At 36.6% G+C, this 72,089-nt stretch overlaps 4 protein-coding genes and 1 pseudogene across 4 annotated transcripts; 1 reads left to right on the forward strand and 4 right to left on the reverse strand.

Annotated features, from left to right (window-relative positions):
• Nucleotides 1-11,283: 11,283 nt before the first annotated feature.
• LOC119520827 (olfactory receptor 5M10-like) lies at nt 11,284-12,147 on the reverse strand. Its single transcript, XM_037818727.1, has one exon. The coding sequence runs from the start codon at nt 12,145-12,147 to the stop codon at nt 11,284-11,286; it is 864 nt and encodes a 287-aa protein (XP_037674655.1).
• Nucleotides 12,148-22,712: 10,565 nt separating this feature from the next.
• Nucleotides 22,713-23,658, reverse strand: LOC119520897 (annotated as a pseudogene).
• A 13,559-nt stretch (nt 23,659-37,217) lies between these two features.
• Nucleotides 37,218-38,150, forward strand: LOC119520882 (olfactory receptor 1019-like). Its single transcript, XM_037818748.1, has one exon. The coding sequence runs from the start codon at nt 37,218-37,220 to the stop codon at nt 38,148-38,150; it is 933 nt and encodes a 310-aa protein (XP_037674676.1).
• A 10,091-nt stretch (nt 38,151-48,241) lies between these two features.
• Nucleotides 48,242-49,177, reverse strand: LOC119520700 (putative olfactory receptor 2B8; the record flags this gene model as incomplete). The annotated part of the gene is made up of 1 exon (XM_037818684.1): nt 48,242-49,177. A coding segment is annotated over one exon (936 nt), but the record flags the coding sequence as incomplete, so codon positions are not given.
• Nucleotides 49,178-65,422: 16,245 nt separating this feature from the next.
• LOC119520701 (olfactory receptor 1013-like) lies at nt 65,423-66,358 on the reverse strand. The gene has a single exon (XM_037818685.1). It carries the CDS (start codon nt 66,356-66,358, stop codon nt 65,423-65,425), a length of 936 nt encoding a protein of 311 aa, XP_037674613.1.
• Nucleotides 66,359-72,089: the final 5,731 nt, after the last annotated feature.

The following is a 72,089-nucleotide window of genomic DNA, read 5'->3' on the forward strand; positions in this document are numbered from 1 at the left end:
GTTGAAGTCTGGATTCTTTTTCTACTTTTTAAAGAGTTGCTATATGTGGCAATACTGACCTTCATATCTGCTGAGCCCCAGCTCCAAGCTTCAGATATCATACAGATACCCAAATTTCCAGTGATCAATCAGGTTATACACAAAGGGAACAGCATCTCAGAATCTGGAGATAGCCATTAAAATTCAGGAATAGTTGTGATTGCTGTAAGAGCTTACAATCTAGGACCATTACAGTAAGCATTCCCCTGATAAGCTGTGCTCTAAGGTTCAATTCTGAATTTATACACTGTAGGTAGTCCACATTGGTGAGGCATTGTTCTAGTTTGCTAATGCTGCCAGAATGCAAAACACCAGAAATGGATCAGCTTTTATAAAGGGGGTTTATTTGGTTACAAAGTTACAGTCTTAAGGCCATAAAGTGTCCAAAGTAAGTAATCAACAATTGGGTACCTTCATCAGAGGATGGCCAATGGTGTCCAGAAAACCTCTGTTATCAGGGAAGGCCCCTGGCTGGTACTCCAAAGTTCTGGTTTCAAAATGGCTTTCTCCCAGGACATTCCTCTCTAGGCTGCAATCCTTCAAAAATGTCACTCTTAGTTGCTCTTGGGGTGTTTCTCCTCTCTTAGCTTCTCCAGAGCAAGAGTCTGCTTTCAACAGCCATCTTCAATCTGTCTCTCATCTGTAGCTACTCTCTTAGCTTCTGTGCATTCTTCAAAGTGTCCCTCTTCACTGTACTAGCTTGCTCCTTCTGTCTGATCTTATATAGTGCTCCAGTAATTTAATTCAGACCCACCCTGAATGGGCAGGCTAAAAACTCCATGGAAATTATCCAATCAGAGTCATCACTCACAGTTGCGTGGGGCACATCTCCATGTAAACTCAGAGAATTACAATCTAATTAACACTGATAGGTCTGCCCACACAAGATTACATCAAAGATAATGACATTTAGGGGAGAGAATACATTCAAACTGGCACAGGCATTATAGTGTTTGCCTTTGTTTCTGGTGTAGTTCACTCAAAACACTGTCTACACATTCCATTCACCTCACTGCATGTCTCACAGCTTCACTCCTTCTTGCAATGGCTCAATATTCCATTGTATGCACACACTACAGTTCACCATTCTATTCCTCAGTCGTTGTACACATAGGCCACCTCCACCCATTGAAAGTGATGTATACTCTCTCCATAAATACCAGTGTGCAAATGTCTATTTGTATCCCTGCTCTTAGATCCCCTAAGTAAATGCCCCTAATGAGTTTGCAGGATGTTATGGCACCCACATGCTTAGCTTCATGTGGAACCACCACACTGTCCTCCAGAAAGGCTATATCATTCTGCCTCCTAACCAACAGTAAATACCTACATCCCTCCCTCCATATTTTCTCCAGAACTTTTATCACTGTTTATATTTTTCCATAAAATTTTTTAGAGCTGTATTCACATACCATATAATCATCCTCAGTATACAATCAGTTTTTCATGGTATCAGCATACAGTTGTGCATTTATCACTACAGTCAGCACTTGAACATATTGATTACTGCTACAAAAAGCTTTTTTTATGAATAATATAGCTAATACAAAGAAAAATAAAATATCATACAGTGCAATATAATAGTCAGGTCAGACAACACCCCTACCAAAAATCCCATATCCCTCCTTTTTACCCACCTCTCATACTTACTTAGCTTTGGTATATTTCCTTTGTTACATTTAATGGAAGCATATATACAATGTTACTATTGACCATAGACTCCAGTTTGCTTTGATTATATTTATTCCCCACTACCATCCCCTTTGCAATACTCTGCATGGTTGACATTCATTGTTTGCCTATACGTAAGAACAGTTTTCTATTTGTACATTTAGTCACAATGATTGACCACTCCAGTTTTTCCTAAGTTAAACATTCCCAGTCTTTATCTTCTATCCTTACCTCAGGTGTCATACATGCTTCTAGCCCACCTCTTTCAGCCATACTAATGGACATCTTTATTCAGGGTAGTTACAATATTGTTCTACCATCACACAGTATTATGCTATCAAGTCTGCTGAACATTCTGTAGTCCTTCAGCATCAAATGCCTGATCTGTACCGTCTATCTCTTGCTAGCCTGTGTTATCAGCTTTTAACTCTCAAAGTTTGCTCATTAATGTTAATTCATATTAGAGAGACCATAGAGTAATTGTGCTTTTGTTTCTGGCTAACTTCTCTCAACATAAGGTCCTCAAGGGTCATCCATGTCACAACATGTTCAGTGTCTTTGTTCTGTCTTACAGCTTCATAATATTCCAGCATGTGTATATACCACAATTTGTTTATCAACTAATCCACTGATGGACATTTGGGCTGTTTCCATCTCTTGGCTATTGTGAATAATGTCATGATAAGGATCAGTTTAGAAATGTCTGTCTGTGTCTTAAATTTCAGTTTCTCTGAGTATATACTTAGTAATGGAATAGCTGGGTCATATGGCAAATCTATACTTAGATCCTGAGGAACTGCCACACTGTCTTCCAGAGTGGTTGCACTTTCTACATTCCCACCAACAGTGACTAAATGTGCCTGTTTCTCCACATTCTCTCCAGCACCTGAAATTTTCTGCTTTTTGGAATAATGGCCATTCTGGTAGGTGTGAGATGATATCTCATTGTGTTTTTGATTTGTATTTCCCTGATAGCTAGTGAAATTGAGCATTTTTCATATGTTTCTGAGCCATTTGTATTTCTTCTTCAGAAAACTGTCTGTTCATATCTTTTGCCCATGTTTTAATTGGATTGTTTGTCTTTCTGTTTTTGAGTTGCAGGATTGCTTTATGTATTTGGGGTATTAAACCCTCAACTGATATGTGATTTCCAAATATTGTCTCCCATTTTGTAGGCTGCCTTTTTACTTTTCTAACAATGTCCTTTAATGTAAAAAAGCATTTGATTTTGAGGAGATCCCATTTGCATATTTTTACTTTGGTTGCTTGCCCTTTGGGTGTAAGGTCCAGGAAACCACCTTCTATCACAACATCTTTAAGAAATTGCTCTATATTTTCTTCTAAGAGTCCTATGGTCTTAGCAGTAATGTTTAGGTGTTTGATCCTTTTGGAGTTAATTTTGTATAAGGTGTGAGATAGGGGTCCTCTTTCATTCTTTTGGAAATGGATATCCAGTTCTCCAAGCACCATTTACTGAAGAGACTGCTCTGTCCCAGTTGCTTTGACTTGACTGCCTTATCAAAGTTCAATTGTCCCATAGATGTGAGAGTCTATTTCTGAAGACTCAATTCAATTCCATTGGTTGGTATATCTATACATATGCCAGTACCATGATGTTTTGAGCACTGTAGCTCAAAGTAAGGTAGTGTGACACCTTCCACTTTGTTTGTCTTTCCCAATATATTTTTGGCTATTAAGGGTACCTTGCCCTTCCAAATAAATTTGGTTATTGGTTTTTCTATTTCTGCAAGGTAGGTTGTTGGGATTTTAATTGGTATTGCATTGGATCTATAAATCAGTTTAGGTAGAGCTGATAATTATATTTCATCTTCCAATCCATGAACATGGTATATTCTTCTATTTTTTTAGCAGTTTCTTGTAGCTTTCCTTGTATAGGTCTCTTGTGGCCTTTGTTAAGTTTATTCCTAAATACTTGATTCTTTTGGTTGCTATTATAAATGGAACTTTTTTATTTCTTCCTCTTGTTGCATATTGCTTGTTTATAAGAACACCACAGATTTTTGCACATTGATCTTGTAGGCTGCAACTTTGCTGTATTCATTGATTAGTCCTAATAGCTTTGCTGTAGATTTGTCTGCATTTTCTACGTATGGAATCATGTTGTCTGCAAAGAGTGAAAGTTTTACTTCTTCTTCTCCAATTTGGATGACTTTTATTTCGTTTTCTTCCCTAATTGCTCTAGCTAGAACTTCCAGCACCATTTGAATAACAATGGTGACTATGGGCATCCCTCTCTTGTTCCTGATCTTAGAGGGAAAACTTTCAGTCTCTCCCCATTGAGTATGATGTTAGCTGTGGGTTTTTCATATATTGCCTTTATCATATTGAGAAAATTCCCTCTATTCCTATCCTTTGAAATATTTTCATCAAGAAAGGATGTTGATTTTTGTCAAATGCCCTTTTCTGCATCAATCAAGATGTACATATGGTTCTTCAGCTTTGATTTATTGATGTTGTGTATTACAATCATTGATTTTCTTGTGTTGAACCAACCTTGCATACTTGGAAAAAACCCCAATTGGTTATGGTGTATAGTTTTTTTAATATGCTGCTGAGATTTGATTTGTGAGTATTTTGTTGAGGATTTTTGCATCTATATTCATTAAACAGATTGGTCAACAATTTTCTGTTTTTTTGTAGTATGTTTTTCTGATTTTGGTATTAGGGTGATGATAGCTTCATAGAATGAGTTGGGTAGCTTTCCCTCCTCTTCAATTTTTTGAAGAGTTTGAGTAGGATTGGCATTAATTCTTTCTTGAATATTTGGTAGAATTCACATGTGAAGCCATCTGATCCTGGGGTTGTCTTTTTTTGGAGCTTTGGATGACTGACTCAATCTCTTTACTTATGATTGCTTTGTTGAGGTCATCTATTTCTTCTCAGGTCAATGTTGGTTGTTTATGCTTTTCTAGGAAGTTGTCCATTTCATGTAAGTTGTCTAGTTTATTAGCATATAGTTGCTCATAGTATCTTCTCATTATCTCTATTATTGCTGCATGGTCAATAGTTATGTTTCCTTTCCCGTTTCTGATTGCATCTGCTTTTTTTTTTTTCTTTTTTTTTTGATAGACTAGCAAGCGGTCCATCAATTTTGTTGATTTTCTCAAGGGACAAACTTCTGGTTTTGTTGGTTCTCTCTATTGTTTTCATTTTCTCAGTCTCATTTATTTCTTTTCCTTCTCTTTGCTTTGGAATTTGTTTGCTGTTCTTTCTCTATTTCCTCCTGGCGGACAGGTAATTCCCCAATATTTACTCTCTCTTCTCTTTTAATGTTGGTATTTAGGGCAATAAATTTCCCTCTCAACACCACCTTTGCTGCATCTCATAAGTTTTGATATGTTGTGTTTTCATTGTCATTTGCCTTGGGGTATTTACTAATTTCTCTTGCAATTTCTTCCTTTACCTGCTGGTTTTAAGAGTGTGTTGTTTAGTCTCCAGATATTTGTGAATTTTACAATCTTCTTCCAGTTATTTATTTCCAACTTCATTCCACTATGATCTGAGAAAGCGTTTGTTATAAAGTCAATATTTTTAAATTTGTTGAGACTTGCTTTGTGAAACAACATGTGGTCCATCATAGAAAATGTTCCATGGACATGAGGAAAATGTGTATCTTGCTGTTGTGGGGTGTAGTGTTCTATAAATGTCTGTCAAGTCTAGTTCATTCATCATATGATTCAGTATCTCCATTTCCTTATTAATCTTCTGTCTAGATGTTCTATCCATTGATAAAAGTGGTGTATCAAAGTCTCCAACTATTATTGTAGATGTATATACTTCTCTTTTCAGTGATCTCAGTGTTTGCCTCATGAATTTTGGGGCATTCTGGCTTGGTGCATAAATATTTATGATTGTTTTGTTTTCTTGATGAATTGATGCTTTTATTAATATATAGTGTCCTTCATTGTCTCTTTTAATTGTTTTACATTTGAAGTCTAATTTGTCTGATACTAATATAGCTACTCCTGCTTTTTTTCTGGTTGCTCTTTGCATGAAATACCCTTTCCCAGTCTTTCACTTTCAGCCTATCTTTGTCCTTGTGTCTAAAGTGAGTTTCCTGTAGACAGCATATAGATGGGTCCTGTTTTTTTAATCCATTCTGCCAGTCTGTGTCTTTTTATTGGGGAGTATAATCCATTAACATTTAATGTTATTACTGTAAGGGCAGTATTTCTTCTACCATTTTGTCTTTGGGATTTCATATGTCATGTCTAATTTTTTCCTCTCTCTCCTTTTACCATTCCAGATAATCTTCATTTCTACACACTTCTACAAATCTCTCTCCAGTCTTTTCCTATCAGCCTGTAGCACTCCTTTTAGTATTTCTTGTAGTACCAGTCTCTTATTCACAAACTATCTCAGTGTCTGTTTGTCTGAAAATATTTTAATATCTCCTTCATTTCTGAAGGACAGCTTTGCCAGATATAGAATTCTTGATTGGCAGTTAGTCTCTTTCAGTATCTTCAATATATCATACCACTGTCTTCTCACCTTCATGGTTTCTGTGGACAAATCTATCCATATTCTTATCCATCTTCCCTTGTATGTGATGGATTGCTTTTCTCTTGCTGCTTTCAGTATTCTCTGTCTTTAACATTGGATACTCTGATCAGTAAGTGTCTTGGAGTAGGTCTATTGCTGTCTATTCTGTTTGGGTTCTGCTGTACTTCTTGAATCTGTAACTTTCTGTCTTTCATAAGAGTTGGGAATTTTTTTGATGATTACTCTTCTGTATTCTTTCTGCCCATTTTGCCTTCTCTTCTCCCTCTGACACACCCATAATATGTATATTTGTGTGCTTCATGTCATCACTCAGCTCCGTAAGACCCTGCTCATATTTTTACAATTTTTTCATCATCTGTTCTTTGTATGAATGAATTCAAATGTCTTATCTTCTGATTCGCTGATCCTTTCTTCTGCCTGTTCAAATCTGCTGTATCCTTCCATTCTCTTTTTCATCTCTTCCATTATGCCCTTCATTCCCATTAGTTCTGCCATTTGTTTTTTCATGTTTATGACTTCTAATTTATGGTCATTCAGTGTCTTCCTTTTTATCCTTCATCTCTTTTGCTATATCTTCCCTCAGTTCATTGACTTGATTTTTGAATTGATTTAGGAGATTTGAGCATCTTTAATGAGTTCTTCCATCAGTTCATTGAATTGATTTAACATTAGTTGCCACAACTCCTGTATCTCAGTTGAACTATTAGTTTGTTCCTTTGTCTGGTCCATATTTTCATGTTTCCTAGTATGTCTCATTATCTTGACCTGTCTAGACATCTGACTTTCTTGATTAGTTTATTCTGGAGCTCATTTTCACTCTTTAACTTATGGTTTTCCTGTTGGTTGGCTTTGTTCTCTAACCTTTGGTGTTTAGTTCAACTTATTCTAGGCCTCTAACTTGGATTCTATGTAGTTGATCAGAGTTTTTCACTATTGTTTTTCTGTTTCTTTCCCTGCCTCTATGTAGCCTTTTTGTGTAAGGCTCTTCTCAGATATGTTTAATCCCTATCAGGTTTTCCCAGTCCAGAGATGCCCAGGTCTCAGGAGGAGGGTATGGCATTTCCTTGAGAATGAAGCTCTCCTGTAAGGTCTTTAGACTCTGTACTTTCCTATGCTGTCCAGCAGGTGGTGCTTGCCAATGCACAGCTTCCCCACCAGTGTGATGAGGTATGGAGACTTTAGTTCTCCCAGTGACCCTTACCCTGCTGGGGGTGTGACTGACTGAAGCTGGTATCTGAATTCCAGCCCCTGGTTTATGAATTCCCCATAGGAGGGCTACCATTGGAGCTGAGCCACACCCTCTTTTTCTTGGGAAATTATGGTCTTTAGTGAAATTTCTCCACCACTAGAGTTATTGCTTTGTCTCTCAGAGCTCTCTTAGCTCTGGTCTTGCCTGGGCCCAAATTGCAAGTTTTTGAGGCTTTCTTTAATGTGCTTCTTAGAACAGTTATGTGTGTGAGAGAGAGAGAGAGAGAGAGAGAGAGAGAGAGAGAGAGAGAGAGAGAGAGAGAGAATAGAAAAAGAAGGGCACAGTATAGATTATTTTCAAAAAAGCCTTTTAATTCAGTCCTTGCAGTTCTAATGGGCTATTCAAATGCATAAAGACATGGAGTTCAAGGTGATTAAGGAACAGTCAAGAAACCAGAAAACCCAGCTTTTCAGAAAAGGACCCTGGCCCCCTGGGTTTGCATATGTGCCTGATTCTGTTTGAGCCTGGCCCTTCTCCATATTATGTTCACCCTCAACTCTGAAAGTCTCTGTTTTTATTTTTGTTTTTATTTTTTGCCATTTTTGCTAGCCCTATCTCCTTTCCACCAGGCTGATTGTTCCCAGGTTTTCTGGTGTCTGGTCTCAGTTTATCTATGGTTGGAGTTTTTGTTCAGCAGTTTGAGTTTGTTAATAAGTGCTGCAACTGCAGTTGTCCTTCTTGGTTCCCAGCACCAGTGACCCCTCCTTGCTCAGGATTGTGCCTGGCAGGGAGGGACATGGGCCCCCTGCCATGAGAACTTAGAGATTTCGCTGATCCCAGCTGCTCCATGCATTCATGAGTGTTGTGTGAAGTATGTCCAAATTGAAATTCCTCTGCAGTGCCTGGTCCATGCAGTTTATGGCTCCAGAGGAGTAACTAAAACCCATATCTCACCACTTTGTCATCTTACACAGCCTTTGGGAATGTATTTTAAAGGAATAATTGGAGAACTATCCGAAGAGTATGAGTCATTCAAAACAATATGATACATTGATATGATGGAACAAGGGTTTGAAAATTAACCAATGTGAATGAAATACACCAAAGTGCTTAGAATACCAATGTATAAGTAAGTGCATATAAGGAAATTTTGTTTTTATTCCTTAAATCTTTCAATATTTTTCAATTTATATTCTTACAATAAATATGGGAATAGTTTAATTCTGAAATATCATGCCACATTAAAAATTTGTTCACCAGAAATATTTACTGTTTATGAAAATACAAATCCCACACTATCAAGTGTTTTCTTTATAATAACAAATGTAGGCATATAAACTTATTGAGAGGAAATATGACAAAACACAAACATATATACTCTATTGGATTTAGATAAGATAATTTACTTCTCCATTTCTGCCTGTATTTTTTAGTTATTTATAATATGTATAAATTTATAATTTTGAATATATGTTAATAAAATGCAGTTTGAATACAACTACCACATATAAAAAATATGTACTATTGCATTGAACAGTAAGATAATTCTACTTATGATGCACACAATTATGATGTTAACCTGAAATACTGGAGAAGATCCATATTGGTTATTGTTAGAATAAATAGCACTATCATCATCATCAACCTAATCACCAAAATTTCATCTCCTGCAATAATTGTACCATTTCCTCTTGAAACACATGCCATCTGACCTTTGCAGTGTGCTGAGGAGTTGTTGCCACTGCAGTGTGTTGGAAAGAGAAGAGAATTTGGAACCAAAGGACTTGCCTATGTCCTCCTTAGTAGCTGAGTGATTTTGAGAAAGTCATTCAATCTCCTTGTGCCTAAGACTCCAAATGTTTTAAAAAGTATCCATTCTTTTACAAGTTCATTTCTGAGGATTAAAATAAACAGTGAATTAAAAGTGAGAGATTACTGTAATTAAACATCATCTATAGCAATATTAACTTATTTATTTTGGTATATGTTCTGCACTACCTATACAAATTTTCTGAGGTGGCTTTCAACAAATATTTTAAATTGGAAAAAATAATTTGTAAGTAGAATCATATAAATAGAATAAAAACTAAAGAGAGACTATAAATATAACAACCATGTGGGTTAAGAGATTAGTAAGATTGAATTTAAATTTGGTTCTGAAAGCCAAAATGGTTCTCAAGATTAGAAAACAATTGAAAACATATAGCTATTACAGCAGAACAGAGAGTGTTTTTCACACTAATTCTAAAATGCTTTTTTATAGGATTATAAATTTGAGTGTCAGACCATCCTGGTTGCTAGGAATAGAAACACAACTCTTTGCTTACCAAAAAGGGAAGATGGTTAGAAGATAGGGAATGTTCCAAAGACTAAGGGAAGTGGAATCAAGGACACTATGACAGTAAGGACCCTTGGTTGGTCACTCATTTATAGGTTTTTCTGCTTCATTGTCTCTCTGAAGATCAGCTTCTCCTGTTGTCCTACCATCACATACAAAAACTAAACAAATAGACCAAGAATCAAACAGTCTTAAGATTTAAATATTATATCCTAGACACTGAGAAATCATCCCCTCTTGAATCTACTGTTTCTGTAATAGGATTTTGATAAGCACAGCCATGTTCAATCAGTTGAGACTTCATACTGGGGCTTGATTTTCTAAACACTCCAAGTTATTTAGAGGATTCTGGAAAATAATTTGAATACCTTACAGTAAATATTGTAGTTGATTTCATAGAGGCATTTCTTACAGTGGTGTGAAAAATCAAGAGTGCACAGTACTAAAATGCAAAACATCTAAGGCAACTTAAAAATACATAAATTATGATTCAATATGCAGCCATCTGGTTGACTCATAATACATGGATTAATGTGGATAATTACTCATTTCTTATATTGCTTTCTTATTCATGCTTTTGTCAGTAGAAGTTTTAAGAACTACTGGACCAGTTTTATCTAAAAAATGAGTCACAGACTGGTTTATGAACCAGGTTAGACATCATGTCTTCTCATCCAAAAGGATACATGCACGTCTACTTACATGTATACAATTTCAGAGCATTTGTGGGTCAAAATTGAGAGACCCAATTGACTCTTAGTAAATTATTATAACATCAAAACCACTACATTGAAAATACCTGGGTTGCCATTATAGTATATTGAGGACTGAATTGGATCTGTATGCTTAGTAATTCATAAGTGGGTGTGGACAGTTAATTTTTAAAAATTGAGGACAATAATCAGTAAAATCACAAGGACAAAATGTTTATCAAAATACCCATGATGGTGGTTTAAGGAAAACTGAGAGAAGGTTTATACCTATGGAATACCCATATATTTAATAATTTCCTAAAGGTGATTTTAATGATTAGTCATGCTTCAGAGTCACTGTTCTATATGATACATTGGAATAGAGACTCTTTCATCATTTAAAGAAAGAGTAAAAGAAGTCTACTTACCTTAGGTCTCACTATGGGTTTGTAGACCATATAGTTCAGAGTAGACAGATGTACAGTGTTCCAATTACAGTAACCTTGTTATAAAATTTACTGCCAAGTAGTAAACACATTGTCATCATTAACATGCAGAACTATTGAAGAAAAACAATTTATTTTCATAGGATTACTGCCAAAGAAAACATTTTACGTTTAAATACTAAAGTGTGTTATTAACCCAATATCTCTTAAAGGTATTAAATTTGAGAAGAAATTATCTAAAGAAAGCATTCCAAAATTATCACAATAAATAAATCATGATCTCAGAGTAATAGGTTTGTCCTTCAAAGAGTATAATTATGTTGCCACAGCATTTACTGGTAACAAATGAGCAGACACTTAAACTATAATTTAAAGAAATTTCCCTTAATCATTTGTGGCATGGCATGGATCACATCCTTGTTCCTTAGGCTGTAGATCAATGGGTTCAGCACTGGGCTCAAAAAAAGCATAAAAGACTGCAATTATTTTGGACTCCTCTACAGACTTCTCAGTTGGGGGCCTTAAGTACATACAGAAGAGTGTTCCATAAAATATGGTAACTGTTGCCAGATGGGAACCATAAGTAAAGAAGGCTTTGTACCTGCCTTCAGCAGAATGCATATTGAAGAAGGTAGGACAGAAAGATGATAGAGAACTTGAGCGTGTAAAGCCAGCAACTACAAATATTGCCATCTTTTTGACAGAGGTGTCAGAACAGGCCAACATTAGAAGAGGAGAATCAGCACAGTAGAAATGATTAATTTCAAGAGAACCATAGAAGGATAAGTGAAAAGTCAACAGTGTCTGAGAGAGGCCATTAAGGAAGCCATAAGTATAAGGGACTGTGACTAAAGATCTGCAAATGTTCTTGGACATTCTGGTACTGTGATGGAGAGGGCTGCAAATGGCCACATAGTGATCTGCTGCCATTGAAGCAAGGATATAAAACTCGGTGATCACCAGGGCAATGAAGAGAAGACACTGTGTGAAGCACCCAGCATTGAAGATGGTCTTTTGATCTAAGAGGAAATTGTACAGCATATTTGGTGTGATGTTGGAGGAATGGCAAATGTCTACAAAGGAGAGGTGTCCCAGGAAGAAATACATGGGGGTGTGGAGGTGGGAACTGGTCCTGATCAGCACAGTCATGCACAGATTCCCCACCAGTGGGATTAGGTAGATCACCAGAAACACCCCAAACAGGATCTTCTCAAGCACTGCATCATCGCTGAGCCCCAGCAGAATCATTTGGTCACTGTGGTATGATTTGGAGAGGACATTTTCTCATCCTTTGAGAACTGAAAATGGCAGGGAATGTGAGATTTTGATCTAATACTTGTTTGTTTATTCCATCCATTTTATTTTATCATTGTCTCATTGATCTCCTCAGCCATGGATAATTACTGTTTTCTTTTCAACAAACACATTAGTATAAATAACTACATACATTTCCTCCCACATCACTGTTACTCTGTATGTCTCTTTCCCTCTCTCAAACTCACTCTCTTACATACACACTTATATAATCACACATATTTACATATACTTGCACACATATACATACTTAGACATTTATACACGTCTACTTGGGAAACTGCACATTTGGTACTTTTAAAAATATCATGAGGAAAATATGTCAAAAGGGAAAGAAATCAGGTATGAAAACCATGTCCTTTGCATCATTTAAATGGACAATGGAAGAGTTGAATCTTTCAGGATTCTCCAGTTCTGGTATCCTGTTTTTCAGATACAAATTGTGAGAGGAGTGTTCAGCATGTCATTTTCACTTGAAAGCCAGTGTTCTATGGCCTAATTTCATTAAAAAACAAACAAACAAACATTGCATTAGCTAAATTTATCTCTTAATATGTGGCTATATTGTCCTCTCTTATTTGTAAATTGAGTCACTCATTTATTTATTTATATTGTAAGGTTTGATTTCTTCTGTTCTAGGTTCTGGGGTTACAGCACTGAACAAATTCCCCACCCTTGTGGAACATCTGCTATAGCACAGGAATCAGATAGTAAACATGAGAAAAAATATATATAATGTCAAATAGAAGCAAGCAAAGCACTGTGAAGAAAAATGCAGGTAAGAGTGCAATGAGGGCATTTTGAAGCCATTCAGACAGAGGCTATTTCAACAGTGAATAAAGAAAGCAAGTATTTGGGAAGAGTGTGGCATTTTTTATCCTAAATTCTTGTGTCAGTAACCCACTTATTAAATTATTTAGGAAAGAACTGATAATGTTACAATGTAGACTTAGCTTATAGCTCTAGACACTCTTTTTTCATTCATTCATTGTGAAATAAGATTTAGCTGCAAATACTCTTCAAGAAGTCCTGCTAGGTCATTGCTTATTTGATTAACTGATAGATAACAGAAAAACTTGCATATAATAATTGATTTTTTAGAGATGCAATGCACTCTCATTAATATATGTGAACAGGAAAGCAAGCTCAATTGATGAAAATATTCTTTCTTTCCCCACATTGCATTTGTAGAATACTAATCACCACACAATAGAACAAAAAGAATTTTTAGTATACAAATGGAGAAAATGACCTACCTATAAAAGTTGGCCTACCATATTTTGCCAGTTGAAAGTGGGAAGATTTATAGTGTATTCCTTAAGTATATTCCCTAAAGTATTTTATGAATAATTGTATAGAAGCAATTAAAATCTTCTTTGTTCCTCAAGGGCATAACTGTAATTTGATGTTTTGGGGGGCTAGATTCTCCTTTGAGGCTGAAATCCCTATCCAATATTTGTGTATCCTGCTTGGTACATGAGTGCATGGGTCCTTATATATTTCAAGAAATTAGGCACCACTTTCATTAGGATGGAAGGAAGAAAATATGTGTAGATAATTTTTCTATATTTATTCTATTGAAGATGAGAGAGTCCCCATCAGAATAATTGAATGATATCTGGCATTGCATTTGTTAGAGAATAAAGCAATCAAGAGACACTTTTATTTGTCCTTGTGTTCTAGTGCCCTGAAAATCCTAAGACAAAACTAGGTCAATAAAATTAATAAATCTAGGTAATGTCTGACCAAGACAGGAGAGACATTCCTCATTTTGGCAGACCTCCAAATGAGGGATTAAGTTATGAGAAATCAGTGATAAAGCTGTATATCATTACTAAAATGTACATTGTTACCAGCCCATGAAAATTGAGAAGATTTTCATATAAGATAAGTTTACTCAAAAATGAATGAGCAACAATCATATGGTTAGTAATAAAGGAGGGCAGGAAAATTATATGCTATGCAATGTCTAACAAGCAAAATAGAGGAGGATAAATCTGTAGATTTGTGCTCTATTTCTCATTAAACACACACACACACACTGTAACCAATAGTAAGATTATACCTTATATATTGAAGGGGTTACTATTTGGACAACAATATGTTTTTTCTATGACAAAAGGATATACTAGTATCATGACTAGTATATTTTATCCACTGCCAATAAGCTGAATTTATGTACAAGTCAGTGGTTGATCTCTGAAAAAATTAGTCTGCACTTTGGGATGATGGCCCAGCCATGAAAATTTTTGACATATCCCATTCAAATTGTAGCTAGCAGTAAAATAAATATGTGTAATCATTTACTAAGGATTTAGGAAAATGATATTCATCATGCCCTGGCTTTTCAAGCCTATATGTTTAATAAGCAAAGATCAGACAATGAGTCACTTTTATATTGAAAAATTTTGAAGAATACCTCTTTTCTAATCCCCCAAAACTTCCATTCCATGACCATTGATATTCTTCCTCTGTGATTCCTTTAACTTGACCTGACAGTTGGTTCCCATTATTCCCTAGGCAGTCCAGATTTCTTGTCTAGGTCAGAAGCACATGACATGAGGACTCCCAAAGAATTTAATTCTGATATTTGCCTCTGACTCACTAGGGCAAGAGGCAATCTCTAAGCTCTGTCTCAGTCTCCTGGGAATACTCTAGCTCAACATATTCTTCATCAACTCCTCTCTGAAAGTTTCACCACCACCCAATCAAGGCTCTATCAGACTGGCAGATTGGAGCTAGTGCTCTTGCTTCTCTGTCTTTCTCTCTCCCAGCTAATTTAATACTGGGCTTCATATCTTTGAACAAGGTGTTGAAATGGATATCTGCTTATTTTATAGCATTCAGGGCTGTGGAATAAGGGTATTTCTACAAAACAAGCACATTCCTCATTATGCTTAGGGCATTTGGTCTACCTCTACTACCAGAAAAAAGCCTTGTGGTAGAAGGTAGGTTGGAGCCAGGATGAATAGAAGTGGGTTTGGTCATGTTTAACTCCCTACAGAAATGAAGAAGTTTTTTTAAAATTTTTACCTATGGATGTTTGACCTCCATGTTTCTCAGACTATAGGTTAGGGGATTTAATACCTATGGACGTTTGACCTCCATGTTTCTCAGACTATAGGTTAGGGGATTTAACATGTGGATTACCACTAGATAAAACACAGATATCACTTTTTCTTGGTATATTGATGAACTGGACCTGGGTTGCTGATGCATGAATAAGATTGTTCCAAAGAAAATGGTGACCAGTATAATGTGGGAAGCACAGTTGGAGAGAGCTTTATGACTTCCCTCAGGGGAAGGGCTCCTCAAGATAGAAGTAAAAATGTTGAGGTAAGAGATGAGAATAGTCAGAAGGCAGGTGAGTTCATTAATACTAGCAAAAATAAAAATGACAAGTCACTGGCATGTATATCAGAATTGATATACATTGAAGAGTTATGAAGAATACCTCTTTTCTAATCCCCCAAAACTTCCATTCCATGGGGTTCAGGAGGGGTGGAGTTTCACAGAAAAAAATGGTTGATGACACTAGAGCAGCAGAAAGACAACTGGCAGTTAAAGCCAGTGTGAATGGCAGCCTTCATAAAGCCTGCAATTTATGTAAACAACACAAGGAGGACATTAAGATGGCAAGACAGCATGACTGTGTAATTAACGGGCTTGTCTACAGCCTTGAAAGGATCATAGGCCATCATAGTCAACAGAAAACCCTCAATGGCAGCAAAGAAACAAAAGAAGAAAAATTGAATGGCCCTTTCAAATTAAATGAATTTACTGGGTTCTCTACCCAGAAATTCACCAGCATATTAGGGGCATTGATAGAAGAGTAACAGAAGTCAACAAGGGCCAAGTTATCAAGAAAAAGTATGTGGAGATTTGAAGATGTATATCAAATTTGATTAATGATTTTAAGCTGAGATTTCCAAGTATAGTGATCATATAGATAACTAGGAACACCAGAAAAAGAAGACACTGTAGCTCTGGATGATCCATGAATCTCAGGAGAATAAACTCAGTCATTGTTGCATGATTACTCAGATGTTTGTCTCAAAATGGAGGATTCATTTGCTGGGATAGCAAAGAAACCAAGGAAAAAAATTGTACCAAAAAACAGCAGGGATATCAAATAGTTCATTCCATGCTTTAAATAAGATGACTTATAAGGTGTCCTGAGGGCATGTCTATTAAACCTCTTTTATTTTCATATTGAAGTAACAAGAAAAGATTCCTTAAGTAAGCTCAGTAACCTATTTTATTTAAAAATATGCACATTTTTGCATGTGTGTCTGTGTTTGTTTTCATACATCTGGGGTCATACTCCCTTTCCCTCCTCATCCAAGCCTGAATAATATAATTTGCTTTATAAATTGAAACTCTGATCCTTTCATCCTACTGATTAAAATTCTACATTGCCAGTAAAATTAGAGTCAAACTACTCAAAAAGGCCTTTGATGCCCATACATTACCCTACCTCCCAACTTTTCTCTCATCCTTGCCCCATCCCTCTTCTCTTCTCTTCTCTTCTCTTCTCTTCTCTTCTCTTCTCTTCTCTTCTCGTCTTCTCTTCTCTTCTCTTCTCCTCTTCTCCCCTCTCCTCTCCTCTTCTCTTCTTCTCTTCTCTTCCTTCTATCTTTCCTTTCTCTTTCCCTTTCCTTTCCATCCTTTTCCTCACTTTCTTCTCCTCCCATCCTTCTGTCTTCACCCACCACAATACCCCCACCTCCCACTTCCCCAACTATTCTGAACTACATGATATTACTTTGAATGGATCATTCCCAATGACATACAAACAGGCTGCTATTTTTTTTTCCATTTTAGAAAACAAATCTTAATCCTGTTGCCCTTGCCACCTATCATCACATTCCTTTGTCTTCCCTTTGGCAGTAAAAGGAATTGAAACAGTTGAATATACTTTCTGTAACCAGTTCTGCTTTTCCTGTTTTCTCTTTCCCACTCTGATCAGGCTTCTCACCTCTGTACTCTATTGAAGCTGCACTTGTGAAATTACCTGTGGTCTTCATGTTGTTAAATCCAGTAGTGAATTCTCAGTCCTTATCTTTACCTGTCAATGGCATTTGACAGGCTGATTGCTTATTTCTCCTTAAAAGGCTTTATTCTTTTAACTCCCAGGACATTGCACTATCTGAGTTTTTCTCCTACCATTCTCCTTTGCCTATTCCTTCTTTTCTCCCTCACTTTTCATGTTGCAGTAGCTCAAAACTCATTCCTTTATCCTCTTCTCCTTTCTATTTACTTTCTTGGTGATCTTATTTGTCTCCTGGCTTTAAATACCATCCATTTTCTTAGAACTCCTGAATTTATATCTCTAGCCATGACTGATTTCCCAAACTCTAGACTAAAGTATTTGATTGCTTACTCACAACTCCACATGGATATCAAATAGAAATTCAGCATGACCCAAACTGACCTTTCTAATGACCCTGAGCATTTACTATACCCATAGCATTCCAATATCAAGTCAATGACAATTTTACAGCTCCATTTATACAGATGAAAACAAACAAAGAGGTATTGGAGAATATTTTGTTGCTTCTCTTTCTCACACACTCCATATCCAGCCCATCAGTTACTTCTGTTGGCTATATTTTTAAATTACCCATATCCATAAGCCAATCACTTCCTATATCCCCCTCTCCTCTCACTGAGGCACAAGCCAATACCATATCTTTCACTTAGATTAATGCAATAGACTTTTAGCTGATCTTTCTATTTTGAAAATCAGCTAAAATCATACCCTATAAAATAATCACATTAAAAAATTTAGTACCCACTCTTTACATGCTGTACTTTATGCATATATAATATATACAATCAAATATATTAGTATTATATATGCATATAAACATAAGTTTTGTCTAAATGGAATAATATTCTATGTGATATGTATGATCCTCAATGCAATATATGTGTTTGTGTGTGTCTGTGTGTGTTTTAAAGAGGGAGGCATTATTTTGTTTTTTTAACTCTGGTTTCCCACCAAGTGTCCATTATTAGAGACAAATCTAGTGAAATGTTTAGAGTATCCTTACATACCTGGCAGAGCAAGAGGACATTTTATACATCATACTTTGTGGATTATTCCCAACAAACCAGAATGGAGGTAGAATTCCCCTTGTATAATTGAAAACCTGTCCTCAGAAATAATTAAATAACTATTACAAAGTCATAAAACTACCACAACCAAACCACAAGGTAAAGACTTACAATTGGATGTTTGTCAATTTATGCATGTATTGCCATATAATTAGCTTATTTAATACCTTTCAATGATCATGAAATTTTCCCAGGTGTTTTGACACAATACCCAGTGTTAATTAATTGTACTTGCTTTCCACACACATATATGTATATATTCATATACTATATGCTAATATGCATTTATGCAAATATTTGTGTTAAATATTGTATAAAATTATTTTTTCTGTTTCTGGTGTTTCTAAATCCCTTCCTTCTCAAAACATCTGTGGTCACAATTTACTCAGTAACATTTAAAGCAGTGATTCAGACATACTCAGTTTAAGATGTGTAGTAACAATTGCTGGAATATTTTTTTGAGTCCTCTCAGAAACTTTGTACTTCTGAATGCTTGAAGATAAATCAAAACATATTCTTTGCAAATAGGGATATTTCTTTAATAATTTAGTTGTGTTTTATTAGTTTCTAGAGGAATATAAGTTTTCTGGTTTTCAGCATTGAGATTTACAGGATTTTTGATCATGGAAGTAGCATCAGAAAATCAGCAAAATTAATTTAACAGAGTAGAGACTGCCATTTCTGAATCCAAGGCACAGGATCAGTGTTACTAGGCTGCAATCATTCCCTTGAGATTTAGTGTCTGCAAAACACTAAAAAGTCTAAGGTCTGAAATATGCTAACAATTCACAATTAAAATATACCTTTGACTTTTCTTGTGGTAAATGAACTAAATTTTTCACAGTGAGACATTTATACTCTGCAGAGAAGTACAAAATAGTATTTCATTGAAACTACTGAGCACAGAGTTAAACTACAAAGTTCAGAACTAACTAACTTCTACCTCCAAACTTCATAGTCACTTAAAAGATGGTCCCTGATATTCAACTAGAAGACATTTCTAACTTCATTCATTCATTCATTCAACCAATATTTAGTGATTAAAAAAAAATATTGGCCAACCTTTCCTAGGTACTAGGTAGAATAATCAACAAAATCAGTCTTGTCCATTCCTTCAAGAAGCTTACAGTCTGGAGTAGTGGGGAAACAGCTATTATATGGTGATATGAAAGTGTACAATCAAATGCCACTTCTTCTCAAACACCTTCCTGATCACAGCTCTTAACCTCCTCCCATTTGATCACCCCTGTCTCCATATGTTTTTCTCCTTGTTTCTCTAACAAGTCAAGGAGAACCTACCTCAGGACCTTTGCATTTATTGTGATTATGCCTGGATTGCTCTCTTACAGATATTCATACAGAATTACCCCTCTATTCAGGCCTTGCTCAAATGTTATTTCCATGGAGAGCTCTTCTGTGACACCACTGACACCACTATGATAGCACAATTTTCTATTTATTTCATTGCCTAATTTACATTTCTTCAAAGCACACATATCTTCATTTCAAACACACACACTCACACAAACACACTCCCACAAACAGATATATACTTGATATAGACAATAAAGTCTTCTCCACTTGAATATAAGTTTCATGAGATCAGGAAATTTTTTTCCTTACTGGCTGTATCTCTAGCATGTGGCACATGTTATTCAGTGAATAGAGTTTTAATGGCCTATGAATGAATAAAGATATAAAAGGTGTCCATGTTTTGCTCCAAGGGCATATTAAAGAAGTACAACTGAAAAAAAATGTAACTAAACATAGGAAAGGATATTTTAAGTCCAGTGACAGTAAGTATGATGCTATGGTACAGTCCCCATTAGTAATACAAAAGATCTGATTGTTGTGATTATTTTATAGGAGTCTGAGCATGATAAGAAAGTAATGAAGGCAAATGTCTTAGTCCTGTCATATAGCCAAATTCCCTAGAAACCAGGCTGTCACTTCAATATATGAACCTGTAACTCAGGTCAGGGCTGAAGATAAAAATTTGGGAATCATTGCAAACTCTTAGATCACCTAACAAGAGGATGCAGATGAAGAATTGAATGTTAAGGACCAATCTTTTGGCTCTAGGATTTAGAGGTCAGCACAAGGAGGAGGAAGAGCCAGTAAAGCTAACTGGGAAAAAGTGACCACTCGGGGAGGTGATATAGAAGTCTGGAAAAGGATGTTTCAAGGTAGTTGGGCAGATCAACAGAGTCAAGTCCTACTAAGATCTTGAAGGGAAATAAGATGGTAAAATAGTCTTCAGTTGTAGTATTTGGAGGTCTTTTGCATGCTTCACAAGGTTATGTTCAATGGATTAGTGGCACAGAAACACAAAAAGTAGTGTGAGTGTGTTAGAGAGTCAATGGAACATGGGGAAATAAGGGCAATGACTAGAGTCTGTGCTTTAAAGATTAACTGTACAGGGGAACAGAGAAAGAGACTGGTGGCTTGGGAGGGCTTTTTTTCAAGGAAACTATTAAGAAAGGCAGTTCTAGACCATGTTTGTAAATAATGAGGATATTCAAGCTGAGTTGGAGAAACTGATGTTTGCAGAGAGTAGAGATATCATTTCACAGATAAATTCTATGGAAAGCTTCAAAGAAGTGAAAGAGCTGGTCAAAAATAGAAGCAAAGACACATAATCAATTTTGAGAGTAGGGAAGGAAATATAAATATTTAAAGGTGGGTGAACTTATCTGAGTATTTCTTTTTTTGGGGGGGCAGTGAAATATGAGGCAAGATCAGGGCCATTGAGTGAGGTGCTAGGGAATTTTCTCTAATTGTAATAAGCAGCTTTGGTGAAGGACCAGAGCAAAGAAACAAGTTTAACTAAAGTTGGGAATTACGTGAGTGGAATGGAGGGGTGAATGAAACAGTTTAATTAAGGTTGATTGAGTGAATACGATAGATCAGCAAAATCTCAGCTGAGCAATGAGTAAACTATGGACAGGAGAACAGTGAGGAATAATAAGTGCCACTTTTCTTAGATTCATGATAAAAGCAGTAAGGGATGGGTATTATAATAGATGAATTAGAAAAGAAGGGGGCATTAATGCAGATGCAAACCATGGTACAGTTTCAGATGTCTTTGAGAGAAACTTCAGTGAATAGGTAAATGTGGGAATTATGGGGAAGAAGGAAGATTGTTCCTACTACTTACATTAAAACAGGATGGACAAGATGAGTTAATTCCTCCTTTGCAGTCTCTCAAACATTTATTCAGTGGTAAGATAGGCAGAGAATGGGAGGTCTTACTTGGAGCTTGCAGAGTGCTACTGTTCTTCCTCATGGATGTTGAAATGGGAAGAAATAATGAATAGACATTTACCTGATGCCAAAACATTATTAGGCCTCCTCCACCATGCCATCTCATCCAAGAAGGCTGTTAGGCTATTATCCTATTTCTCCAATATTGGCAACCCACCACAATGAACAACCAATAGATCATTTATTTTGAAAGTTTATTGAAAACTATGTGCAACCTTGGGAGGGAGAAAGATAAAAAGTTAAAGTACAATAATTACTATCCTTAAAATATTCCAATTAATTCACAAAACCACTGAGCAATTCCTCCTGTATTGCCATGGTCCTCATATTATTATAATGCCTGATAAGATTCTCTCACAAATCTTATCTGATGTTCTTGACATCCATATGAGTTTAAGAAGTGTCATATGTGTTAGATTCTGTGGAACACTGCCCAGTTTTGCTTTTCAGGGTTGAAGTATTGAGTAGTTGTATCTCCAGCTGTCAAGTATACCAACAGTTGATGATTCACAGCCAGATTTTTCTGTGGCATTTGCCCCTGCTCAGAGGAATTGCCTTGCTCAAGATTATGCCTAAGTGGATAGCCCACATTCAAAAAAGTTCATTGGAGAGATACAAATACCTGACACTTTAATCCAATTTGACACCCTCTGAGGGACTGTCCCAGCTCCAGAGTTCCATGTGGGATTAGCTAATCTGCTGTTGCAACATTATCACAATTCTACTTCTTCTGCCCAATTGTACTTCCCTCACTCCTTTACAGGTATTGTACTTCTGTGTACTCACCAATAAACTTCCTACATACCAATATCTGTTTCAGAGCCTGTTTGCCTGGGGCCCAATCAAAGACATGAATTTATATATAATAAACAGCTAAATATTGAAGTTGTAACTTAAATCCAGCTCTGCCAATTCCAAATCATTTGATAGTTTATCAGACTCAGCCCCACCTAATGTATTCGTTCATTAGATAGGCCCAGATATGTATGATTAAGATGCCAGGAGACTAAACAATACAACTCCTTTTAAATCATTTGTGTTAAAACAATTAAACAATTAATTAGAGGATAAAATTAATAAAAAATTGTAATTTCTTCTACATAAGAGGATGGGCTTTACAGTATGTGTCTCTGTAAGATTTTACTTAGGGCTTCTTTTACATACTTATTTTTCAAACTGTAGATAAAGGAATTTAGCATAGAAATGACCATTGTATAAAAGACAGAAACAACCTTGTCCTGCTCAGTTGAGTAGCTGGAGGTGGGGCACAAGTACATGAAAGAGAATTGTCCCAAAGAATATGGTGACAGCCATGAGGTGGGAGGCACAGGTGGAAAAAGCATTTTGCCTGCCCTCTAATGAGGGCATCCTCAAGATGGTGATGAGGATGCATAGGTAGGACATGAGAACAATCATAACACAGCTGATGACATTAAAACTGGAGAGAGCCATGATGACAATACCATTGATGTGGTGTCAGAGCAAGAAAGTTTGAGAAGTGGAGTGTCACAGTAGAAGTGGGTGATCTTATTAGAGCCACAAAAGGACAATCTGAAAGTCTTCCCCATGTGGATTTATTTCCAAAGCCTGCTAGGAATGAGATAGCCACCAAAAAGAAGCAAATTCTCCCAGACATGAGAGCTGGATAGAGCAGGGGTTCCCAAATGGCTGCATAGTGGTCATATGCCATCATGGCCCACAGGAAGCACTCAGTCCCTAGGAAGAAGCCAAAAAAGTAGAACTGGGCAGCACATCCATTGAAAGAAATGGCCTTATCCTCAGACATGAGGTTCACTAGCATCTTAGGAGTGACAGAAGAGGAGTAAGAGGCATCAACAAAGGAGAGCTGCTGAGAAAGTAGTACATGGGGGTGTGGAGACAGGAATCAATCTTAATCAACACAATCATTCCCAAGTTACCCACCATGGTTGCCACGTAGATTGACAGAAGCAATCCAAACAGGATAACTTGTAGATCTGGGTTTTCTGAGGGTTCGAAGAAGATAAATTCTGTCACTTCTGTTTGATTCCTGTCTTGAGTCTCTTTCATCTATCTGATCATTTGGGCTAGGGTAAGAGAAAAGATCAAAGATGACATTTGGTTAGATGAATACATGAAAGTGATATAAACAATTTTTTACTAATATACTCATAAATATTCTAACAGAAAAGTATAAAGTGAAAAATGTGATGAACTTGGTATCAAGTCACAAGCCTTATATCTGAGTAATAATTTTCTTGAGCAAGTGACTTAGTATCCATTAACCACAAACTGACATTCTTTCCACCATTAACCATTTATTGAATAAGAAGAAGGATTTAAAATATAACTCTCAGCATTACTTATAAAAAATAAATTAAGTAATATGCTGACATTCTCTTTAGATGCAAGCTCTGGAGAAATATGATGGAATGAATTCAGGCCACTGACTATTTCTCTGCAGTACTAATATAATTAATAAAAAATTAAAAGAAAAATTAACATTGTCAAATAAGGGAAAGAGTTGAAACTCCTAGAGGGAAAAAAAATTGTAAAAATTGATGCAGCTATTATGGTTCCAACCTCACCCTGCCTTTCCATAGTCAATATCTACAGGAAAAAAACATGTCAGTAAAATCCTGAGAAATTTCAATAACTCAATAGAGAAACTGAGGGTAAGAGTGAGTGCACGTTCCAGACAAAACTAATGGAATTTGCCAAGGTAGTGAAAAAGCCCAACACCATGTTCCACAAGGTCACAACAGAACCAGGAAAGACAGCAGCACTTGAAATTTTCCAGCCACCATACTAAATTGGGGAATAATTGAATGCCAGGTGATCAAAATGGAAATAAGATTTATCACTAATAAGATGTAATTAATTTTGATACAGGACCAAAAAATTAATAAAATCTTAAACAAGATGTGAAGAGTCTAAATCTTCAAGTGAAAGAGGCAGCAGCTCCAGTGGTATTCCCCTCTATTTCCACTGCAAACCTCACCCTTTCCATGACCTCGGGTTATTGAACAGTAGTTAAAGCTGCAGTAGAGCAGTCCTCAAATTATAGCTCAGAAGTTAAGACAAAGTGCTAAAAAATCCCTTACTACTCACAGCAGTGAGTCATTTGAAACTGTCTGAAATTTAAACATGGGACCAAAGTAAGTTGATATCTTTGCTAATATTGGAGTGAAAAGATCTACTGGACACAGCTGGGGTAAAGGGTGGGCAAAAACTAGTCCATTCTCCACAGAAGTGTGTATGCATGCTCTGTTCAACCTAGTTTACACAAGATAGGGGCTTGATAGACTCACCCATAACAAAAGCTAGTATGTTCATAGAGTACCATGAAACTTTCAAAGTGCCGTCACATCCATTATCTGATATGAACATCACCGCATATCAGTGAAGATGAGCAGGTATTATTTTATGTCAAATGAGGTCAGTGAAATATGGAGATTTCTCAGCTAATCAGTGGTAAATCCTGGGCTAGAACATAGGTCTCCTCCCCCTCCCCCTCCTCCTCCTCCTTCTTCTCATTATTATTATTAATTAGTTTAAAATTTCCAAAATTGACAAACACCTTATACCTACTGAGTACCAACTACCCCTTCCCTCTTTCTCTCATCCCCTCATAACCTCAAATCTACTTCAGTCTCTATGAATTTGCCTTTTTTACGTATTTCATAGAAGTGAAACCTTATAGTATTTGTCCTCATGTGCCTTGCTTATTAGACTTAGTATCATGTTTTCAATGTTCATCCATGTTTTAGCATGCATCAGAATGTCATTCCTTCTTATGTCTGTATACATTGTTATACTTGTTTGAGGCCCTGATATCAATATCTTTGCATATATACTTAGGAGTGGAATTGCTGGGGCATACTGTAATTCTTTACTTCACAAGGAACCACCATACTGCTCTCCACATTAGCTGTGCCATTTTACATTCCCAAACACAGGCCTCCTGGTGACAATTCCTTTGCTGTTCTCAACACCATGGTGCCTTTCTGTGAAAGCTCTATTTACCCAGAAAAAACATGTTCTTCTATTTAATCCATAACTGTGAGTGTGGACTTATTGTAAGTAGGACCTTTTGATGAGCCTACTTCAGTTAAGGTGTGTCCCACCTCAATCGGCATGGGTCTTAATCCTATTACTGGAGTCCATTATAAGAGAATGAAGTACAGAGAGAAAGAAAGCCATAGAGGTAGCTGAAGGTAAATGGAACCTGGAAGAGAAGGGAGAGAACAGGATATGCCACCATGTGCCTTGCATGTGGCAGAGGAGCTAAGGATCACAGGCAACCGGTCTTCAGGAGAAAGCATCGCTTTGATAATGCCTTGATTTGGACATTTTCCCAGCCCCAAAGATGTAAGCTAATAAATTCCTCTTATTTAAACTAATCCATTTCATGGTATTTGCTCAAGCAGCCTAGGAAACTAGAACACTTTCCTTGTAGTGCTGAGTAACAATAAGTACTGAAATGTACTAACATATGTTGAGCATTTATGTGCCACAGGTACTGTGTTAAAAATTTTGCATGCATTATTTTATTTAAACCCTGTGGGACAGGTAGTGTCATTATCCCATTTTGGTAGATGGGAAATGTGAGGTACTAAAGATAAAGCTGCCATATGAGATACCTAGAATAAGTAAATTTATAGAGACAAAAAGATTACAGGCTATCATGGGCTGGGTGCAGCATTTCTGTTTGAGGTGGTCAAAAAGTAGCATAATATTGTGGACATAATTAATACTACTGAAGTTTACATTCATATGGGATATTTTGAGTTATATATATGTTACTAAAATAAAAAGCTAAAAATCTTAACTTTCCCAAAGTCACAAAGTTACTGTGAAACTATACCCAGGAAATGCACTTCATATTCTCTTAACATTTAAGCTCATTTTTAATGACCCCCTCAATTAATAGATGAGAGAATTAATATGCAGAGCACTTGATTTTATAATTCTCAGCACTACATTTACGCTATATAATATATTTAGTTACAGAAAATACCGCTATGTATCTCCTGAAGTTAAAAAGCAATTGCAGTTGTTGGAAATTGTCTTTTCTACAACTCACATGGATTTACTTGTAATCTTAATGAAATACCATTTGTTTAATATCTGGTGATGACAATTTTACAGTTTCATCTCCCTTGTATGCAATATATCTTCTTCTACTTTGATTTTGCAATCAATTCTCTAACCCAGAGATTCTGGATCTGAATTTTCATTTTCTTTGAGTTCCTGAACATAGTAGCAGAATTTCTCTAGATATTTCTAAGTGTTTCAGAAAGCCTTAAAAAGCATGTTATTTACTGCTGTTTATATTTCTCTTAATGTTTCACAAATCTTCTGAGAATAAAAATAGACTGAGCATTTATTTAACATATTTTCTTAGCAACTCAGTGCTCTTGGAAATTTGGTTCAATGGCTGGTTAGCAGAATTAATAGGAGTGTGAATTTTTTCTTCATGTCATTAAGTTATGTTGACAACACCCCTCATATCTTCTACTTAACTTTTGTAACTGCTTGAGTTCTCTTTGCTCCCTGTGCTTGCTCCTGTCCAATGCCTAAATTCACCAAAAAGTGGCAAAAGTGAGAAAAAAACCCTCCTTTTAGAGAACCACTAACTGTAATTCTTCCAGGTTAAGTGAATGGCATAATTAGAATGTATCTTAGAGATAGCCATTTATTTTATACATAGGAAAACTGAAGCCCTTTATATCTTCTTCTTCATAAGAAAGTTACTTTGAATTCTTACATGTAGGAGAGATATCTTCTTTCTTTCTTTTACTTTTCTTTGAAGGTAAATAGCCCAATTTGTTACATCAGAGTAAAACACATTTCAAAATAGAGCAGATCACTGCAATGAAGCTGTAATATTGCCCACAACTATTCCTATTTGTAGGGTCTCTATACTAGTCTCTGGAGGAAATATCCTGATTTATTACAAATAAGACATATATCTTGTTCTCTGTCCCTGAGGACAGCATCCCTTGTGTCACCCATTGTAGTTGTCTCATTTCTTCCCTCTGAACTAAGGACATATATTATTTTTCATATTTCTCTCCCTCTCCTTTGGGGCAGCTGGGCCCAGTGGAGAATGAGTTTTCAGTCCCACATTCCCAACCACCATGTCTCCCTTGGAAGCTAACAGTTAGTTCTCCTTGAGGGAATTGAAAGAATCCACAAAACAACAGATTCCCTTAATCTCTGGTCCCACTGTCTCAAAGGTATATGTTTACTGTAAGGAATTGTGCAACCTGAATTATGGGGAGTGGTCCCAGTAGAGGAGGCATGGAGAGGTGGAGAGAACCAGGGTTGAGTTGATTAGAACTATCTGGCTCATTGACTGTGTAGCTCCACGTACTTCATGGTATCTTTCTGTGTCTCTACATTTTCATTTTTAAGTGGCAATTCTGATGACTACATCAAGGGCTATCTGGAGATAAAAGAATGAAGGTGTATTACTGAGCCCAAAATGTCTGGATTATTTAGATGATTATAAACTTGAATTTAATCCACTACTACCTGCTTCCTCACTCTCCAGAAAAAGAAATAGGTATCAGCCTATATAGCCTAGATTCTGACTTACCAGGTGCCTGAATGAACAAATGACAAATAGTTGTGGGCAAATATTTCCAGGGTCTGAAATTGAGATGCATAAATATCTGAAGATCATTTAAAGTATGTATACTTCTTTGAGGAGACACTCATTCTAATTTGCCTATCAGTACCATGTAATTAATGCAATTTGCACTAGAAGCTGGGAGACACAAAGACACGAAGACTCCACTTCAACAAAAGAGGAGACATTCAACTTCTTACCAACATGTAGAAAACAGGCCAGGTTCCAAGTCAGTATTTGGGAGAGAAAAAGAAAGAGATGTGATGTTTGTGTCTTTGTGTCATAATCAGAAAATTGATTATGCATTATTTTGACTAAGTCATATCTTTTGTTTTTTGTATTTATTTATTTTAGTAAACTAGAAGGAAAATACAGTTGGTTCCTATCAACACAAAGTCAGAAACATAATTGGCACATAATGAAGATTTATTTAAAAAGTAAATAAATCACCCTTTCTCACCTAAGTGTGAATTACCTGTTATATGGGATCAGACTGCAGTAAATTAAAGCAGATTGAGATTTGTACAATGAGAGTGTGGATCAAGGTTGGAAAAAAGATCACAAGGCACTAAGAGATTATTGGGAGGGACATAGAATATGAGAAACCTAAGTAATAGCAAAGTGGTAGAATAAGACCACTGGACCACAAAGGTGAAATTGGACTGTGAACAGGATGGGTGGTGGGGTCTAGTCAGCCCCATACTATGAAGCAGAACATGTAGAGAGCTCTAGAATAAGCAGAGAACCCATGCCCAATCCTATGTTGACTGTCATTAACAGAGGCACCAGATTGGTTGAGGTGCCTAGATAACATACCTGTATCAGTCTGCATTTTTACCTTTCAGGTTTATGGAGATTTTGCATACCTATGCAAGCAGTCATACCCGATCAATTAGTTACTAAAATACATATTATTTCATCATAAATTAATTTCTTTGGCCAGTTTAAAAAGTACCACAATCAAACATCTCATATATTTAAAAAAAAAAAGTAATAAAAAATATGTGCAAATTAGAGAACTTAGTAAATTAGCAAAATATAAAATCATCCCATGTGGACTCTTGGGAAAGCTAATTAATTTTCTCTCACTCCTTTTTTCTGTAAATCAGAGACTCGATCATTTTATCTGAAACCAGAGGCAGTACTATTATGATCAGAAGATTCATTTGGATCACAGTTGAAAGTGTGGCATGAATCCCTAGGGAATAAAAGGTCAAATCTGTTTAATTTGTTTTGTGAATATCAATTTCAGACACTGGTCACATTTGCCAGATTAGTATATTTTTAAAACAGGGTCTCTCCATGAGAATTGCAGTGTATCATTTGTCTTGTAAAAGCTTTCAGGCATCAGCAAGATAACTTTCTCAGTGATGCCAAAATCACACCCTGTAGGCAGCTTTGGGATGGGCAAAAGTGTCGATGCCACACTTGTGACTCACTAAGTCATCTTAACTAGTGTCTGAAAATAATTTCCTTGTGTTTCCTTCTTTTATCATTAAGAGCAAAGGAAAAGCGTTCAATTCTTTAGGGGATGACAGATAAAGTTTCGAGTCTCCCATGAGTGTAGAAAGCATTTCATCATATTTCTTCTGGGGATTGAATGCACTGTGAGACTTAAATACCTTCCACACACAGGAGAAAGCATGGGATGAGCATGTAGCTCAGAAACAACTGCCAGAGCATTTCACTATCTTTGGATTCTTCTTAGTATATTTTCTCAGTATACGCAATCAAGAGAAGAGGAGACATTCTACTTCTTACCAGCAGGTAGAAAACAGGTCAGGTTCCAAGTCAGTATTTGGGAGAGAAAGACAAAGAGATGTGATGTTTGGGAGGTGGCACATCGCATCACCCTGTGCTCCTTTGAGCATGAGTTCTGCTTGGTGCCAGGTCCATGCCTTTTGAAATTTCAAAAAGAGACATAAGTCATGAGTTTGGCTTTCAGGAATCATATAATAGGTTTGGACTCAATGATTGCAAGAATTTGAAGGTTCCATAGAGACAGAGAGTCTGCATTTTCTGCTCCATCCATTTCACAGTTAACTACGGCGCATCCAGTTCAGCAACTCATCAATGATACAATGTGTTAGTGGCAGGAACAGGACTTCAGTGTAAACTTCCAGACTCTTACCCTAGTATTCTTTTCACATAAACATGCAAAAGCAGGCAATATATAGAAATCTGGAATATAGTGGACCTTTGTTTATTTCTATAAGACAACACTTTTGTTGGTCTTCTGTTAAATATTCGAGTTCATTGTTAACTAAGGAGTTTGCTTATTTACTTTTACCATTCCTACAATAGTCAGATGGGCTGGAATTTTACTAGATGATACTAAACAAGAAATTGTGAATGCTTTTTTTGGTCAAGCCTTGATTTTGAATTTTATAGTCTCATCTCTAATTATTTTATCATTTAATAGAAGTGCTATTGAAATAATATCAAACCTTTCACACAGGTTAAGGCTGCTGTGATACCTCTATGCAAAACACATGAAACCTCTTTTATCTAGGAGATATGAGGGCACGTTTGTCTACTGCATCTAAACATCTATACTAACACAGACTGGCCCAAAGCACTAAGCACCTAGCACATGCAATCACTGAATTCAGCACTTTATACTAGATATTCTAACTAATTCATATATTTTCTAACCAACTTTTTTTTTTCATTTTTATTGAGATTGTTCAGATACCATACAATTATCCAAAGATCCAAAGTGTACAATCACTTGCCCCTGGGTACCCTCATACAGCTGTGCATCCATCACACTTAATTTTTGTTCAATTTTTAGAAACTTTTCATTACTCCAGACAAGAAATAAAGTGAAAGACGAAAAAAGAAAAAAAAGAAAAGGAAACTCTAAACCTCCCCTATCCCTAACCAACCCCCCTCAATTGTTGAGTCCTAGTATTGATATAGTACGTTTGTTACTGTTTATGAAAAAAATGTTGAAATACTACTAACTGTAGTATATAGTTTGTAATAGGTATATAGTTCTTCCCTATATGCCCCTCTATTATTAACTTCTAATTGTATTGTCATACATTTGTTCTGGTTCATGAAGTGATTTCTAGTATTTGTACAGTTGATCATGGACATTGCCCACCATAGGATTCAGTTTTATACATTTCCATCTTTTGACCTCCAACTTTCCTTCTGGTGACATATATGACTCTGAGCTTCCCCTTTCCACCTCATTCACACACCATTCGGCGCTGTTATTCTCACATCTTGTTACCAACACCCCTGTTCATTTCCAAACATTTAAGTTCATCCTAATTGAACATTCTGCTCATACTAAGCAAGAGCATCTACATTTCTTCCATAAGGCAGGAGGGAGAGTCAAAGAAGGTAGAGAGGCAAAAGAAAGAGGAAACAAAAAAAATGACAGCTAGGAAGCAGCAAAAGGAAAAATAACCTTAAATCAAAGTAGAGTAAAGAATCAGACAATACCACCAATGTCAAGTGTCTAACATGCCTCCCCTATCCCCCCCTCTTATCTGCATTCACCTTGGTATATCACCTTTGTTACATTAAAGGAAGCATAATACAATGATTCTATTAGTTACAGTCTCTAGTTTATGCTGATTGCATCCCTCCCCCAATGCCTCCCCATTTTTAACACCTTGCAAGGTTGACATTTGCTTGCTCTCCCTCGTAAAAGAACATATTTGTACATTTTATCACAATTGTTGAATACTCTAGATTTCACCAAGTTACACAGTCCCAGTCATTATCTTTCCTCCTTTCTTGTGCTGTCTCACATGCTCCCCATCTTCCTCTCTCAACCGTATTCATAGTTACCTTTGTTCAGTGTATTTACATTGTTGTGCTACCATCTCCCAAAATTGTGTTCCAAACTACACACTCCTGTCTTCTATCACCGTGTAGTGCTCCCTTTAGTATTTCCTGTAGGGCAGGTGTCTTGTTCACAAAGTCTCTCATTGTCTGTTTGTCAGAAAATATTTTGAGCTCTCCCTCATATTTGAAGGACAGCTTTGCTGGATACAGGATTCTTGGTTGGTGGTTTTTCTCTTTCAGTATCTTAAATATATCACACCACTTCCTTCTTGCCTCCATGGTTTCTGCTGAGAGATCCGCACAAAGTCTTATTAAGGTTCCTTTGTATGTAATGGATTGCTTTTCTCTTGCTGTTTTCAGGATTCTCTCTTTGTCTTTGACATTTGATAATCTGATTATTAAGTGTCTTGGCATAGGCCTATTCATATCTCTTCTGTTTGGAGTATGCTGCGCTTCTTGGATCTGTAATTTTATGTCTTTCATAAGAGATGGGAAATTTTCATTGATTATTTCCACTATTATTGCTTCTGCCCCCTTTCTCTTCTCTTCTCCTTCTGGGACACCAATGATACGTACATTATTGTACTTTGTTTCATCCTTGATTTCCCGGAGACGTTGCTCATATTTTTTCATTCTTTTCTCTATCTGCTCCTTTGCGTGTAGGCTTTCAGGTGTTTTGTTCTCCAGTTCCTGAGTGTTTTCTTCTGCCTCTTGAGATCTGCTGTTGTATGTTTCCATTGTGTCTTTCATCTCTTGTGTTGTGCCTGTCATTTCCATAGATTCTACTAGTAGGTTTTTTGAACTTTTGATTTCTGCCGTATACATGTCCAGTGCTTCCTTTACAGCCTCTATCTCTTTTGCAATATCTTCTCTAAACTTTTTGAATTGATTTAGCATTAGTTGTTTAAATTCCTGTATCTCAGTTGAAGTGTACGTTTGTTCCTTTGACTGGGCCATAACTTTGTTTTTCTTAGTGTAGTTTGTAATTTTCTGTTGTCTAGGCATGGTTTCCTTGGTTATCCAAATCAGGTTTTCCCAGACCAGAACAGGCTCGGGTCCCAGAGGGAAGAAATATTCAGTATCTGGTTTCCCTGAGGGTGTGTCTTAGAAAATTGCTCCACCCTTTGATGCCTCAGGTCACTGTGCTTTTCTGCCCAGCAGGTGATGCCTGTTAGCCTATAATTATTGACTGGTGTGACGAGGTATGGCCGTGTTCCCCCAGGCTCTGGGGTCTGGTTCTGAATGGAAAGGGTCCCACCCCTTTCCTCCTAGAGAAGACAGACCCCTCAGGTGGAGGTCATTAGCATTTCAATGGTCTCGCTCTCGGCTTGTGCTGTCTCCACCCTTCCCGGAGTCACAGCCCTGGAAACTGAAAATGACTGGGGCTTTCTCCACTGAGCCAAAACAGAAACAGATAGTCCCCTTCTGACCCAGTCCACGGCAACCCTCCGGCTCTCCCAGGTCAGTCGTCACCCAAAGCCTCTGTCTATTTTTTGGGGCTGCGTACCTGTAGTGAGAAGTTCACACTTGCTACTTAAAACCCCAGTTGGAGCTCAGCTGAGCTATATTCGCTTGCTGGGAGAGAGCTTCTCTCTGGCACCACGTGGCTCCGCAGCTTGGGCTATGGGGGAGGGGGTCTCCCGACCTGGTTCCGCAGGTTTTACTTACAGATTTTATGCTGTGTTCTCCGGCATTCCTCCCAATTCAGGTTGGTGTATGATGAATGTATGGTCTCGTTTGTCCCCCCGCAGTTATTCTGGATTATTTACTAGTTGTTTCTGGTTTTTTGTAGTTGTTCCAGGGGGACTACTTAGCTTCCACTCCTCTCTATGCCGCCATTTTGCCTGGATCCATGACCTGCTTTTTTCTCTAGCCAACTTTTACATAAAGTTATTAAAGCAGTCATTATTAACCCTATTGAATAGGTACGAAACTGAGACTCCAAGAAGTTATATAATATGCTAAAAATCACTAAGGATATTTCATACAGACTTGATTTATCTGTCCACAATAATAGAGTAGCAAGCAGGATTTTTTATGATTGGTGAAGCACCTTCTCATACACTGCCTCATTTAACCAGCACCTGGAATCTATAAGGGAGGAAAGAATGATTTTATAAGCACATTTTCCAGTTGAGTGAAATGAATTGGCCAGAGCATACCCAGTTCAGTTGTGGCACAGTGTCCTGACTCCTGGGACTCTGTTCTCACCAGGCATCTCACACTTCCTGCATTGTTGCAGTCTGATACCACTCCTTCATTTTCAATACTAATGTCCAGGTCTGTTTCCTCATCTATTAAATGATGAGTTTGACCAAACGGTCCTTCTAGGTTTAACACTAGGATTCTTTTCTTTCACTCTAAAGTGAAAAAAAAAAGGAAGCTGACAACTGGAGGGCTATTTTTTCCTCTTTTTTTTTTGTCCCTGACGTGTCATTTTCACATTCCTGTGTGAGGCAATGGGGGGTGGGGATCAGCAGAGCATGGTGTGGGAAACTAGCAATCCCAGATTCAATGGCTGATTCTACAACTAACTTACTACATGGCCTGGCAAGTCCTTTCACTCTGATTCAGTCTTTGTTTCCTCAGCAAATGAAATCATAATATGTATTCACATGCAATGAGAATGAGCTGATTTGGAATAGGGGCAAGCACTTTGTTCTTTTTGACAGCTTTTTTGGAGGTATAATGAATATACAATATGTTGCACATATTTAAAGTGCACAATTTGATAAATTTTGATATATGAAGACATCTGTGAAACCATCACCAGAATCAAAGTATTGAACTTAACCATTGTCCCCAGACAATGCCTCTTTGTAATCTCTTCCTCCTGTTCCCCCTCACACAGCCCCCTCCTCAGGCAACCACTGATGTTTTGTCACCTATTAACTTGCATTTCTAGAGTTTTATAAATGGAATCATCTAATATATATGTCTTTGTTTCTGCTTTTTACAATCAGTGTAATTGTTTTGAGATTGAGCACACATCCAGCATGATGCCTGTATCAATATTTCATTCTCTTTAATTGCTGAGTAGTATTCCCTTTTATGGAAATGCCACAATTTGTTTATATAGTCACCTATGGATGGAAATTTGGGCTGTTTCAGTTTCTTGGCTATTAAAAAACAGCTGAACATTTGGCTAATGTCTATGCTGCTATGAACATTTGTATACCAGTCTTTATATGGACATGTGCTTTCCTTTCTTTTGGCTAAGTGCCCAAGAGTGGTGTGGTTGGATAATAAGGTGGGTAGTTGTATGTTGATTTCATAAGAAACTGCCAAAGCATGTCCAGAGTGATTGTACCATTTTATGTTCCAACCAACAGTGACAGAAGTTCCAGTCCATCTACTTCCTTGTCAGTACTTGGTATGTTACTCTTTTTTTTTAATTTAGTCATTTAATAAATATGTAGTGATAATTCAGTTGAATTACCTTAATAACTAATTAATAACTAATGATGTTTAGCATCTTTTCCTGTGCTTAATTGCCACAACATATCTTCTTTGGTTGTGTCTGTTCAAATTTTTGGCTCATTTTCATTGGGCTATTGGTTTTCTTATTAGTCAGAGTTGCCATATATATATCTCCTTTATCAGAAATGTGCTTTTTCCTAGGCTTTAGTTTGTCTTTTCATTCTCTGTCTCCTATTTGAGATGGTATACACATTCATGATATTAACAATTAATTGAACAGTAATAAATACAAAATCTTTGTAAATTATAAACTCTTGGACCAATATATGGTATGGTTTATTTATTAGAGCCCCCTCTTTGATATGGTTGATTATATTATATGCAGATTAAAAGATGAGGGCCCTACTTCTGCCTACCCTAGGACTTAAAGTAACCTGTGAAAGATATAAAAAAGACATATGAAAGACATATAAAGCTACTTCTCCACTTTCTCTTCTTTCTTAAGCAGCAACCTAATTAAAGAAGTTAGTCTGACTTCTCCCTTCACCTTTAGATAAGAGGCACTATTCATTTCTACATTATTTTTTCCCCATTTCCCTCTTAGAAATCTTGTAGTGGGGTCAGATAGTCATCAAAGGGAAAAGAGATTTAATAAATACATGCTCCTGTGTGACCACAGCAATGGGCAACACTTTATCCTCTCCTGACTGAGGGATCCTTGAATCTTATCTCTGAGCTGATCTATGAGGGGCTATTGGTTAGGCAATAGAAATTTCCCAAAGACACAGTTGTGCCTTCACACTAGTTATATCCCATGCTTGACCACTGAGTGCTTGCAAAAATCAAGGAATCCTAAGAACTGGTTTCATTTTCATGCATGATAGCCAAGCAGGAAAGGAAAGGCAGGCACAAAAATAAAGAAACTTAACCTCCATAAAACCACATCTACATGGAACACAATAAAATGTAGTGGGTCTGACAGACCAAGCTCTATTGTTTACTGGCAGTTGACTTTGGCAGTTACTTAATAGCTAGCCTATATTTGCTTATTTTTTCACATATGAGATGATGGTAATGATGACACTGGTCTCATATTGTGAGGATGAAATTGTGCAGTCCCTGCAAAACACTCAATAATAGTTTGACACATAGTTACACTAAAAAACTCCTGTTTTTTTTTTAAATATTGTAATTTTAGAGGTTATATTTCTCACCCTCTACTCCAAGTATTTCACTTTCTTTATATGCATGTGTGATGTGTTAAACTGTAAAATTCATTTTGTGCTTCCTCTCTATGCCTACCTGTAATGAGAATTAACATTTATTTATTATCTGAATTCATATTTTCTTTGTTTTAGAAAGAAATAAGGAATGCTATAAATGAATCTTTTTTACTAATTAGTTAAATGGGCAATTGCACAGACCAGGTCAAGCATTGGATGCCATGGGATAAATACCTCACAGCACCAAGGAGATTGTAAAATCATAATTTTTCATCCCCAAGAAGCTAATAACTTCTGTTTTGACTGGGTACCTGGAGATGACACATGACCATCACCTTCACCAAAGTCATTTGGGTTACCCTATTGGTCACAGAATCTTTTTACTGGCAGGGGTTTTAAAAATTGCCCCAAAGAAGCCTTCATTTACTGTAAGAATATATATAATTGTTATAATATCTCTAGTTTATGATTTTTTATCTTTAGTTTGAATATTTCCAGTGGCAAGGAACTTTACAATCATTAAGAAATCAAATCCAGGCACACACAAAACTGAAGAGATGAATAGAGGAAACCACTCAGTGGTGACTGAGTTCATCTTTACAGGCATCACTCAGGACCCTCAGCTGCAGATCATCTTCTTTGTGGTCTTTTTGGTGGTCTACATGATCAACGTAGTGGGGAATGTTGGTATGATTATCCTGATCATAGCAAACACCCAGCTTCACACACCCATGTATTTTTTCCTCTGCAATCTCTCCTTTGTTGACCTGGGCTACTCCTCAGCCATTGCCCCCAGGATGTTGGCTGACTTCCTAAGTAAGCACAAAGTCATCTCCTTCTCCAGCTGTGCCACCCAATTTGCTTTCTTTGTAGGTTTTGTAGATGCTGAGTGCTATGTCCTGGTGGCCATGGCCTATGACCGTTTTGTGGCCATATGTCGGCCTCTTCATTGTAGCACCCTCATGTCCAAGCGAGTCTGCTTGGCTCTCATGCTGGGCTCTTACCTGTTTGGTCTGGTGAGTTTGGCAGCCCATACTTCCCTCACCTTCAGCCTCAGTTATTGTGATTCCAATATCATCAACCACTTCTTCTGTGAAATACCACCACTCTTGGCCCTCTCTTGCTCAGACACCTATATCAGTGAGATCTTACTCTTCAGTCTGTGTGGCTTCATTGAATTCAGCACCATCCTTATCATCTTCATCTCCTATGCCTTCATCCTCATTGCCATCATCAGGATGCACTCAGCTGAAGGCCGCATTAAAGCTTTCTCCACCTGTGTGTCTCACCTCACTGGTGTCACCCTCTTCTATGGCACAGTCATGTTTATGTACCTGAGGCCAACATCCAGCTACTCCCTGGACCAAGACAAATGGGCCTCTGTGTTCTACACTGTTATCATCCCCATGTTGAATCCTTTGATCTACAGTCTGCAGAACAAAGATGTAAAAGCAGCTTTTAAAAAGCTAATTGGGAAAAAACCTCAATAAGAAAATGAAAACATATTACTATCACAGGAAAATGGTATTGGTAGAAGAGTTTTGACAGGAAAAAGAAAATGTTAATAGCTTTTCAAGAAATACTACCCACATTACCGTCTACTTGCTGAGAAAATCTTATATTTTGAAGGGATTTCTGCAATCCTTAACTCTACAATATGTAAGAAATATCAACTAATATTTTTAAAAGACACACTGAACAAGAACATTAGTTTTTTGTTCGTTTTACTTAAAGGTGACATAAATATCAATTAGAAATAGAGACAGGAATTGATAGTGGCAAAAAAACAAACACACAAGCAAACAAAAAAAAAAAAAACAGTCACTCTAAAGCAGATTTTATTCAGGGGCATGATAAACATAAGGACCAAATGTCTAAGCATTCTGCACTCTGAAAGAAAAGTCATAGCAAATTTAGTTAAAAACACAGAAAATGGGATTGGTTTGAGACATGACTTATTTCAGTACACAATACATCTATTCATATACTCAGCAAAAACTGATGCATGTTAGGTGTGTGCGAGGTTCTGGATGATACAAGGCTAGGATACATGTTTTGACAGCAAGGAGTCTATTGTTTTTCCAGTTACTATGTTATCTCTCTGAGTTTGGTGCCAGGAACAACAGCCTCAGGATTTGTGCAAGGTTCAAGATTAAGAACTGGGAACTTGGGATCTGATGCTAATTAGCTGTATGACCTTTGACAAGACTCTGTTCTTTTCTGTCCTTAGTGTACCCTCTGTCAAGCGATTGGTTTCACCTAATTGTCGCTGGATCCCTTTGATCTCTTCTGTCTAATATTCAAAAGTGGCAGGCATCTAAATTTTGTCATTTTCCCATATTGATATCCCTTCAGTCCTCAGGGAAACTCTAGGACCATAGAACCCAAAGAAAATACAGGTCAGAACAATCCCATAGTTTAAATTTAGAAAAATTTGTATTGTAACAGGTTTAGTCATCCTTCTCCCATCCAAAATTTCCTCTATGCCTATCTAGCCCTCTTTTCTCATCTCATTTAGACCTTAGCTTTTTTTTTTTTTGGTTACTTTACACCCTAATTCCCCAATCTGTATCGAATACTCTCATTAACTCTGATGTATCAGTTACTGATAATAGAAGAGGATTCTTCATTGCATACTCTCAAGGCTACAAATTTTTTATGAAAAACCAAAAATATCAGATATCAGAAGTTTTTTTTTTTTTCCTCAAATATGCTGAAATTCCATCACAACATCAGTTTAAAATACTTAAAATCAATAGTCTTTCTTCAAAACCCTTATGCTAGTACAATATAGTCTAAGGTCAGTGGAGGGCAATGGTTGCTGTAAAGTGTACAGCAAGTCCATTCATCAAGAAAGCCTCCAAAATGTTTTAGGGATAAGAGACCCAGGATGTTCCAGGCTTTCTAATGGGTGTTACTGTACATGTGTTGTATTTGACCTGGTTCAAAACTGCCTAGGTCATATGATGAATTTCCAAAAACATGTCCTTAATGTCACATTGTGGAGAAACAACAACCCATGACTAATGGTTGGATATGGAGTTGACAGTCCGTAAACAATCCAGAAATCCAGCCTTCAGTTTCTTTTCTGGAATTCAATGTGTAAATAATATATGCCATGTGAAAAATAAGAAAATACGTTCCTATAACATTAATTACAAACCAAGTGAGGTGGATTAAACTGTGTACCATAGCTTATTCTTGGTCTTGGTCCACATTCTGGTGGGTGTATTTCCATTGTAAATAAGATCTCTTCAAGATGTTGCTTCAGTTGATGCATGGCCCAACTGAATCAGGTTGGGCTTTAATTCAGATTACTAGAGCCCTTTACAAGCAGAGCCAAAGTCAGTCACAGAGAGAGAAGCCACAGGCAGCAGCCAGAAGCTGGAAATTTACAGAACCTGGAGAGGTTAACCATGTTCATTGCCCTGTGACAGAAAAGCCAAGGACCAAGGATTGCCAGAAGCCAGCCCTCAAATGTCACAGTTGTCTTGAAGAAAGCATTGTCTTGTTGATGCCTTGATTTTGGACTTCTCCTAGCCTCAAAATCATGAGGTGATAAATTCCCATTGTTTAATCCAACCTTTTGTATGATGTTTTCACAGCCAGGAAACTAAAGTAATTTTTGGTAGCAGGAGTGGGGTTTAGTTGTTACAAATATCTAAAAATGTAGAAACAGCTTTAGAATTGAGTAATGAGTAGAGGCTAGAAGATTTGTGAGGTGCTTGACAGAAAAAAAAATATCTAGATTGCTTAAATATCATGGACATTAAAGGTACTTCGTATGAGGCCTTAAAAGGAAATGATGAGTGGAAGTGCAGGGAGTAGGGGAAATGGAGAAAGGCATTGTTCAAAGATAAATGGCGGCGGAGCCCTGAGCTACCCTGTAGGCTACCTACCTGCACGTGGTAGGAAGCAAGGACTGGCTCTCTTTGGTGATGGGTTTGCTGAGCATGGGAGAAAGGCCAAAAGACACTTTCAATCACTGTAGAGGCAACAAAGCCTGGTGGTTATGAACAAGGATTCTAAAGCTTGACTCCATACTTACTGTCTGTGCAACTTCAGGCAAAATACTTAACTTCTCTGTGCCTCAGTTTCTTCATTTATAAATAGGGATAACAATAGTACTTATGTCTTTGGGGCCTTTAAGAGGATTGAAGAAGTGAATATATATAAAGAGCTTAAAACAGCACCCAGCATATGGTAACTGTGTCAGTTTGAATGTTTTATGTTCCCCCAAACTCCATTACCTTTGATGTAATCTTGTGTGGGCAGACCTATCAGTGTTAATTAGATTGTAATTCTTTGCATGTTTCCATGGAGATGTGCCCCACCCAACTGTGGGTGATGACTCTGATTGGATAATTTCCATGGAGGTGTTGGCCTGCCCATTCAGGGTGGGTCTGAATTAAATTACTGGAGCCCTATATAAGATCAGACAGAAGCAGCAAGCTAGTACTGCCAAGAGGGACACTTTGAAGAATGCACAGAAGCTGATAGAGGAGCTGCAAATGAGAGACAGTTTAAAGATGGCCGTTGAAAGCAGACTCTTGCTCCAGAGAAGCTAAGAGAGGATAAACACCCCAAGAGCAACTAAGAGTGACATTTTTGAGGAGCTGAAGCCTAGAGAGGAACATCCTGGGAGAAAGTCATTTGAAATCAGAACTTAGAGCAGACGCTGGCCACGTGCCTTCCCAGCTAACAGAGGTTTTCTGGATGCCACTGGCCATCCTCCAGTGAAGGTGTCCAATTGTTGATGTGTTACTTGGACACTTTATGGCCTTAAGACTGTAACTATGTAACCAAATAAACCCTGTTTATAAAAGCCCAAAAAAAAAAAAAAAAAAAAAAAAAAGGAAATGATGAATGTGTGATCCAGAAATTGTAAAAAAAAGCAATCATTTTATAAATGACAGAACTTGGAAAAATTGAACTCTGATGTCAGATTGTAAATGGAAATTTTAAACAACGAACTTGGATATTTAGCTGAAGCAATTTCTAAGATAATGCAGAAGTTATTGCCTGGCTTCTCCTGGCAGCTTATAGTAAAATGCAAGAGGAAAGGAATAAGATGAGATGTGAACTCTTAAGCACAAAGAAATCAGAGATTGAAGGTTTTAAAGATTCTGAGCCTATCAAGATATTGTGCTATGAGACTAGGCCAAAGGCAGCTCTATCAGGGACCTCCTGTTTTCAGGAAGTGGGTCCACAGAGGACAGGGCTCCAAGTGAGTGTTTGTTTAAATGAACAATCTTTTCCTAAACAGAGTGTGGCTGAACATGGATCCAGTCAGCCATTTCTGTGGAAGTCAGGATTGGAATTCAGTTATCCAAGAGGAATATGTAGAACATTCTATTGTCTGATGATTTGGATCTGCTTGAACTCCACCCAAAGCCAACAAGTTGTGTGTGTGTGTGTGTGTGTGTGTGTGTGTGTGTGTGTGTGTGTGTGTGTTTGAAAATTTTTTATGAGCAGAATCACAGCCAGCCTGGAGTAAAGGGGACAGAGGAGGGAAGAATTGAATTTCAAATGGCTTTAAGAATTGAATGTAGAATGACCATGGAAACAAAAGTCTGGACCAAAATATCTCTTTTGCCAAGAGAGCAGGCTCGCCCATTTCTGTGGAAATGCTGTCTCTGCCCCTGTTCTTGGAGGAGGTGAGTCTTGCATCTCATTGTTCTGGGAGTGTGTAGCCACTCCAATGCTCAGATTTGGTGGGGTCTGTGCCTCTTTCTTCATGGAGATATCTACCACTGCCCCAAACCTCAGCTAGGGTTGGGCCAGTGCCCTGGTATTTCAGGACAGCATAGCCACTATGCAAGAGTTTGAAAAGGGTGGGGCTGCCTCTCAATCTGGCGGAGAGGATGAAACACCAATCCATAGATGACTCTTAGAACTTGAAGTCTAATAGATATTGTCCTTCTGGATTTCATACTTGTCTGGAATATGTGACCCCTATTTTCCTCCCAATTTCTTCATTCTGGAATAGGAATCATTGCCCTATGCTTATCCCACTATTGTATACTGGAAGCAGATAACTTAATTTCCATGTTTTACAGACCCATTAAAGACAGGAAATTTTGCATACTCATTTTGATGAGACTTTGTATTTAGCATTGCTACTGAAATTGTGTAAAGCTTTTTGGGATATTGTGATGGGGAATGGACATATTTTGCATATAGAGAGAAATTTCTTTTGGGGATCTAGAGGGTGGAGTGATGTCGATTGAGTTGGACATGATCTTGGTCTTGGTCCACATTCTGTTGAGTTTGGCCCATTGTAAATAAGACCTCTTCAAGATATCACTTTAGTTGAGATGTGGCCCAACTAAATAAGGTTTAATCTGGATTACTAGAATCTTTTAAAGTAGGGTAAAGGTCAGATGGAGAGAGAAGCCATGACAAGTAATCAGACACTGGAAGTCAACAGAACACAGAAGGGAAAGAAGGAAGAATACATTGCCATGTACATTACCATGTTATAGAAAAACCAGGGACAGGCAGCCAGCCCCAGAACACAATAGTCTTCTTGGAGAAAACATTGCCTTGCTTACACCTCCATTTTAGACTTCTCCTAGTCTCAAAATCATGATGAAATAAATTCCCATTGTTTAAGACAACCATTTGCATGATATTTGGTTTAGCATCCAGGAAACCAAAACAACAAGTATATGCTATAATTGAAAGAACAGTTGCCTTAGACTCAGGAAGATCTATCTTTGAATCCCATCTTGACATCTCTAATCAGTGACCTTGTTGCTAGAGAGTTAACTACTTTTTGTTTTTGTCTGCTGTGTGCCATTCAATGAAAAAAGCACTTTATATCTCATGAATTTCTTACAACAACTATGCATGGTAGGCATATCCTCATTTTAAAGATGATGAAACTAAGCTCAGAGAAGCCAACAAACTTGGCAAGATTGATAAAATAAAAAACTGATCAAAGGTCTGCCTTTTCCACTGTGACTACTGGGAAGTATTCAATCTTTGGATCATATAGAAATGAGTTCTCATAAAGATTCTCCAATTTTCTTAAGCTATATGACATTAGGAAAGTGACTTAATCCCTCTAAAGCTCAGTCTATTCATCTATAAAATGGGAATAATAATGCTTCCCTTTTGGCATTTTTCAAATGTATAATGTGCCTATCATGTAAAAGATGCCTAAATATTAGTTTTGTTTTCAATTTTTCCTTCATTTATATGTCAACTAACTGCTATTATGCTATCAATGTGATTCAAAGAAGTGAGGAAATGAAATGTTTTGTTTTACTTTAGTTGGTGGTAGAGGTATGCACATCAACTTATAATAGTAAGAGAAATGGGTTGGAAGTTCAATCACCTTTGGCTCACTCTCAACCCCACCAATAGTTATCTTAAATAAATCACTTAACATCTCTGTACTTCAGTCTCTTCATTAATAAATTTAAGACTGTATTTATACTGAATTTAACCTATTAGTTTGCTCAAATAAGAGAGCAATAAATGCCTTTTGTTTGAAAAGTCCTGAGTTCTCTTTCATACATTAAAACTTAGTCTAGTAATAACATTATAACAAAAGTAAGCTTGTCAATCATATTCAGTATTATCATCTGCAAAAGCCATGTGCATTGGTGTTTCCTATAATCAACAAGGAATTGGTAATCACTGTACTAGTGGCTGTGGAAGGCAAAAATGGATGCAGAAGTATTTAAGAGGGGAGCTGTGAGATTAACAGTTTAATTCTGCTTCCTCCATTCTCAAACTATATGAACTCAGGTGAGATTTATAAAGCAGACTTTGTTTAAGCCTCATAGAGTTTACCTTTATAGGGAGATAAGATAAAGGCAAAACCTGTGTCACAGGAAATGACAATTCCAAAAAGGAATAATAAGAAAAAAAAAAAAAAAACACCATGGGAGTTCACATTAGAAAGACAGTACTTCCTCTTCAGAGACCATTCTGGGCATGAAACCAGGGAGGTCTTTATGGAGTAGGAGGCATCTGATTTGTCTTTGAAGCATGGATCAGAAATTATGGTAGGAAGGAGATGAGATAGATAGTGGTCAGAGAAAGAAAAATAATGAACACAGGTAAAGAAGCTAGAACAATGGGCTAGCTTGGTTGAGGGACCATTGTGAGTTGCAGGGGACTGGATTATATTATCCACAAAAGACATGCTCAAATCTTAATCGACATTTCTGTGGGCATGAGCCCATGTGCAAATAGGACCTTTTGAAGATGCTATTAGTTATGGTTTGGCAAATGGAATCACAGTGGGTCTTAATCCATTTAATTGGAGGTCTTATACACAGAGGAAATTCCAGGCATAGTCAGTCAGAAGAAGACAGAAATCAGGAGAAACCAGAAACCAGTAATCAGTGGAGACCAGAATAGGCACACAGAGAGAAATATTACCATGAGATGCATAATAATACCAAGACTGCATCACAAGAATGCTACAAATCACTGGAGAAAGCATCGCCTTACTAATATATTGACTTTGGACTTCTATCCTTCCAAACCATGAGACTATAAGTTCTTAGTGTTTAAAACAGCTGATTGTGTGGTAATTGTCATAGCAGTTCTGGTAAAGTAAGACAGGAGGGTTTGGAGATGAAGTTGGAAGTAGTTCACTGGTCTGGCTGGTATCAGTTTAAGGGTATGGGACTTTATAATTTGTGGATTCTAGAAGAGAAGATTCTTCCTTGCCTCATGATACCCTGTCACATGTCACCAGCCCAGCAGCCTTTGAGGAAACCATGGCAGCAATACAGCCTTGCTGGTAAATCCCGGTAGACCCTGGTAACTTGAACCAGGTTTAGTGGCATACAATTGGTGTTTTTTCTTTTAAGGAGGCTTGGATGAAACTTTTACATTTAGCCCCATATCTGGTCTTCTTCCAAGGAAGGAAATCAAGCTGAAGCCCCTTTGTTCTTTCTTTCTTTGGAGATGATGTCTGAAATTGTTAGGATTTAAGATTTCTTATCTTCACTAAATCAGGACCTATGAAATTACCAAAGTCCTTTGCTTGTCATTCCTGACCCTTTTCTCTAAACCACCTGTCTGGGAATATTTCTCCCTGCTCCGTTTCACCTACCAGATTTTCCTGTAAAACTTTTTCTTCATTGACCCTTGTATTTTCTTATCTTAGTGCTCATTCAAATTATTCAAATCCATGTCTCAGGATGTCCAAACCCTTTCCTTCCTTCAAGTATCAGTTTAAATGCCACTTGTCAGAAATCCACCCCTCTCTGATCTACTAGACTGGCAGAAAATATTCTCCTCTGAATAGTAAAATTCTTTAATTTTGAACTTCTCATGGCTGTATGTGTCAGTATTACAGTCATGGAAATACATGTGTAAGTACATTAAGGGAAGATGCTATATAAGATACATCTGAATTTCCCTTATCCTAATAGTGAGCTCATAATAGATACTTAATGAATGGCTGTGAATAAATGGGGAGAAGTAATGTGTTGACTATACTGCTTCAAAAAGCTACAAGTGCTGCAGAACTGTACAGCAATGTGAGGGACATTCCTGGGGACAGTATAGCTGAGTTCTGGAAGCAGCTATGTTGGTATCTCTGTGTTTAGTTCTGTTGGATCAGGTGGAGATGTAAACAAGCCCCTTTACCAAAAATGGCTTTAGCAGACTGAACCAGGAGCCCATAATGAAATCAACACCATAAATGGGATCTATAGACATCAGAAATTTTACATTTTCAGTTTCATCCCCAGATATTTCATTCCACATCTCACCTTTGAGAATTCCAAGCCGCATTGAAGTTGAGTGCACCGTGATAATTTACCCTTTCTATACTTTTGCTTATACAATCCCTTTGCCATGAACTCCATACTTCTGTTTCATGCCTTAAATTAATTGTCACTTCTTCTGTGAATTACTCCTAACTCTCCAGGGTTTTCTCATAGATAAAAATGGTGCTAATATTACCTACTTCATGGGTTTGCTGTGAAGACACGGCAAGATAATGTTATCATTGCTAGTTGTCCCTCTTGCCCAGGGAAGTTCTGGTTTTTGCCAATTTTTATGGAGTAATTATTAATAGTGCTAACTTTCCTCTTGAAAGTGCCCTAGTTCAGATGATAAAATATCTGATTTTATCATCTGATAAAATATGTGAAGAACCTAAGTATATGAAGAACCTAAATATATGAAGAACCTAATATATGAGGAACTTCAGTGCTTGATAAATGGAAGTTCTCCTCTCTGCTAGAGAAGTACCATGTTCATAATTCTGCTCTAACACTGTTATGGATTGAATCATGCTTATCACAAAAACATGTTAATGTCCAAATCCCCAGTCCTGCAGATATGGACCTATTTGTAAATAGAATCTTTGAAGAAGTTTTTACTTAAGGTGGGGCCAAACTGAATAAGGATGTGCCTTAATCCAATATGACTGGGGTCGTTGCAGAGGAAATTTGGACACAGTAGAGGAGATGGGAAGAAAGACAATCATGTGACATAGTGGAAATTGAGTTATAGGTTACCGGCAAGCCATCACCAGAATGCTACAGACTTTAGAGAAAGTATGTTCCTGCTGAGACCTTAATTTTTAATTTCTAGCCTCCAAAACTGAGACAATAAATTCCTGTTGTTTAAGCCAACTGGTCTTTGGTATTTTTGTACAGCAATCATGGCAATGTAAAACACACACTAAAACATACATCTTAATGCAACCACTCCCTCAGTAGACTCTGAGACTTTTGGATAGTTCATTTTTTTATTCTCAAGTCCTGGGATATAATAAGTGATCAACATACATTCACTGAACAAATAACTGATGACACACTGCTATAATAGAGAACTACTGAAAACTAGTTCCAATTCTGGGTTTTGGGAAATCTCCTGAGCATAAGTATGAGCTACCTCAGATTAATAGGGCAGCATTAATAGTCCAGTTTTATTAAGATGATGAAAGTGGAGTTAAGGATGGCTAAATGGTATGCCTGTGTTCTCTTACTTTAGAAGTATTCATGCTGGGATTAGAACTAATTTGCTCCTGTTACATAGTCCCATACTTACAGAATAGTGAAATGTACAGCATTGTAGGAAGTGAAGGTGAGATCAGAACTGGGGAATAGATTTGGGGAACTTCTAAAGGGCTGGGTTAATGACTGCCTTCCTTCTGGTGATTGGATTATATCCACTAGTCAGAATTTAAGTAGGATTATACTGTGAAGCACTTGTTGGAAGGAGATCTTCTAGGTCAGAGTGAAATGTCTCAACTTACTGATAAAATTTGAAACAACTAATTTCAGATAGTCTATGGTTTTAAAGAACCACATTTTTTTCACTGAGTTAAAAAAAAAAAAAAAAAAAAAAACTTTAGCCACTTAATGAAGAGAGTTCTTTTGGCACTTTAATGCTGCTGTGTGTCTTTCAGGGAAACATTTTTCCTGCTTTTAGCTGAGTTTTTCTGTTTTTTTTTTATTTTTCTATTTTTTTCATTGTAGCTTAATGAATATCAGGGCAGATTTTGACAGTCAAGCTATTGTATTTTACTTTCCCTCTTCATACACAGAATAGAATATTCTTGGATTGATAGTTAACATTATTGTCCAATTAACAGCTTTCATGTTCTCTGTTTTGCTATAGCTCTCTTTATAGCTCTTTTCACATCTTGGTTCCTTAGGCTGTAGATCAAGGGATTGAGCATGGGTGTGATCACAGTGTAAAAAACTGCAATTATCTTGCCTCCAGCCTGAGAGGACTTTGACTGTGGTCTCATGTACATGAAGATGGCAGTTCCGTAGAACAAAGCCACCACTGTCAGATGGGAGGCACAGGTGGACAGTGCCTTGTGCCTCCCAGAGGCTGACTGCATCCTGAGAATAGATACAAGGATTCTGGCATAAGGAACAACAATGAGGAGGAAAGGAATGAAGACAATGATGATACTGAAGATGAAAACAACCATCTCAGTGAATGAATTGTTGGTGCAAGCCAACCTCAGGACAGAAGGTACTTCACAGGAAAAGTGATTCAGGACATTGGGTCCACAGTATGGCAAACTCAAGGTGAGGACATTGATAACCATGGAACTGAGGAAGCTGATGAACCAAGAAATGGCTGCCAGTTGGACATAAGTGCTTTGATCCATGATGGCAGTGTAATGAAGAGGATGACAAATGGCTACATATCGGTAATAAGCCATAACACCAAGGAGAACACATTCAGTCATTCCAAAGGAGAGGGAGAAGTACATCTGAGTAGCACAACCAGAGAATGAAACGGTCTTTTTCCCCACCATGTTGGATAGCATTTGTGAGACATTGGTGGTTGTGTAGCAGATGTCCAAGAATGATAAATTGGTGAGAAAGAAGTACATGGGAGTATGAAGACAAGGTTCTATCTGGATAATAGTGATGATAATCATATTACCAACCACAATTAATAAATAAAAGAACAAGAACATAATAAAAAGAGTGACTTGGATCTTTGGCTGTGAGGAGAGGCCCAGGAACACAAATTCTGTCACAGTGAAGTTAGTTTTTATCACACCAATTTTTCAGGCCACCTTTCTTTCAAAGTATCATCTTCTCACATGAAGACAAAATCACATGCCCTATACATCACAGGATTGAAACACAAAGCATAATAAAGGAGAAAAAATCTTGATGTGCGTTATATTTTGAGTATATCAGTTTTATTACAAATGTAACATTTATCTTCTGTCTCTGGAAGAAATGTTCTCCAGATGAGATAAGAATATCAAACTCAAGTAATCAGTACACTGAATCAGATATTCTTTAATTTTCTCAGATGGAATGCTCCTTGACCTGTCAATAGTCTTTGCAAATCCTATTTATTCATCAAAACCTAGTCACACTACATATACTTCTTAAAGATCTGATTTTGTTTTTGTTCAACACCTAAAAACAGAGCAGCTTGATGCAGTGCCAAGCAGAAAGCAGTGGAGGGCATTGCTTCATGTGCTACCATCCAGCCTATGAAGAAAGGCAGCCTGTGCTTCTTCCACAACGTTCTGATGCAACTTTCTTATGCTTCATCCTAAAGAACAACCACTGTGCACAAAAACAACAAAAACTGTCATGGAGCACACTAATTGCAAATTCTTCCAGCTTCACCATTTCCATGTTAAGGGATCTTAAGCACTTTCATTATGTATAAGATGAACATAAGAACTGAACTAATAGTGTAGGATTTTTTTTTTTTTTGAGGATTAAATTTACAAATGTATACAAAGCATGCAAGACAAAGTCTGTACCTAAGAAGAAATCAATATAACAGTAACTGTTATTAATAGCAATGGAATATATAGTGATGCTACATTTTTTTGGAATTCACTTCTCTAACATACACATTTCAGGAAAATATTATTAATAAAAAGGATCCAGACAAGTTAAAATTAAGAAGTTTAGTCACTGAGAGCCCATAGCCCCCGCCCTATGTATCTTTATTCTTTGTTTATGCACAGTGTTAGTAAGTTTGACTAATTTCTCCCAGACTTTAGCAAATTAAAACAACAATTAAGAAAGATACAGAGTAATGAGAAAACCTACAGGCAGGTACAGTTGCATTAGCAAGTAGAAGCTGCCAATCATTCATGCATTTGCTGATTCATTTCTTTTTATTTTAATTTTTTCTTCATTTTTTTTTCCTTTCCAAAATATATTTTTGATAATCTAGTACATATCAGAAACTGGATATATATACTTCTAAACATACCTGACATTCTCAAAACTCTCAGAGAATTTACATTTCAGTGGAAAGTTGAAATAAAGGAATCAAATTGGTTCCAGAGAGAGTGGGGAATCTTATTCAAGAAGATGTTTAAGAAACAAGAAGTCGCATGTCATGAAAGACTGCATTATGCAAAATATATTCTTTCAAATAATATTGAGTTGCACATAATATATTTTAGAGGGTTTTCTTATATTCTTATTGATAACAGTGCTTTTAAAACCACAAATAATTCTGTGAACTGGTAAACTACATTACCTAAATATGAAATTTATGAATTAAAGAGTAATAGAATAGGAAAAAGGACAGAGAATTCAAGGCACAGCCCCGTTTTCATCAAAGATAACAGGAATGGGAGTTACAGAATTTCTTTCCATTTCCTCAAAACAGCCATTAGGAAGTTCTTCTGCAAATAAGAAATATTTTGGTGATTTTTAGGAGTGATTATAATGACAACACATGATACCCTAAGTGAGTTTCTCAGTAGACAAGCATCATGATGCACTGTCAAGGACTGTGTAGCTAGTGGTGAGGCAGACAGGACTAGACACACACCTCCACCACCCACTAGCTAAGAACACTTATGCAATTCAGCTCAGCAATCCATTCCTCATTTGCCTCATCTGTAGGATGGGTCAAGAATAACATCTACCTCACAGGTTAAATGAGGTATTTCATGCAAATAACCTAAATTCATATAAAGAACTTAAAACATAGTTATGCAATTAGTAAAGTGTGTAGAACTGGAATTCTGACATGCCCTAGAATAGCAGAGACTAAGGCTTCAAGACACTGAGCAACTTTACTGTGACGAATTGAGAAATTCCTAAATATATGTGCAAGAATCTACAACACATATGTACATAGTATATCTATAAGTTTCAAGACTATACAAAAAATAATAGTCTCATTTACATAGTTTGTGTTTGTATGTAGAAATGTGTACATGTCAAGGAACATAAATACCTGGTGACAATTTTGAAACAGTCTTTATTTTGAAGATTCAATCATCCCTCTGTCTTCTTTTAAACACACAGCTACTTCAAAGAGCATTTTCAGTCACTTTATGGCTGCAACTGCTGAAACCAGCTACAGACTATTCAACTGTACAGGTTTTCAGGATTTAAATCTGTTTCCATTACTATTAATGAATTATTAATTCCTATTCATAAGGTGAAGAGGAATATGCTATCTTGAACCCCTAAATTTAGCAACCCAAGAGTGATGCAAATCTACCATATTAAATTGAGGTTTGCAAAAATCCTGGATATTGTGTAATTATCTGCAGATTCTTTATGGGTATCCCAATCAAGCAAGCCCTCACCTAGGAATCTATGTACCCTCTATTCCACCTTACAAGGCAAAAGCTACTGTTTCTAAATGACTTCTTCCAAGATGCCTTCCTAGAAAACTCCAATTTAGTCTTTCAATCCTAGCTACACATGGCATCCTCTTTAAAACTCTCCATAAATACTTTCTCTTGACAGATTTAATAAGAGCCTTCTCAGGTAAAACATTATTTTATGCTTATGGGTGTGTGTGTTTGTGTGTGTGTGTGTGTGTGTGTGTGTGTGTGTAAGCATAAACATCTGTCATTAGTCTATCTCCTCAATTGATTTCAGGTCTTAGAGATGCTGCTATGTTTTCTTTCTTTGTTTGCTTCTCCATACTTGATAAGTACTATGAATTGTGGGTAATACTAAAACATACCCTTCCTACTCTTCTTGAGTAAGTCTTGTGTTCAGACTGTGAACGAATTCACTCTCATGGAAGCCATGATTATAGTTAAAGTATATAGTCAAGCATATCATTTACTCCCTAAATATTTTTTTCTGAATAACACCATTTAATGCTCAAAAATTAATTAATTCACTTAAAAAGAAAAGAATACAGTTGATGTGCATTGATGCCAAGAATGCATGAGTGGCTAATTTATACAATTCTCAAGTTCAGGTTATTATTCTGGCATCTTATAGACAAAGTATTAGGACTTTGATGTGTTACATGAACAAATGACTTACCTTTCCATTCAGCAGATCACAAGAAGAAACTTGAAATATATTTCCCATCAGACTACAAAAGTCTGATATTCCTTCATAAATTCAGGATTTTTAAAAACTATCCCTTTAATGTTTGCAATTTAAAAAATTGAAGAAATTGTTTCCTCTAATGCACAATTAATTTGTTTGTTACTTAAATATAGTAGATAGATTTGATAGATAATAGTGATATTGTTGGCCAGGTGGCATAGCATCAGGATCTAGAGCATAAGCTCTGGACAAGGACAAGCTGAATATGAATTCTGATTCCACCATTTCTCTACTGGGCCACTTAAGAAAGTTTCTTAACTTCTCTCAACCTCACTTTTCTCATATGATAAATGGGAATTATATCACTGCTTATTTCATAGGATTAATTTGATGATTATATGTGCATATGTGAGTTTTAGCATAGTGTCTGACATATAGTAAGAACTTAATAAACTATAGCTAGCATTACTGTACAGAATCCAGATTTAATCAATTTTCTGGAAATATACTTGTTCACTATGAGTAGAAGCAGCACTGTTAGACATAATTGCATTGGTTGTAGATGACAGACATATCATTGTAGAGACACTTAGGGCCTGCACAAACTTGCACAATTCCTCTGTTCCTTTAGTATTGCCAACATTTGTGATGTTATTTAATTGGTTATCAGTTAATCAATAAATGAAATTACTTTTTAACAATTGGTTTTATGGACTGAAAACTTTCAGGACTAAGAAGAAGGAGAGCATCATAATCTTGTTCCCCACATAATAAAGTAAGAACATAAGGACTTTATGACTGGGTTATGAAAATTATTACTGAAAGAAGAATTATTACTTATTAAATTCAAAACAATCTTTATAGTTCTTATGAATTACACTGTAGATGATAATTTACCACTTGGAGTGAATTAGGTTGACAAATTCTCTTGTGCAAATAGTGGGGCACTGGTTTTCATAAAGCACATAGGAGAATTTCAGATTTGATAGATAAATGCCATGAAAGAGGGAAAAACCTAACATCAGCAAGAATGTTATTGCTGGGAAACATGAAAACAAAAGTTGAAGTTCACTACAGGCAAATACATCACCTTTTTTTCCAATGAAACGTGTCTCTACGAAGAAGAAAAGAATACCAAAAAAAAAAAGATATCATCAACTACTGTGACTCTATTACATGAGAAACATTTTACTAGGTACTTTGCCAAAAGTAAATTACATTATCAAAATTACTAAATTTATTCACACCATTTTGGAGATGAGGAAACTGAAGATAAGAGAAACTATATAAATTTCTCAAAGTCCAAGTACTTACAAGAGCCATAATTGGTACTAAACTTCGATTAAATCCAAAGCAGCCTTGTTACTTAACTGCAGATTGTATTTTATTTTATTTTTGAAATATCAATAGGCCATTATGAACATAGGCAGAGCAGACAAAACATACCTTAAGGTGATAAGTGACGTGTGGAAATACTCTGCTTCATACCTGTCCTCTCCACATTGCATGCAAATAAAAACCAATAAAAGACAAAGCAGATGTGAAATCCATGTGCAAAAAAAATGCAATTTCCATGGAGATGAAATAATTTTCCTTTTATGATAACCATAAATGAGATGTTGCTGTAATCCAGTTTAGCTTTTATAGACTAAAAAAAAAATGCATACAAGATGAAATCCTTAAATCATCTGAGTTTTCTCATTTCAGGATGTTAGGAAATTTTTTAGATTCTTGAGGGATAAGGTCCCAGATCTATAATTAAAATTTAATTTGTTCTGAAGCATTCCTGCTTCATTTGTTAGTTGCTCCTTTGCTCTTCTGCTCCTGCCCCTCAAATGAACATTTTCCACAGTTTACATGTGACATGCCTTCCACAGTGACCACTGGTTCCCCATCCTTATGTATTGCTTCACACTGGTAATCATAAAAAGCAGGTGCATTTGTCATAAGAACAGCAACACATAAAAAATGAAGGCTTCAGAGACCTCCTCCTCATGTGTACACATACATACCAAACCCAACACCATTTCCTGGAATCAGTGGGAAGATAGAGATAGCTTTAATCCTATTCTACTCTCAATTATCCACCTAACAAATGTTAACCTTCATTTCCCTGCTCAAGGCATGGTCTATACCCCTCTTCTATTCATCAAAGCTAGCAACATACTGTTTGCAAGGGCAGCAGCAAAGCCAGCTCTGGAACTTACTAGACATGTAACCTTGAACATGCTATTTCACCTCCATTATCAGTTTATTCATCTTTAAAATGGGCCAGAAAGTATATACACTATTATATTTCTGCTTATTATAAGGTTCAAGAGAGGGAAAGAATGACTGGGGGCAAGGGAGAGGGAGAGGGAAGAGATAAGGAGGTGGGTGAAAAATGAAAATTAATTAAGCCTCTTCCATGTACAAAAAACCAAGTAGTTTTGAGCCAAGTAGCTTTTTTTCAAATAATCATATCACTTAATCTGGTGATTCTCAGATTGTTTTTAATATCATGGGCATTTAACATCAATGTCCAAACTTTACCCTGGGTCAGTTACATCAAAACCTCTGTGGACGTACTCAGACATAATTATTTTTCAAACTCCCCAGATGATGCCTTTATGCTTTATTTTCCAATACTTTTACTGAAAACAGTATATAACATTTGCAGATGTAGACAAATCTAAGACCAAAATATGGAATTTCAAATTGACTCTTCAACTTTCCTTCCTACTATATTCCAACATTCAGGAGCTCATGCATGAAATGAGTCTAAAAATACCATTTTCCTCAATGATCTTCCAGAATGTCCAGCTCTGCTGTGTTTTGAGAAAGCTGATGTTTTCCAGACCAGCTCTTCACCTGGCATCATCCCCTTCATGGGATATTTACTCCAGAATTTCTATGGAGGCTACCCAGTATGCAAAGGATATAATGATACATAGTAGATAGGGCACCATTAACATATATTTCTCATTTGATCCTCTTAACTCTGTAAGATAGAGAGAACTGCACTTATTCCAATTTCACAGCTGTGAAAACTGAAATCTAAAGGGGACAGACATTTTCTAGGTTTGTATAGTTCATAAGTGATGTCAAAAGCACTTGGATATTGCTCATATTAAAATGTTCATTGTCAAGGCTATGGTCAACCGAGAGACCTACCACAAAACCTGCAGGTCCCTTGAAGAAAAATGAGATTCTGAGATAATATGACCCATGGTTTGCCAGAAGCAGAGATTGACCCCATTTGTGATTGGTGAATGTTGATTAATAATGGGTTAGGTATTGAATTGTCCCGAGCAAGTCCTATTTGGTAAAACAGTTAGTCAGTAGTCAACACTTACTAACTGAAGACCTACTATGCATTGGACACTCTTGTAGGTGCTGGGGTTTAAGCAATGGCACACAAAATTATAAGACTATAAGTTTTAGCAAGGAAAATTGTGAATAAATAAATGAATAAATTGGGCACTAAAATGTTCCATGAAGGAGATTGTATTGGATATGAAGAGAAAGGGTAAGTGGGGGAGAGGTACTGCTCTGACCTTGGTGGTCACAAGCACATCTCTAAGAAGGTGACATTTCATTGGTGATCCAAATGATGATCAGCAGGCAAGCATGAAGATCCCGAGTGCATGACCCTCGTGTGTGCAGAAAACAGAACGAAGGTCCATAAAGAAGGATTTGGGATAGAGAGTGAGGAATAGAATGGTAAAGATGATAGTAAAATTAGGTCATGGGAAAAAGACCTCTAAGCATCCACTAGAATGGCAAAATTTAAAAAGGAAAACAACTTAGTTTTGGCAAGGATGCAGAGCAAACCATACTTGTGTAGGCTACTGTTAAGACAAAATATTAGACAAGATATTATTTATGAGAAATTATGTGAGCAGTTTATGATTCATAAATTGTGTTACATCCAAGACACATGTAGAAAGCAGCTCAACCCAGGGTGTGGAGAGGTGAAATTTATACAGGCCAAAAGAAGAAGTAAGTAAGGAAATATTTTTATTGGCTATCTAAGCTGCATTGCCTTATTTGGGCTATTTTCAGAGGAAAACCCTCATCCTAAGGTGTCTATTTCTGATTGTCTAAGTTTCCATTCTTAGTATGGCAGATACTTAATGGAAAGGTAAGGCAGGAATTATTTCATTATATTCATTCTATTTGACCACCTTGCAAAATTGGGAACAGGTGTACACTGATTAGTATGGCATGCTTGCCCATTCAAATAAGCTGTCTCTACTGGACTTAAAGTCATTTACCACTAGGTATAGGTTAAGTGCAATTCTCTAGAGTGCCTTCTGATTTTAAGGAAAGCCACTGAAGTCAAAATCATTTTTTGTGCATATTTTACTTCTTCCCTTCCAATTTGGGTGCCTTTTATTAAAATTTTAAATACAGTTTTAAAAAATCAGCATAAGAGAAGCCATCCATCTTCATCCCCTCTCCTCAAAAAATGTAATCACTATCTTGACTTTCAACACAGTAAATTAATTTTATCTTATTAGAATTCATATAAAGAAAATCATATAATATGCAACACTTTTTGTTTTCTTTAATAAAACATCATGTTTCCAATATACATTTACAGGGTTGCATGGCATGATTAATTTATTCATTCTCATTTTTGTCTAGTATTCCATTATGGGGTATACAATTTTACTTTTTTTCCTTCATTTGAGAATTTCTTGGTTTACAAAACAATAATGAATGAAATACAGGATTCCCATATACCACATCAACAACAACTTGCATTGGTGTGGAAAATTTGTCACAATTGATGATAGCACATTTTATAATTGTACTATTAATTAAGGTCCATGGTTTCATTTTGGGTTCACTGTGTAGTGGCATCACATGGATTTTTTTTTTTTTTTAATTTTTATTCTGTTACCATATACATCTAACATTTCCCCTTTTAATCATATTCAGATATGTATTTCAGAGCTGTTAATGCCATTCCCAATGTTGTGCTACTATGGCCACCATCCATAACCAAAATATTCCCATCACTCCAAATAGGAACCCTGTACATTTTAAGCCTTAACTTCTCATTCCCTATCTCCCAGCCCAGCCACTGGTAGGTTTTGACTCTATGAGTTTCCTTATTCTAATTATTTCAAATCAGTGAGATCATACAATATTTGTCCTTTTGTGTTTGGCTTATTTCATTCAACATGTCTTCTAAATTTGTCCATGTTGTTGCATTTATCAGTACTTATTTCTTTTGTAATGCTGAATAGTATTTCATTGTATGTGTGTGTGTATACACACACACACAATATTTTTAGTTATCCATTCTTCTGTTAATGGACACTTGAGTTGCTTCCATCCTCTGGCAATTGTGAATAATGTCACTATGAACATTTGTGCAAACATATGTTTGAGTCCCTGCTTTCAATTCTTTTGGGTATAAAACCAGTAGTGGGATTGATGGGTCATACGGTAGTTCTACACTTAGCTTTTTGAGAAACCACTAAAATGTCTTCCATAGCAACTGCAACATTTTACATTCCCACCAGCAATGAATGGGTGTTCCTATTTCCCTGCATCCTCTCCAACACTTGCTATTTCTGTGTGTGTGTGTGTGTGTGTGTGTGTGTGTCTGTGTGTGTGTTTTAATAGCAGTGATTCTAATGGATTTGAAATGGTATCTCATTGAAGTTTTGATTTGCATTTCCCTGATGCCTAATGATGAGCAACTATTCATGTGCATTCTGGCATTTGAATATCTTCTTTGGAGAGATGTCTGTTCAAGTCTTTTGCCCATTTTTAAATTAGATTGTCTTTTTGTTGTTAAGCTGAAGGATTTTTTCTTTATATGTTCTGGATATTAATCCTTTATCAAATATGTGGTCTCCAAATATTTTCTCCCATTGTGTAGGTTGTCATTTTATCTTCAGGATAAAGTCTTTTGATGAATAAAAGTGTTTAATTCTGTTGAAATCTCATTTATCTATTTTTTTCTTCTGCTGCTTGTGCTTTGGGTGTAAACTCTAAGAAGCCATTGCCTAACACAAAGTCCCGAAGATGCTTCCCTATGTTTTCTTCTAGGATTTTGATAGTTCTAGCTCTTATATTAAGGTCTTTGGTCAATTTTGAACTTATTTTTGTGTATGGTGTGAGGTAGGGATCCCCCTTCATTTTTTTTTTTTTTTTTGTAAATGGAGATCCAATCTTTCCAGCACCATTCAAGAGACTATTCTTTCCTAATTTAGTGGTCTTTGCCACCTTGTCAAAAATCAGTTAGTCAAAATGCAAGGGTTGATTTCTGAGTTCTCAATTATATTCCATTGGTTTATATGTTTGTCCTTGTGCCAATACATTTCTGTTTTGATTACTGTGGCTTTGTAATAAGTTTGAAAATTGGTAATTCCTGGTTAGTTGTTGGAATTTTGATTGGAATTGCATTGAATCTATAAATTGCTTTAGATAGTGTTCTGGTTTGAATGTATTATGCCCCCCAAAGTGTCATTATTTTTGATGTAATCTTGTGTGGGCAGACATATCAGTGTTAATTAATTTGTAATTCTTTAAGTGTTTCTGTGGAAATGTGCCGCACCCAACTGTGGTTGATGACTAATTGGATAATTTCTATGGAGGTGTTAACCCACCCATTCAGGGTGGGTCTAAATTAAATCACTGGAGCCATATAAATGAGATGACAAACAGAAGGAACTCAGTGCAGCTGAGAGTGACATTTTGAAGAGGAGCTACAGCCAAGAGGGACACTTTGAAGAAGCTGAGAGAGTGTAGCTGCAGATGAGAGACAGTTTGAAGACAGCCATTGAAAGCAGACCCTTGCTCTGGAGAAACTAAGAGAGGACAAATGCCCCAAGAGTAACCAAGAGTGACATTTTTAAAAGGAGCTATGGCCTAGAGAGGAACATCCTGGAAGAAAGTCATTTTGGAACCAGAACTTAGAGCAGATGCCAACCATGTGCCTTCCCAGCTAACAGAGGTTTTCTGGATGCCATGGGCCATGCTCCAGTGAAGGTAAACTTTGTTGATGGACACTTTATGGCCTTAAGACTGTAACTATATAACCAAATAAACCCCCTTTTATAAAAGCCAATCCATTTCTGGTGTTTTGCATTCCAGAAGCATTAGCAAACTAGAACAGATAGTATTGACATCTTAATGATATTTAGTCTTCCAATCCATGAAGACTCAATGTTCTTCCATTTATTTAGGTCTTCTTTAACATTTTTTTAGCATTGTTTTATAGTTTTCTGCATTCAAGTCCTCTAAATCCTTGATTCTTTTAGTTGATGTTATGAATGGATTTTTTTTTTCTTGATTTCTTCTTCTGATTGTTCACTGCTTGAGTGTGGAAACAATACTGATATTTGGGTGTTGAACTTTTACCCTGCCATTTTTCTGTATTTATTTATTATTTCTTGTAGCATTTTTGTGGATTTTTCAGAATTTTCTCCATATAGGATCATATCCCATGTAAATAGGGAAAGTTTTACTTCTTCCCTTCTAATTTGGATACCTTTTATTACAATTTTACATACAGTTTAAAATTAAAAATGTTGCATCATATCCTCTATTTCTAACAAAAGAAGTACAAATTCTTAGAATTTATAGATAAATAAATTTGATGAAAGCATTTAATGTTCAGTTAGGAAACCCAATATGAAAATCATCATTTTGACTTCTGTCAAATTTGAACAGTAGTTTCATCAAATATTTCAATACCAAAGCTCTGTTTAACATAGAAAGAGAAAGGCATAAACTGAACCAAAAACTAATGATCTGTTTGTATATTGCAAAACATGGACACATTTCTTTACAAGCCCCGATGTCAAGAGTGAAGTCTGTTTCAACTCATTGAACCTGGATGTACTTTTGATTTTCTTTGTTCAATAGTGTGTATCAAAGTCTGTGCCTTGTGAAATCCCAGCCAGCCTAGGTCTCAGAGGCTTGCAATGTTTTTCACTTTGGAATCCTGCCTCTGTCATGTTAAAAAAAAAAAAAAATAACAGGATTAGCTTTCTAGGCATCTGAACAGGTTCTGTCTATTTCCCCAACTGACAGCAAGATAGCATGCAGACATGTAAGTGGGGCCATTCTAGATCATCCAACCCAACTGAATGAACAGCTGAGCACTGACAATTGTCCAATCCCAGATGAAAGCAGACAGGTCTGGCAAAGGCAAAATGGATAATTGAAATGACATCTGATCAAATCCTGGTTCCACCACTGGGAAACTCTGTAATCTTGGGAGAATCTTTTAACAAATCCCCTATCTAGATTTCTTTACCTTGAAAGGTAATAAAAATATCCATCTAATAAGATATAGTGAGGATAAAGGAAAATATAGGTGAAATGTATATCCCAGTGTCTGATATGAAATGATACTTAATAAATGGGAGCTATTTTTATTCTGAGTGAGAGGAATACTTCCTCACCTATGTATAATACCTGAGCTTGAGGAAGAAAAATAAGATCAAGTCTCTACTAATAACAATAGAAGCCCAAATGGTGTTGTCATTCAGAATCTCCTTAAAATAATTTAGTTTAGTATTTTTGTTACCTACCCTCTGTGATTTGAGAAAGGAATATCAGGCTTAAAAGTATGATGTTCACTATCCTAGGAATGAGAAATACTTTGTGAATCAGCATAACCCTAATTATCTGTGTTATATTAAGAGCCTCTCCATTCCTCTCTAGAATACAATTCACCCATGTGAAAAAGTGGGATGATCACAGAAACCAACTTTCTATGATTCCAGTTTGGTAACATCTCTTGTAGAATCCATGTTAAGAATAGAAAATCTCAGCTGTGACAACATGGTGCGGAAGAAGGGATTGACAATCTTTTCGTATGCATATATCTTTGGATACATGGGAAGTTATCATAATCATGTTTGAAGTGAAAGACACAATGTACTGAAGAAAACAGCATTGTTTTACTTCAGTATATGATTTTCCCTAAAAATCAATAACATAGGCTTGTATGTATTCTCTAATTCCTATATTCCTTGACTGCTTTATCTGAAAATAATTAATGGCTCTTAACTTTTTGTAATCAGGACCTCTTTATGAGCTTGATAAAAGCAAATATAGTCTCATCAAATGCACATCTATACATATGTAAAATTTTACAGAGATTACAAATTACCTGGAATCTACACATGGAATTTCTAGATATGATAATCATATCAAAACTCCATACTTAGATGATGCCTAAATTTCTTTCCAGTGTTAACATTCTATAATTAAAAGAGATGAGTAATAGACATATCAAACTTAGCAGATGTAAAACGAATTTCCTACATTTCATTTCCAAAAATGTATCTATCTGCTTATTCTCTAGATCAGAAAATAAAATTCCACCATTCCAAATTCACAAGGCAAAAATGTGACATTATCCTACTCACTTTCCTCCTACAGTCTCTTCAAACTTTCAGGATACTGGGATCCTTACCTTCATGACCTATCCTAAATCTGGCCATTTCTCACCACATCCACTACAATCACCTGAGACCAAACAATATTTTTGTCAAGCATATTGCAATTATCTCATAACTGGTCTTCACCCCTCATCCCCTACCATCTATAGTCTACAGTCCTTTAATAAAAATATCACATTATATCACTCCTGTACCCTGTACATGCTACCGTTTTACTCTAGTATGTGTACTCCATGTAACGCACCCAAGTTCCTTTACAAGTTGGCCCCCTTTAACAAGTATTTTCATCTCCTAATATTGATCCAACATTCACTATGCTCCAGCCTGGCTGGCTTTTTTCCTTTTTCTCAAAAATTCCAACCAGGCACCAACATCAGAGATGTTGAATTGTCTTTTTCCTCTGCCTGGAACAATCTTCTCCCAAATAATTCCAAGACTCACCCACATGTCTTTATGTCCCTTTCCAATGTCATTTTTTCACTAGGGCTCATCCTAATCACTCTGTTTAAAATCCACATCCACCTCCACCAAGAATCTCCACCCTTGTTACAATGCTTACACACTACTGTGTGTTCCCCGGTACCTGTTGAATTCTTCTAACTCCAGATTATTAAGTTCACTATCTTTTTCTCACACCAAAATGGAACATACCCAAGGGAAGAATAATTTTTTGTATGTTGTGTCCCCTGCACATTGAACAGTTCCTATTAAATAACTGGCACTCTATAAATATTTCTAGGAAGGATAAATGGTTAGTTACATTTATTTTGGGGAAAAATTATTCCCTCAAATAGTCTTTCATAGCTCCATAAGACTAACAGGAAACATGAGTAAAGAAAAGGAGGGGAACCACTCCTAAGACCTCAAATCCACCTTGACTTTGAAATAAATTGAATTAATATGTGAATGTGAAATAAAAGGCACAGAAAGCACCAGACATGAATGGCTTCTCATCATGTGTCTTCCCCGTTAGTAGTCCTGCTTCCTGTTCCCTTCACTGAAACCACTCAAAATTCCATGGAAATATTATGTCACTCTTACACATAAAAATTGTATCAGCAAATGAAAATGTCATCCCTTCATAGTCTGGAAAGCACCATTAAGCATCAAAAAGCATGCCACAGTTTTGCTTGATTTCTCTACTATGGGAGTGAATATTTGGTGGCCCCAGTGCAACTACCAGACTGAATTTCCAATTTGAGATGAGGGCCAGATACTTCTTTGGATGACATCTTATTTTAGAAAGTAGCATATGATTGATTGTGTGTTAGAGTGTGTGAGTGTGCATGTGGATGTGTTTGTTTCTGTATTTGTGCATGGGTGTGTGTTTGGGACAGCAGTGATCATTTAAGAGTCAGGCCAAGCTCTGTGGCCCTATTCCTATTGTCAGCTGAGGGCACAGGGAGTTCAGAATGCTTTGCTGCTCCTCATCCCAGGTACTTATCCTTGGTCAGAAAGGCAATTACCTGGAAACATCACTCCTTTCACTCTCCTCTGATGTTTTGTGCCTTTGCTGGATGGGTTATGTGTGTTTCTTCTACAGCCCTATGCAATGACCCAGAAAAATTTACTTCAGACTCCAATGGCCCAAGTATAATTCATTATTAGTTTAGGGAAGATGCATTATTTATCATTTGATGAAATAAGGAGTGTTTTATTAAAATTTGACTGTATGGCATGTCAGAACATAAAAATTAAATGTTCTGATTAAAGATGTTTTTGATACTATGCAAATTGGATTTTCCAGAATATATCATGTACAATAATTTTGTTCTTTGCCATATGTTTTTGCTTTGACCACACTGTCCTTCCTTGTCTTTTCCTTCAGCAAACTCCCATCTATTCTTGGAAACCAATCACAGGAATGTTTTATGTTGGCACAACATCAAATTTCATATTCTAAAATGCTATACACTTAGGAAATATGATGTAAGACAATAAAATATTCTCTGTTTTTAATTATAAATTTATCACAAATACAGTTGAAGAAACAAAGAAATAAAACATTTATAGACTCTTAGTTGTTATAAATCACTGCTTCACCCAGTAGAAATTGTTACTCAGAATCTTGCTCTTAGGTTGAAATTTACTTTTTAAATCAGTCTATCTATCTATCTATCTATCTATCTATCTATCTATCTATCTATCTATCTATCTATCCTGGTTTGCTAATGTTGCCTTTTTGCAAAACACCAGAAATGGATCGGCTTTTATAAGGGAGGTTTATCTGGTTACAAAGTTAGAGTCTTAAGGCCATAAAGTTTCCAATGTAAGTCATCAACAATAGGGTACCTTCACTGCAGGATGGCCAATGGCATCCAGAAAACCTCTGTTAGCTGGGAAAGCATGTGGCTGGAGTCTGCTCCAGAGTTCTGGTTTCAAAATGGCTTTCTCCCAGAATGTTCCTCTCTGGGCTGAAGCTCCTCAGAAGTATCACTCTTAGTTGCTCTTGGAGCTTTTGTCCTCTCTTAGCTTCTCAGGAGCAAAAGACTGCTTTCAAAGGCCATCTCCAAAATGTCACTGTAAGCTGCAGCTCCTCTCTCAGCTCCTGTGCATTCTTCAAAGTGTCCCTCTTGGCTGCAGCAAGCCTGCTCCTTCTGTTTGGTCTTATTTAGTGCTCTAGCAAACTAATCAAGGCCCATGCTGGATGGGCAGGGCCACAACTCCATGGAAATTATCTAATCAGAGTTATCACCTACAGTTGGGTGTGTCACATCTCCATGGAAACACTCAAAGAATTACAATCTAATCAACACTAATATGTCTGTCCACACAGATTGCATCAAAGAAAATGGCATTTGGGGAGACATAATACATGCAAACTTGCACACTATCTATCATCTATGTATTATCGTCTATCATCTATTTCTGTCTCTCTCATACAGCTGTTCTAGATTTGCCTGTGATTCTTTAATTTTGGGAGAAAAACTATATTGCTGGAAACTCATAGTGACCCCAGTAAAAATGCTATTCTCTCATGCCCCAAGAAAAGCTTTGTTTATAGTATGGCAAGCCATGAAGAAAGAATTAGAAAATAAAAAAATAAAACTTGTCTCTAGTTCATTGTATAGTAGACCACTTTCTTAAACATTTATAACTTATTGCCTCTTCCAACAAGTCAAGTAGTACTTTTGAAATCAGAATTTCTCAGTTTGCCTTCCTTATTTCTCTCCTAAGAATGACACAAGTCAAAGAAGGTCATTAAAAAACCTTTAATGCTAACAATGATTCCATAACCAGTTATAATGTTTCCATTTGGCAGAAGACTAAAAAATGCATACAGGCAATTTATGAAGTGTCAAGAGGAATTAAAATGAATCAGTTTTCTTTTAATTGACAAAAAATGGGCATTTTTATGAAATATGTTCCAAGTAAACAGCAGATTTTCCAAAACACACAGCCATATTTATCATATAATATTTTAAAAACACACTCAAATACATAAATACACAGCTTAAAAATAAAAAAAGCAAACTGGCATTTCTTATTATTTAATGATTTCCTGAGTTCTTTTTTTTTATTTCTGAGAATTACAGATGATTACCATGACCTGGAAATAACTTATTTTTAAAAATAGCACTGGTTTTTACCATGTATTTTTATTTAAAATACTTTCGTTCTATCCAACATTTTCTTCAGGGCATCGTTCACATCTTTATTTCTTAAACTATAGATCAAAGGGTTCAACATTGGAATCACCACATTATAGAACACGGACACCACTTTATCCCTTTCCAGGGCATAGCTAGTGCTTGGTCTAGAGTAAATAAAGAGAATTGAACCATAGTACAAGGTAACAGCTGTCAGATGAGAGCCACAAGTGGAAAAAGCCTTTAGACGGCCTTGGGTAGAGTGGATGTTCAAAATGGCAGCAATGATGAAGAGATAGGAGGCAAGAATAAGTACAGTGGGAGTGATGATGTTGGAGGCCAGTATGAAATAGAGCACAGCCTGGTAGCTCTCCTGCACATCACATGCCAGCTTCACCAGAGGGGGCAGATCACAGAAGAAATCATCAATGACATTACTGCCACAGAAGCTCAGGGTAAATGTTTTGCTGGTGATGATAGTTGAGTTAAGAAAGCCACCAAAGTATGAAGCTGCAACAAGACTGGCACATAACCTTGGGGACATTGTCCAGGAATAAAGCAGGGGGTTGGCGATGGCCACATAGTGGTCATAAGCCATGGCAGCCAACAAATAACTCTCATCAAAAGCCAGCACAGCAGAGAAGAAAAACTGAGCCAAGCAGCCAGCAAAGGAGATGCTTTTCACTTCAGAGATGCAGATTATCAGGATTTTGGGGGCATAGACAGAAGAATACCAGAGATCCACGAATGACAGGTTCCCAATGAAGAAATACATAGGTGTGTGGAGTCGAGAATCAGCACAGATCAGAGAAATCAGGGTGATATTCCCCAAGAGACTGAATACATAAATTATGAGGAAAATAAAAAAGAGTACTCTCTGTAACTGCAAATCAGCTGTAAACCCTGAAAGAATGAACTCCTTAACTTTGGTAAAATTTCTCTCTTCCATTGACTTTGGATTTCTGAAATCCCTTTCTGGGAAAAGACCAATAAGTATTTCATTACTTTAGATATCAACATCCCCCCTTCCCATCATTGTTATTTTACATCATTAAAAATCCTTACTGACACAGCTTCCTGATTCATGTTTAGTCAGTTCATGCTGAACTAGGTGTGACTCCTTTTTGGATAACTGGTGAACAAGTTCTGTGCTTCTTTGTTAAGATCTCAGTTTCAATGCCCACTATACAGTGTGTTTCACCTTATATTTTTGTTTATTTAATTCATCATCATTTCAGGGAAGGATGAGTTGTTTATATTCTCTTCTGCTTGTACATAGGGTGATTGGGGACCACATAAATTACATCTAAAAAAAGGGGGGGATTTTGAAAGGATGTTCTGATATCTTTTCCCTTTCTCTTTTTTCAAGAAATTTATCTGGAGAAACTAAACTTATTCCACTAACTGCATGTAGGAGTAATCTGGAAGATCACTAGACTTTACTTTTCTTGAAAGCAGTAACTATATTTAGTTCAGCTGTTTTCCTCATAACCCAGCACAAAGGTTGGAATGGAATAAAAAATGTTAAATTGTTGTATAAAAAACTAGATTCTGTTTGATATTTTTACTTTTATATCATATCTTCAAATACACCCTGTAGAAGAGTAGGGAAATATTAATTGATGGATATTTGTGTACATATTGATGGTTGAATATTCTAAAGAATTGGTAGTAAATACTCACTCAAAGAATAGTTTTAGAGAATGATAGAATACTGAGAATCCTTTCCCCTTAGAGGTGAAAACAGAGGACTGGAATATCTTTGTCTATCTCTGCTTGTCTCTGTGACAACCAAGAAGAGCCTATGCCACTAACCACAGTGAAAGAAAAGCAAAATTTTTCTCCAATGGTGGAGTGCCTAACATGCAAACATGGTATAGGTACATGACTCAAACTTCTTAAACTACGAAAATAATTCTTAATTTGGCCATTACGTCAGTCAGTTATCCTACAATTATGCTAGAAAAATAAAGAATGCTCTCTAGGTAAAGCTTCTTTTTGATGAGAGGCAATTTCTTTCCAGTGGAATGGAAAGAATCTATATTATTGATTTTTAAAAGTTTTATATCATAATTATGTTAAATTAAGTGTTCTTTCTAATAACTGCAAGATTGGAATAAGTGTCATTTTAATTCCCTTCATAGTTTAGGGCTGTTGTATAGCAACTTCATTTTTAACAAAGTGTATTCATGGAAGCAGCCGAAGGCCAGAATCAGGAGACCTGGGTTCTGTTTGATCTCCAATGCCTGCTGCCATGCTTCAGTAAAATCATCTGCTCTTCTTTCTTAGTTCAGTAGGACTTTATGAATTCAAATGAGATCACAGAAGTAACAATACCCATTGAAAAACTAGAAATATTGTGTTCTCTGTAATTTAATAACTTAATCTCAGAAGTTAACTCAGATATATTAGCATTAACTCTCAAAGATTTATGTATGACTTCTATGACTCCCAGACTTACAAGGTTTTTTCTTTCAGAAACTGTCCATTCTTTTTATTGGCCTTTTACACATATTGGGCAATTGCTGAGCTTGTTTGCAAAGACAAAATTGGGAATGAAAATTGCAAGAGACAGTTCTTCCATATCCTCTTTTGTTTCCTTCTTCAGTTATTAAAATATAAAATTAATATGTACACATATATACATATGAATATGTATATAAAGACTTTTGCACATAAAAATCTCTTTAAGGTGGCTGTGAAGACAAAGAATTCAAGTAAATATCATGACCTAATAATTTGTGAACAGGAATTACAGGAAGACATAAATTGTAAACACAGATAAAACCTGTCACACCCCTAGAAGTCCAATCCATAGCTCTGGCTGGTCCCCAAATGATATGAGACTTCCCACACCACAGTATATAAAATTAGGAGAGTCCCTAAGACAAGCAATCAACCACAAAGCCAGGCAACATATTGCCTCCCTTGATATTAACTTCAATATCATTTCTCCAGAGATTCCTTATAATGAGAAAGATTGAAATACAACCCACAATTAATTTACAGTTTTCTTGTATATTCTTATCTGTAGACACTCAAAGGGGAGTTTTATTAAGCTACATTTATTTTCAATTAGATCATAGATTTAAATTTGGCTGCAGGCCTTGTTGGAGTCAAGGGGTGCTGGAAAGCTCTCTCCACATAAAACCTTTCTCCTTCCCATCTATCAAACATCTTTCTTCACCAGAAGGCTTCCTAAGAAGCAGTTCTTCTAGGAGTTGCCACACAGATATGAGCTGATCTCAACGTGATTTCTCAGAACTTTCAAGCTTTAATGAACCTGCTGTCTGTGACATACAATTTGGTACCTTAATCAGATAGTCTTTGAATTATATATTTATTATAGTAGTTCAGTATAACCTAATGTCATATAATTTCACTCCCTCTTTAAAGGAGCTTCTATCCCATGCACTACCTAATATGGAAAAAGAAATATTTTAATGTTTGAAAATTTGAACCCATTCAAGTTTTCTACACATACACCTATGCAAAGGACTAAAATGCTGTCAGCAAGATAACAGCAGAGAGAACAGTGGGGGATGGCTACAGAGGGATTATGAGAATGAAAACACACATCAAGCAGGTCAACTCATATGTAATTCCCTGTTTCACTGACTTGGGAAATAAGATATTAAGACTCTTTAACTTCTTCATTAAATATTATTTGAGAAAAAATCTTGTTTTATTTCAAAAAGTAGAATCATATTATGATCTGATTACATTAAGAATCATTTTTGTCTTTTTCATATTGTGATTTAAATGCACTTTTCCCTCTGGTTTATTAAATGTAATGCTTAATGTTGGGAATAAGAATGGTCACTTCATTTGAATTTGACTGGACCCCAAAATATCTCACCTTACCTTAGAATAGAAAGTGACTTCTACTCCCTCCAAGCGTCCTCTTTCCAGTGGTAACAATCCTGGGAGAACATATACATTTGTGCATCCCTTTGGGATATGCTGCCAAATCTAAAGAGGATTATCAAGCACTGTTTTCATGCCAAGTGACCAATTATAGGGCTCAATCATCATTTTGGAATGAAGTAGGGAGAGATCATTTATCAGGAATATAAATGGTCAAATTAGCCTAAAAGAGCCTGTTCGATTTGTAGGTGTCATTAATGCATTTATATTAAAAAAATAGACAGAAAAGAGTAACCTAACAGTATAGTGCAGATGCTCAAGAATTAACTGTAGTTCATACTGATTATGATAATATTAGTGAAAAAGCAAAGACCCTTTAATTTCATTCCTAAGGCATGTTGACTATCACTTGAAAAAACTGTACCATTTTTCAAATGACGATATTAAGAGAAGGTGAATTTATTGATTACTGCAAGTCATATGATTGGCAAAACCATCATCTACACATGAGAACATGAATACATTTATTCATTCAAAACTTGCAGCATTTATATGGAGCAACTCCTGTGTACCCAGAACTGAGCAAGCTGTTGAAGGAGATAAAACAATGAGGAAAAGTAAGGACTTAAGTTAGTAAGGGTTAGATTTATCGTCACACCAAATTCTATCTAACTATGAATCCCAGGTCTACATTTCATGAGTTGTGTGATGAAGAGAAATATATTTAAACTCACCAAGGGCCTAGCTTTCAATATCAACTAAAAACATCAGAAGACAAACAAAACAGAAATAATGAAAATTGAGAACGAGATAGTTTTTCTTTATGTAGCTTACAACCTCATGAGGGTGATAATAAAATCATTATACAAATTTATAATTATACATTATGACAAGTGCTGAGAAGACAATTATAAGATGATATGAGTTTGTATTATAAGGGTTGACACAGTGAAGAATCTTAGGGAAGATTTATCTGAGATACTATTTGGCCTGAGAACTGAAGGGTGATAATAGGAGGTCACTAATCAGAGATAGTGAGGTGGGTGGGATGGCAGGCTGCAAGGATGATAGAAAAAGCAGTCCTACAGAGGCTACATCAAGTGCCAAGCTCCAAGGTGAGAAAAGGCATTCTGTAATTGAGAAGAAGCATAAGAAGTATATAAGATAATAGAATAAACATTTTTTAAAAATCAGTGGAACATCAATAAACAAACAATGTATCCTAAGTTAAACCATGGAATACAGTTAAAAGTGCAGTTATAAAGTATTGTTTCATTAATTATAACAAATGTATATGACTAATGCAAGGTGTAAACTATAGGGCAGCGTATGGGAACCGAGGTATCCTTTATATTATGAATGATTGTCCTATAAACCAACAACCTCTTTGGAAAAAAAAAAAAAAAACAACAGAACTAGAGTCTGCATCCCAGAGATATAAATAAAGCAGGACTAAATTAAGCAGTTGGAGTGTGCAGGATCAGACATCAGACAAAATATGGACTAACTAGCCCTTATTAAAAGTTTTGGAGTATGTCTCCACCAGGAAATTGAAGAGTTTTATCAGCTGCATGGTTTGGGCTAGCAAAATTATATATATATATATATATATATATATATATATATATATACACACACACACACATATATATATATATGTATATATATATATGTGTATATATGTATATATATATATATTTAATGTGCAAAATATAAATGTATGAAGGCAGAAAGAGCCAAGTCAGGTGACTTACAGAAACTCAAATGAGAGCTGAGGGCACATGGACTAGGTAGACAATAATGGATTTGATGGGAGATGGATCTAAAGATACTTTAGAAGTAACAGGTATTGGAGCTGGTGATGGGAATTTTGAATCCCCAATATCCCCAAAATTTCTTTGCCTGTGAAAGCAGCCCCTTCTCCCCTATCATAGGGAAATAGTTTTATCCAGAAAAAAAAAAGAACAAGCCTTTCCATCATGTCATCTACAGCAGTTAACTTGCAAGAGATGCCAGTGTCTTCTCATTTCCTACCCATGATAGAACTCTGCTTCTAGGCACCAAGAAAACTTATTTCCCAATATAACCCTGAAGTGAATTAGAAACACTGCTCTGGAAGGACATTGTAAGTACACCTGTGGAGAGGTGGGATGTTGCTAATTGTCATAGGCAGGGTCTGGGAGAATGCCTGGGAATGGATTTGAAGGTTGTTGACCAAAGTTGGATGTACCAGGAAGTAACATAATATTGAGATACAAGACTAACCTTATTTACTATAAAGAGTCTAAAAAGTCAGGGAGATAAGGATTGTCCTAGTTTGCTAATGCTGGAGAATGCAAAACACCAGCGATGGATTGGCTTTTATAAAACGGGGGTTTATTTCACTACACAATTACAGTCTTAAGGCCACAAAGCGTCCAGAAAACTTCTGTTAGCTGGGAAGGCAGCTGGCATCTGCTCCAAAGTTCCGGCCTCAAAACGGCTTTCTCCTAGGACGTTCCTTTCTAGCAAGCTTGCTTCTCTTCAAAACATCACTCCCAGCTGCACTCTCTTTCCTCTTTGAGTCAGCTCATTTATATAGCTCCACCGATCAAGGCCCACCCCGAATGGGTGGGGCCACACCTCCATGGGAACATCTCATCAAAATTATCTCCCACAGCTGGGTGGGGCACACTCCAAGCAAATCTAACCAACACCAAAACTTCTGCCCCACACAAGACTACAAAGATAATGGCATTTGGGGGACACAAGACACTCAAACCGGCACAAGGATGTTGGAGTGAATCAATTATATGCTTCAGCTACTATTACAA

Source organism: Choloepus didactylus, chromosome 26 (assembly GCF_015220235.1).
Source record: "Choloepus didactylus isolate mChoDid1 chromosome 26, mChoDid1.pri, whole genome shotgun sequence".
In the NCBI taxonomy this organism is placed as follows: domain Eukaryota; kingdom Metazoa; phylum Chordata; class Mammalia; order Pilosa; family Megalonychidae; genus Choloepus; species Choloepus didactylus.

What these genes read in the sequence shown, in the direction of transcription:
- LOC119520827 (XM_037818727.1), bottom strand. Translation starts at nt 12,147, where the DNA reads ATGATTCTGCTGGGGCTCAGCGATGATGCAGTGCTTGAGAAGATCCTG.
- LOC119520882 (XM_037818748.1), top strand. Translation starts at nt 37,218, where the DNA reads ATGAATAGAGGAAACCACTCAGTGGTGACTGAGTTCATCTTTACAGGC.
- LOC119520701 (XM_037818685.1), bottom strand. Translation starts at nt 66,358, where the DNA reads ATGGAAGAGAGAAATTTTACCAAAGTTAAGGAGTTCATTCTTTCAGGG.